The sequence below is a fragment of the Dipodomys ordii genome, unplaced genomic scaffold, assembly GCF_000151885.1.
Source record: "Dipodomys ordii isolate 6190 unplaced genomic scaffold, Dord_2.0 Scaffold117, whole genome shotgun sequence".
Lineage (NCBI taxonomy): Eukaryota > Metazoa > Chordata > Mammalia > Rodentia > Heteromyidae > Dipodomys > Dipodomys ordii.
In genome coordinates, this window is record NW_012267333.1 from 2876981 (window position 1) to 2949069 (window position 72089).

The following is a 72089-nucleotide window of genomic DNA, read 5'->3' on the forward strand; positions in this document are numbered from 1 at the left end:
GATTTAACAAATGTATTCATTAGTGCTTTTCTCAATTGACACCCCCCCTCCCTGATATTTGAGCTGTGGAGAGGAAATGTCAATGCAGTCAACTGCTGACTGATTCTGAATGACCATCTCTTCCAATAATGATCTTTGGAAATACACATGCATGGAAAACTCAGGACCATCACACTCATGGTGCTGAAATAAATGGGGAACATAGTAAATAAGTAAATATTTTAAGAAACACATGGTGTGTAGAGAAAAATTATGCACTGTATCTTTTTAAATATAATATACAATAATATACATGGTATATATAATATAATTCTATGTTGTATATTTAATACAATATAATATATAGAATATTATATATTTAAGATAATCTAAATGGAGGAAAAAGGACAATTTGTATGTTACCAATTTTTATTCTTATGGTAATAAGGCAAGAGAAATGAATAAAAGTAATACATATAGGAAGATGTCAAGCTATCTGTGTTAGTATCACTAGCATAAGGTATGATCCTCTGCTTTAAAGCCCCTTCAGAACCCAGAAGGGGTACATACCTGTCATCTCATGTACTAAGAAGACACAGTCAATAGGGTCACAAGCTGAGGATGTATCCAGGCAGAAGTATGATATCTTATATGAAAACTAAACTAAAGCAAAAAGTGTTTGGAGCTTGACCCAGGTAGTAGAGAAATTGGTTAGAAATTGGAGGCCCTGGGTTGAAAGTCTAGTACCACCAAAAGGAAAGATCCTAAAGCCTTGCCAAGAAAAGTCTTGATTCTGGTAAACACTTTTATCAAAGTATCTACACACAAGATCAACATATTAAAAAATATCAGTATCTTTTCTATATGATATTGCTGAACATGCTGATGAAGACATTAAGAAAACAATACCAACCACGTTTGCCTTCGGGGAAAAAATATCTGGGAATAAACCTCATCAAGGAAGTGTGAACCTTTATAATGCAGTCTGAACTACACAGAAAAGATACATCGAAGATGGAAAGGTCTCCCATGTTCCTAGATCTGCAAAATGAGTACTGTGAAAATGACTGATTTCTGAAAACAATCTTCAGATTCACTGTAATGGCCATGAGGAGTAATAAAATTTTTTGGCTAAATGGAAAAAAATTTAAATCTTAAATTTAATATAGAAGCACAAAATACTGAGCGTAAAGAACAACTCTGGCGGTATCACAATAGTTAATTTCAAATTGTGCTCTAGAGCCCCACTAGAAAGGAAATGGGAACTGGCACAAAGAAACAGAGTGCAGGTATAGTCATCTTGATTTTTGATAAAGATGCCAAAAACAGGTTAGAGGAAAGACAGCCCCTTTGCTAAGTGGCACTAACACTGGATGTTAGCACTGATAAGACTGGAAGTTGCTTAGTTTATTGATTTGGTTATTTGGGCGCTAATGCTTTCGTAGGCATTTTAGGGCTCCTTTATTTTGTTTCTGTGAATAATGCCAATGAAACTGTAGATCATCTTCAGTAGTGTCCACATGTGCCAGTGGAATTCGTATACTAATGTCATTGAATCATAATAAGTATCGGAATGCAAGTATTTCTATATAGTAAGTTGATTGTGATGCTTTGGGGGTATCAACCCTATATAACTCTATCATATGTGGTTCTATTTTTAGTATTTTGAGAAATCTCCATATTAATGTCCATAAGGGAGACACTGATTTACATTCCCACCAACAGTTGATAAAGGTTTCTGTATAATCATGGATACATTTTTTGGAGAACAATAGCAAACACATTAAAGAAAGACAGCATGAAAACTAAAAACGTTTGAATGGAATAAAATTTAATCTAAAGCATATACACAAAGCAATAACTCCAAAGGTAAATACATTACTTTTCTTCTTCAAACAACCGAGCTAGGTCTCTGGGGAAGGTTCATTTACCATTTATCTAATAATCACTTTTGCTTCTACCTCTTTGCCTCCAGAGAACTTTAGTCTTTGTGACTGGAAAATGAACTTTACAACTTTGGTGCAGGGGTGGGGGGGTGAGGAGGGAGGTAGGATGGGAAGAGATGGGAAGGGGAAACAAAGGAGGAGGCTACAATGCTTGATAAGAAATGTACTCACTATCTTGCCCATGTAATTGTAATCCCTCTGTACAGTATTTTCACAATAAAAAAAGAAATAATTTGTTTAACAGAAGCTTTGTCAGCCTTCTTTGGGTGGGACTTGCAACTGGAAAAACCCCAAGCGAAGTTGTGTTATCTTCCTGAAGTGCACAATAAGTTCCTAGCTTATTTCTTTCTTTGATCTGTTTAGGCTGTGCCAATTCAAGAAGTTCTATGTAAAGGGTAATGGCAATTATTTATGCAGTATACAGCAGTATACAGAGTTTAGTGCTCCAAATTTTAATATTGTTATGAGTTTGTGACATTTATTTATGGAGCAAATTCCAGGAACAAAGAATATGGTGATTCATTCAAATGATGAAAGAATAGGATTATTCTCATTCATTAAAAGCCTTGTGTTTCGGATAGTGCTTCCAATAGTTGAAGTAAACATTTGTTGAGACACAGGGAAAACAAAAATGAATAACTGAATAGATGAAGAATATCAGTGAATGGACAATGTCTGGTTTCTTCAGCGCATCCTGAAATATGCAGTCCTGTGTTTCTGAAGCCAATTCCGGTGCACACTATTCCCTAGTACTTAGAACGTCTTGATCAACTATTTAGATTACTTTCAATAAGGAGTCCATAGGAATAAATATGATTTATATTGTGATCCTGTAGGTATGTGTGGACATGCCCGCACACACACTTATAGAAAAAGTTAAACCTTCTCATCTCACTTTAAAATTCACCTCTATCTGTTCTCTTCCATCCTAATTGAGCTAATATATACAAAGGCATAGAAGAACAGTTCAAAAGTAGACTGCTTTATGTTAGAATTTATTATTATAATAGGAGTTAAATTGAATTTTAAGTAAAATGCTTGTTTTGACTTGCTCTTTGGTTTCATATTTCATGAATGCGTAGTTATCTGTCATTTTTAAAATGTGTTGTTGGAACAATCTGTGGTGAATTAATTCTGGAAGATTCACTGAAAAAATCATGGATGGTTTGTTTTCTGCAGACCTGGTGAATATAATCAGTATATGTATAATAATAAACATACCCTATGTATATTTATAAAGCCGTTCCATGGAATAGTTTTCTTGTTTCAAGACATATTTATCTATATATCTATATCTGTATCTATATTTGCTTCTTTGATTTCAATGATTTTGTTCAGAGAGTTTCTTCTTAGGAAAAACCTACTGTTTGGAACATAATGTGTAACAGAAAATTATATTAAAGAATACACATATGAAAATATCAATGGAATGTTTTTGAATTTCATTCTCTTTTGATTCTTCATTTAGAGTCTCAGAGAAGTTGTCATTGAAGACAGTTTAATTTCTCAGTGCAAATTACTCTCTAAAGAGCTGCTTTTGCAGAACAGTAACAATTTCTTCTCTAATTCATCTAACCAAACAAAATTAATGACTAATTTTATATGTTCTAGACACCATAGTAGACACATAAACCCAGAAAAAATAAATTCAGGGTACTTCAAGTTTTGATTTTGTAGGCAAATATACTTTGCTATTCAGATAGCAAAGTATAGTAGGGTTTCCAAATAATTATGAAGTAGTTAATATAGATAACCTTCAGAGAATTTAAAAATTGTAAATATTTAGAAAATAATTAGGAGAGAAACCTAAATTACAAACCGGGCCTGGCTTCAAACAGTAATCTTCAGGTCTCAGACTCCTGAGTAGCTAGGATTACAGGTGTGAGCCATTGGTGCTGTGGCTTGAATAAATATTTCTAATTGTAAGTATGAAAGTTACATGAGCCAGGCACCAATGGCTCACTCCTTCTTAGGAAAAACCTACTGACATTAACTGTTTGAAACATAATGTATAATATTGAAAATTATATTATCTCTGAAATTATGTTGATGTCATTATTTATTTCTATTTCTTCTGAATTATATAATATACCATAGATGAATGGGACTCTAAGTTAATTAGAATATTTTAGTGTACTTGAAAGTTGAAGATTATATAACTTTCTGATTATTGGGTACAAGTGTGAGAAAATAGTGACTTACTTGGTGTAAGTAACCAGAAAAATAAATCATCATTATATGAGATATGGTGAATTAGAGCAGTAGAAGGTTCATAGTGGAAGGTATCCTGGGGTTTCATTCCAATACATGTAGTATCTTTTTTTTTTCAATGAAAAGATGCTGTATTATTCTTTTTTTTAATTTTAATTTTAATTTTTTTGTGAACATACTGTACAGAGGGGTTACAATTACATGGGCAAGATAATGAGTACATTTCTTATCAAGCATTGCAGCCTCCTCCTTTGTTTACCCTTCACATCCCTTCCCAGCCTCCCCCCGCCATGTGGTGTCTTTTGATTACCACATACAAGTTTAGCATTAAAATGAAAGAAATATATTTGGGAAATAATAGCATTAGGTGGCATTTAATACCATGAGAGTGGTTGATATCTATAAGGAAAATACAAACATGGAGATGGGGAATTTGTTGCAAGGCTGAGGTCTGGAGATCTTTATTTATAAGAGGGCAGGCAGATTGGTTGCCAGTAAAGGTGAGCAATGTCCTGAAAACCAAGCAGCCGGTGTTTTTTCAGGGAGGATTGCAAATACCAAAGTTGCCTGTAGATCACACAATGTCAAGGCTAACATTTAACTTCAAGTTAGATGTATATGAAGTTGATTTCTTTTTATTTTATTTTTTATTATTATCTTTATGTAAGTGTACAAAGGAGTTGCCATTTAAGAGAAAAGTTTAAGAATGCAATATATCTTAATCAGTGTTACCCCTTTCAATCTTCTCTCTCATCCTTCCCCTCCCTACCCTTTCTCTCACTCTTCTTCATTTTGTAGGCTATATATTGGATTCTTGACTGCATTCTACCTCTCTTCTCCTCTTCATTCGTCTGTCTACCCCTTTTTCCTCAACCCCACTCCATCCCTTTTGAGTACTGTTTCCTGGTATTTTATTTTGCTGAACTTGAAAAATAATTAACAGTAAAAATATAACAAATGATGTCTATGTAAACAAATAAGTGAATCTCATATATGTATTCTGATAGGTGACGTAAGGCAGGTTCATGAGGCTAGTTTTGTGCTATCATTCCATTTACATCGATCTCTCTCTATATATGCAAAATGTAACTCATAAAGACAAAAATCAATTTATACTATGAAGTAGTAAGGCAGAAATTTTGAATACCACCCAATATGATAATATTTTAGATAGATGAGATTCTTTATTGTTTACATGAGCACATATATTTATTCAGACTCAAAAATGTATCCTAAAATGATTGAACTTTACTGTACATGACTTAACAACCTCAACTAAACTAGTAAATGACAAAACAATATGGATACAGCAGTGTATCCACTCAACAAATGAAGTTAGTTCCTTAAAGCAGTTTAATTGCTTTTTTTAAGGCAACTGGAACAGGAGCCTGGGGGTCCCTCCACAGGGAGCTCACTCCCTTGAGACTATTGTGTCTCTGAAGTTTTCTTTTGGATCCAGGTTATTACCTCTAAATCCCAGCATGATTTTTGTGTCTGACGTCAGTTTATCAGAGACAGACTGTGCTCATGGACCCTTTGCTAACATGCTTAGCCTTCTGAAATAGAATAGTTGTTGGTTCAATATGGCCTTCTCCAAATGGAAGAACGTCTCAATCTGAAACTATCAACAGGAAAAAGGTAAAGGTTATATGTATATGCATATATAATATTGAATATTTAAAATTATAATGCAATTATAATTCATGACTGAGGTGATTAACAGACTTCGTTTTATACAGACATAGTTCTGTAAATGACACAGACATGCTTGTGATATGAATAGAGAAACTGAGGTTGGAATAAGGGAAGTGATAATTATAAAAACATTTTTTGATCAATTCCTAAAAAGGAAAGCATCTCCAAAGGAATTTATACATTCTTCCCTGGCAGGATTTCAGATAACTGAAAAGTTAGGATTTCCATCATGTTTTTTCCCCAGGAGTGAGGTAAACTTTTATATACTTACTTTTAAATGAGAACTATAATATATGTGAGTATAATAGGTAGGCTAATACTATTAAATAGATGAGCTCATGAGCCTTTTGCTTGGAAATAGAATGGACTCTCACTAGCAAAAACTCTATGAGTAGTAAGTAAAGTGATATTTAAGAAACACTTGGCTACAGTTTAAATGTAGACAGGGAAGGTCAGGTGATGCCTTGATTTAGTAAATAGTAAACTCATCTCCTAACAATTTGAATCTATGTCCTGAGACTTAAGAAGGGTCCTCATGTAATTATTTGCTGCCATCTTAATTTCAATTTTCTTATTGCACAATTGCATCATTTTATTACACTTATATAAAAGCTATAGAGCAGTAGTTCAGAGCACATATTGCAAAATCATTCTTCCTTTATGGAAATAGTGGGATTACTTCATATTCAACAGATAATTTGGGGAAATAATCTAACATTAATTTTTAATCTACAAATTATGATAACATGACTCATTTTATGTTAAGGAAGAGGTATATATTCATATCGATAATTTAAAAATTATTTTTATGGAACATAGCACACTCTATGTTGTTTTCAGTTGCATCATCGTGTATGTTAGAAGGGTGTAAACACAAATGCAAATGCTTACAGAGATATAATGCAATACAAATCTGTAAAATGGCCAAAAGGAGGATTGGAGAGGAAATAGGTATCAGAGAATAGTTTCTTAAGTTCCAACTTAAAAAATATAAACATAGAAACCTCACTGCTGTGAATTTTCAACCTTCAACTCTATGAGTCAACAAATGAAATGAAAATTATGTAAGAATGACTTAAGGTTTGTAGATTATTTTGTGCCTCAACTGCAAGTTATTTAATCAAAAGATAGACTAAATAATCCTGAATTCTCACGCAAGTGGCTGGTGTGGAGTAAGATGTGCTGGAAGCCTAGGAGCGCTCAGTATACTGGCTGATCAGGAGAAGCAGTTACAGAGGGCTGCCTACCAGAGTCCACACTCAACCGCCTGTGGCAGCCCTGCAAGCCACCCCTTGGGCTTTCCAAGCTGAGGTGGAAACCATCATCACACCTTGTGCTCACTTCTTAGAAGTCACTCACTAAGTTTGTGATAAGCTCCTTAGCTTTGCTGTCTTTTTAATCTTCTTTAACTATTACAATAGTCTGCTTTGAGATGTCCTGTTACTGTCTTTATTTCACAAATAAAGAAAATGAACTCAGGACCCATCTCTCCTAGGCAGTAATGGATGAGGCTACTAGTTGATTGATCTTTCACCTCTTTCTAGAGTCTAAACACTGACATTGAATGCCAAATCTTCTCTTCAGCACTGTTCTAATAACGATGACATTAGAGCACTTCATTTACATTACATCTGTCTCTCATTTATTCTCCTAGGCATGCAAAGCATTGATTTTTTAATCACAGATCCCATCAATAAATATGAACTAATTTAAATTAAATTCTATTAAACCTCTTAAGGGCATAGGTACTGGGGCACTGTTCTTTGTGAGATGAAACCCAGATCATTTCCATGTACTTAAACTTCTGTAGGTTTCTTAAAGAAGACAACACATGAATATCTTAAGTCCATATTGATAAAAATCATTATGTAATTGTCAGCTCGCAACAGTGTCAGATGATGTGATTTGGGAAGTATTTATTACCCATATGGGACCAAAGACAAATACAACAATGTTTTCTCAGTTTCTTTATTCATACAATAGTGCATTTGGTTATTGATCTCTAAGGACTTTTGTAATTTTAACCATCTGAATCTATCTAGGTGACTTTTTTCCTTTACTGTTTTGACCAAATTTTTGCCTTAGATCTTAGGAATAATAATGTAATAATACAGTAATATAATATACATGTATGTAATATACATGCATAATATATACACATAATATGTGTGTATGTATGTATGTAATATACAATAATACATCCTTCAGTTAAAATTCTTTTTTCATGCTCCAAATACTCCTTTCTTATTACTGCAGGGAGTCTATACTTCCTAGGATGAACCACACAGAAGTGGGGAATTTCCTCCTGGAGGGTGTTAACCAAAGCCCAGAACTTCAGATTCCACTTTTCATCGTGTTCACCATCATTTACTTCACTACTGCTTTGGGAAACCTGGGCATGGTCTTGCTGATTGTCTTGGATTCCCATCTCCACACTCCTATGTACTTTTTCCTCAGTAACCTCTCTATGGTGGACTTTGGGTACTCTTCAACGACCACACCCAAAGTGATAGCTGGGTTCCTTATAAAAGAAAACGTAATATCCTACAATGCATGTGCTTCTCAAATGTTCTTTTTTCTAGCCTTTGCTTCCATGGAGAATATTATTTTAGCCTTAATGGCTTATGATCGCTATGCCGCAGTCTGCAAGCCTTTACATTATACCACCACCATGACAACAAGTGTGTGTGTGTATCTGGTCCTAGGCTCCTACATCTATGCTTTTGTGAATTCCTCTGTCCTCATTGTGAACACATTCACCCTGTCCTTCTGTGAGTCCAATGTGGTCCATCACTTTTTCTGTGATATCCCAGCCGTCATGATTCTCTCTTGTTCTGACAAACACGTGAATGAGATGGTTCTGGTTTTCATTTCCAGTTTCAATGTCTTTTGTGCTCTTCTTGTGGTATTGATTTCTTACCTGTTCATATTTATTACCATCTTCAAAATGCAGTCATCTAAGGGCTATCAAAAGGCTTTGTCCACCTGTACTTCTCACCTTACTGCAGTTTCCATATTTTATGGGACTGTCATCTTCATGTACCTCCAACCTAGCTCCAGTCACTCCATGGATACAGACAAAATTGCATCTGTTTTCTATGCAATGATCATCCCCATGCTGAACCCTATGGTCTATAGCCTGAGGAACAAAGAGGTCAAGAGTGCCTTCAGAAAGGTAATTGACAAAGTCAAATCATCGCGGGGTTTTAATGTGTTTGGATGCACAATAAACTAATTTTCGGGTTCATTCTTCTAAACTGGCATTTTAAAATGCAATAGCCATATTAACTTCTGAAATTATATCCTGTCCCTTGCAAAATCTAGAGTTCAGTAGAAAACACACTTATCTAGAAATGCAATACCACAATGAGAATTATTCTGAAGAATAGACTATGATTTCTTAATCTCTGTGGAAAATGTGTTTACCTTTTAAAGTCTAGTGCATTTATTTTTCATTTTGAAATTGCCATACAGTTGTAATATGGATATTGTGATACTTCCATAAAGCACATAGAGTACTTTGAAAAAATCTACTCCCTCCTTCAGATGACCATTCCTCGACTTCATCTCCATATTCTTTCTCAAGTATCATCCATTGAGTTGGTTTATACTGCATTTATATATGTATTTAGAAGTAAATTCTAATATACTACAGTTATCAATGCCTTTGTGAAGGAAGCCAAACGCATACACTGGAGAAAATGGCAGACTCTTCAACAATAATACCATTAGTGAGACTAAAATATTAATTTTTAACTAATATGTGTTGATGCATGTATTAGTAGAATTGTGGCTGATACTAATACTTGTTCCTAATACTTAGTTGTGGGTGATACTAATTATGAGTCATCTTAATAAATATATTCAGACCTTGATTAAAACTAGACTTTCTTTTTTATTGTGAAAATACTGTACAGAGGGGTTACAATTACATGGGCAAGATAATGAGTTCATTTCTTATCAAGCATTGTAGCCTCCTCCTTTGTTTCCCTTTCCCATGCCTTCCCATCATCACCTTGCTTCCCACCAAATCCTCCTCCCCCCCACCAAAGTTGTAAAGTTCGTTTTTCCACATAAGGACTTACATCTCATTGTTGCAATGGATTTTTTAAATCTACTCCATCTTTTTCCAAATATGAAATAATCACTATTTTACTTTCGGGACAACTTTTCTTTCAACATCTACACATGAGAGGTAGAATGTCAGATATGTCATGCTGTGTCTTATTTAACTTGAGATTAGGTGCAATTGATAAATGAGGTTGGGAGAATTTGGAGAACAGTGCTGCTTAGGAAGTAATGCTGTCAGTGCAGACCTGTTCCCAGAGCCTAATATCTCTATGGCGGAACTAACTCCTTCTGATGGCTGTGCATGTTCCTTCTGCTCCTGTTTCCTAAGCCATCTACTGTGCATCTGTCTCTGTCTCTCAGTTACTTCACTTGAAACCAAAGCACTGAGTTTACCTAGCCCTATGGTGACAGTGACCTATTGTAATTAATTTACTGTCTACGCCAAGTGGTTGGTAGTAGAGTGTGAATAGTCCATAATGGAGGACAAAAAGGAAATACTCATAGCAGAGTGGTGCTAAAATAAAGACATAAATGGAGTGAAAAATGTTCTTCACAGGGAAAGAAAATTTAAAAAAACTCATCATAAAAGCATGGTTGATGTTCAGAAGAGACAAAGAAAGCAATAAGGAAAACATAGGGTAAAAGACAATGAAAACAACATAAAAATATAAAATAACTAAAGCAAAACTGAGTGTCCAGCATCCTCAATTTCAAAGGATTTGGTGACGGGAAAGGGATACATTATTGACTTCTCAGTTTAGTTTTGAAATGGTCTGAAACTTTGGGGGTAAACTGAAAATTGCTTCTAGTCTCCTTCATTTTATTATAATCTGATTATTTTACCCATTGAAAATTACAGTGACTGGGAAACAAGAAGGGAAAGAATGATATCTTCCAAAAAAGAAAAGTACTCTTTACCTGATTTCACCTGTAACTGTAACCCTTCTGTACCCAACCTTTTATTATAAATAATAATAATAACTTAAAAAAGAGACAATCACAGTGAGAACAAGTGGGTTGTATAAAACAAGTCTTCTCTTTGTTTCTTTTGGTTAGTTTACTTAAAGGTTTGCTAATCTTGTTTAGCTATTTAGAGAACTTACTGTTTCAATGGCTGTTCATTTATTTTTAGCTTATTATTATTATTTGTGAGCTTATTCTCTTATCTTTATTATTTCTTTCTGCCTACACATTTTTTGCATTTGACTTGCTTTTTGTGTAACAATTTGATGTGCATCATTATTTAATTGAACCTGTTCTGATGTTTTATTGTAGAAACTTGTAGTTATAAGCTTTCTTCTCAGAACTACTTTGCCATGGTGTGATTTCATTTACCTTTGGTTCTAGATTTTTATTGCACCTACTTATTTTTCTACAATGCATTGGTCAGTCACCACATGTCTGGATATTTTACATAGTTCCTTTCGTTGTTGATTTCCACTTGCTCCACTGGGATCTGATAACCTGCAGATTATTTCAATCTTCTTATATTGATTGAAATTTGCTATGTGTCTTTTTATTGTTATTGTAAAGGTGATGTGCAGAGGGGTTACAGTTACATAAGTCAGGTAATGAGTACATTTCATTTTAGACAGTGTCCCCTGCTATATGTCTTTATATATGCTATGTCCTTAATTTTTTGGGATCAGCTTGGTAGGAAGCAGCCAGTTGGTGAAATATTCCATTTCCGTCAGTTATGCCCATTTGACCTGAGCTGTTATTTCTTTACTTTATTTTAAAATTAGTTTATTGTTATTATAAAGAAGATGTACAAAGAGATTACAATTGCATGAGTCAGATGAGTACATTTCTTTCTGTAAATGTCTTCTGTTCCCTCACTCTCTCCCAGTCCTTCCTTCCCATCTCCATCCACAAGTTGTGTAGTTTACTGTGATGTAATTTAACTCTAAGATGTTTTTCATGGTGATGTATTTATTGGTGAGAATGGGGAATCTTCTTCCGTGCTCATGATTTATATGTTTAGACTTTGAATGGCATTGCAGAAACCTTGCCTGTTCCATGAACACCTTTTCATTATTTTTTATCTTCTTCTCAGTGTTCTAATTGTTTGTCTATGAGCCATGATACTTAGGCTTCATTTCTGCCCCTCTATAATAGAGGATTTAAGTTGTGTTTTTTGTGTGAGTTAATAAGTTTTCATTTTCTCAATTTTTTGGTAGTTTTGCACCATTTCAACATTTTTAATTCCACATTCATATCCTGCATTATCCTTGTTGCATTTCTATTTCTCTTCTTTGAATTTACTCAACTATTTCCTTATTATCTCTATAAATTCATTTATTTTTCAATTGCTCTTTAATCTTGTTGATTATTCTTTTCATTATCCTTTGAGATTTCATTTGCTTAATTATCATTCCCTTTATTTGAGAATTATTGACTTTTATATGAGTCCTATTGCCTTGCATTTTCATAGTTTCTGTGCTGTTGCACTGCGATTTGTATGTCTAAGGTCAAATATAAATTATCATGGAGAAAGTGGTGATATATCTTGGAATGACAACAGATAAAATAATAACAAAAGAGCATTCAATTAATGAATAGAACCAATCCAAATAAATAATAAAAACATGTCAGTGTTCCTTCTTTATTGAGGAGGTGAGTACATTCCATTGCACGCTATAATGCAATATGCTTTTTCCTCTAATATCTTGTCCCCCATATTCTGTTGTTTTCCTGTTTTCATGCAGCCGTTGAAGGCATGTATGGTAGCAGCTTTTGGCCAGTGAGGTGGGCTCTGGGCATAAGTTGTTGGTTAGAATGGGCTCTACTAGATATACTCTAGTGCCCAGTACCTGGCCCAACACAGGGTATCCAGTGGCAACTTCCAGCTCATCTACAGCTCAGTTTACCATTTCATATATAGCCTCTTGATTTATATTTTATTTTCATAGTGAAAAGTGGTTACTGTTTCCTACCAGCAGAATCTGAGGTGATTATGATTCTTGTTGGCAGTTTATTTTTCTTGCTACTCTCTCCTGGCCTATACAATTTCAATTGAAATAAGCACAAGTGTTATTTGGGTTTGTTTGGAACATTTTTATTATGTTTAAGTAGTTGTATAAAGGAGTTGCCATTGAACAAAGCACTTTATCATGATAATGTGGTTTGTATACTAAGTGGAAGAATGATATTGTACCGTTCATAAAGAAATGGAAAATCTTGGAAAATTTTGTATTAAATCAAGTAAGGCAGACCCAGAGAAACAAAGGCTTCAAAGCTTCTCTCATTTGTGGTAGCTAGAATGTGCCTATAAATCTACACATAAATACACTGAGTGTGTGTGTAGGGGTATACAAATGAATGAACTGAAATGTAATAGACTCTATGGACAGCTCAAATAGTATAATTCCTTAGAAAGACCTAGTCAAAGCCCAACAAAATAAGTACCAGGAAAAGGGTACTTGTAAGAGGGGGGTGGGGCCAAGGGGAAAAGGGTAGACAAATTAAGGGAGGAAGGGGGCAGAATGTAGTCATTCATTCATTGCATATAACACAAAATTAAGAAAAATAAGGGAAGGGTTAGGTGAAAGGGAAAAGTGAAAATGTTGAAGGAACCACACAGATTAAAATGCATTGTATGCATAACATAACAAGTCAATCCATATCCTAAAAACTTAAGAAAAGGGAGGGAAGAGGTAGATGGGGGGGTGAGAATGTTGAAAAGGTTGAGTTGATCAAGACCCACTGCATGGGCTGGGAAGGTGGCTCAGTGGTAGAGTGCTCGCCTTGTATGCATGAGGCCCTGGGTTTGATTCCTCAGCACCACATAAGCAAAAAGAAAAAAAGCCGGAAGTGGCGCTGTGGCTCAAGTGGTAGAGCACTAGCCTTGAGCTGAAGAGCTGAGGGACAGCGCCCAGGCCCAGAGTTCAGGCCCCATGACTGGACACTCCCCTCCCCCCAAAAAGACCCACTGCATTCATTAACTCCTTTGTGGAAATGTTCTCAATGTTGAGACTTCAGACATTCTTCAGGTGCTAAGTGTTTCTTCACTTATTGCTTAGAAACCTTTTTTTTTTTTTTTTTGGTATTTTACTTTTGAGTTTGGCTATTTGAGATGCACTGGGAGGCATGCAAACTAATTGAGTGAAACATGACTGAAGCATTTGACATTTGTGTATCTGGATATTTTTGTCCTTTTCTAAGATAAGGTCACTTACCATTTTATTTCTTTGAATAAGCTCTCCATTCCTTACATATTCTCAAGACTTTCTTAAGTCCTGTAATCTGAACATTTGGTCATTTAATATTGTCTCAAGGTTTCCATATCTTTCCTCTTACATATTGCTTTATTTTGTCACTTCCTCCATTTTATGTATATATATATATATATACATATACATATATAGATAGATAGATAGATAGATATAGATGTGTGTGTGTGTAGTTTTTATTTTTTATTTTATTTATTTATTTGTGTGTGTGTGTGGGGGGGCTGAACTCTGGGCCTGGGAGCTGTCCCTCAGCTGTTCAGCTCAAGGCTAGTGACCTACCACTTGAGCCACAGCACCACTTCTGGCTTTTTTCTGCTTATGTGGTGCTGAGGAATTGAACCCAGGGCCTCATGCGTGCGAGGCAAGCACTCTACCACTGAGACAACTTCCCAGCCCCCTTTTTTATATTTTAAAATACACCCATGCTTAAGCTCACCAAAGCTTTCTTTTACTAACTTTTCTTGCTTTGATGCTTTCTATTATGTTTTTAATTCCACAGGCACTTTTTTTTTTTTTACAAAGTTTTCTGTTTGACTTGGTAGGTTGCTATTTTTCCTCTCAAGTTTCATTTTTAGCTCATTACATCATTGATCTATTTTTCTACTTCACTGAGGTTTTTTATTTTATTTTATTTTTTTGGTCGTGGGGCTTGAACTCTGGGCATGGACACTGTCTCTGTGCTCTTCAGCTCAAGGCGAGTGCTCTATCACTTGAGCCACAGCGCCACTTCTGGCTTTCTAGTGGTTTATTGGAGATAAGAGTCTCATGGACTTTCCTGCCTGGGCTGGCTTTGAACCGTGATCCTCAGATCTCAGCTGCCTGAGTACCTAGGATTATAGGCGTGAGCCATTGGGGTCTGGCATTATTACTTCACTGAGTTTTACTTGAGTGATTGTTTTAAACTAACTCTGATCTTACACCCATACTCTTACTACATCTTCAGTTACGGAAAGTTTATTTCAGCTTTTTATCTGAGTCCATGGCTTCCTTAAAACTCTTGACATTTCTGGCATGCAGAGTTTTGTGTGCACTGGTAGAATAGTTATTTATCTAACGATATCCAATCAGACTTCATTTGTGCCCCTCATCTCTGTAATTTTATACAGACTGCTTATTTTCTCTAGCCAAGAGCTACCTCTGCTATTTTAGTGCTGGATGACACCCAGGCTCTGCTCTGCCAGGATCTTTTGGTCTGCTGTTACTATTTCAGCAATACTTGGCAATTTTACCCCAAATTTACCCGAGCCCACAGTTGGTGGGTTGCTCAGTATGATCAAAAAGAATGCTGAGAAAGTATAATCCATCCCCACAAACTCTTCCCTGAAGAAAAAACAAATACAAAGATCACAGAATTGCAAAGCAACTATTAAGAAGGTAGAAAGGGAAAGAAGGGCAAAGGAAGCAAGGGGATCCAAAGATTAACCACAGAGAGGCCAGACGCTGGTGGCTCAGACCTATAACCTAACTACTTATGAGGTAGAGACTGGAAGGATCATGGGTCCAGGCCATGAAACGCATGGCTGAGAGCAGTGGTGCATGCCTGTCATTCTAAGCTGTGTGGGAAGTGGAAATTTGGAGGATCATGGTTCCAGGAAAACCCAGCACTAAAGTCAGCAAGACTCCACACCCACTGCAAGCAGTTCCACACAGCTATATTTTCAACAAATACATGAAGGTTCATGTATTCTGATATGGCTCAGGGGCACATACCCAAGTGGGAAGTAAGACCCTATTCTAGAAGAATCCAGTGAAAATGAGAATGAGATTCATAGATCTGTGATAAAGTGACAGTCTAGCCAGTTTGAGGTCCTGAGATCAAACGCCACTCCTACCATAAAACAAAAGGGAGAAGAAACGGGAGCAACAGGTATGGTAAAAGTATCAAAGTAAAATTCTAAACACGTTGGAAGTGTTATAATGAAATATTTGACTGTGTGCATTATATGTGGAATAATGAAAAAGTGACTTATTAAAAGCATTGAATTTGACATATAATTTTATAAGAATGTATAATTGTCAAAACATATTGTACATCTATGTGGAATAGAAGAAATATTTGGTTAGAAGGTACAAGTTTTGTTTTTCTACAACGAAGTATGTTACTATTGTTACCATAAACTATTACACAGTTTTTGAAACCTGAAAGATAAGACACAAAGGTTAGAGATGTAAGGAGCAATAAAGAAAGGAGAATACTATTTACCTCTATTTGATCAGGATATGCTTTACTCAAGTGTTGAAATACACACCCAAACTCATCAATAGATCTCATTCATACACATTAATCAAATCAGTTAATTAACTTAAAATAATATAACGATTAAACTAGATATATTTGAAAGTGTTTAAAACTTTATAATTATATAGTGTTTTAATGACTTTATGTAGAAATTTCATAAAAACAAGTCAAATTATTCTTTTTACTAAGAATGTGTTCTCTGACACCAGCTTATTTGCTTTATTTTGTATTCTAAATATGAAACCTACTCTGAGCGTCTTGAACAAATATTTCTTTTTCTTTTTCTGTCCTGTTGTGGGGCCTGAACTCAGGGCCTGGGTCATGTCCTCGAGCTTTTTCACTCAAGGCTAGTGCTCTACCACTTTGTGTCACAGCTCCACCTTAGGTTGTCTGGTAGTTAATTGGAAATAAGAGTCTCACAGAATTTCCTGCGCAAGCTGGCTTTGAACCACAATCCTCAGATCTCAGCCTCTTGAGTAGCTAAGATAAGGGACATGAAAACTCAGCTCTCTGGCTTGAATAAATATTTCTAATTGTCATTATAAAATTACATGAGCTGGCACCAGTGGCTCACACCTGTAATCCAGGCCAACCAGGAGGCTAAAAATACGAGGCTCACAGTTCAAAGCTAGGCCCGGCAGCAAAAAGTCCATGAGACTCATTTCCAATTAATCACCAGAAAACCTAAAGTGGAGCTGTGGCTCAAAGTGGTAGAGTGCTAGCCTTGAGTGAAAAAGCTCAGGGATAACACATAGGCCCTGGGTTCAGGCTTCACCACAGACAAAAAAAAAGTTACATGAGATTTTCATTTTCATATTCAGTAAGTTTGTGGATGGTGTTCATATGTACATATGATTGTATATACACATATTTGAGTTTGGATGAGCATGCCATTACAAAGGGATTTTTTTCTTCTATTTTTTTGTAAAAATACTGTACAGAGGGGTTACAGTTACATGAGTAAGGTAATGAGTATATTTCCTACCTAGCATTGTTACCTCCTCCTTTGTTTTTCCCCTACCATCCCTTCCCTCCCACCTCCCAACCACTCCAACTCCCTCCCCTGGCCAAGTTTTAAAGTTTGTTTTCAACATAGTGTTTTGTAGATCTCATTGTTACAATGTAATTGTTACCATGGAATCCTATGCCTCCATCAGAAGGAATGACATCACCCCATTTGTTAGGAAATGGAAAGACTTGGAAAAAATTATATTAAGTGAAGTAAGCCAGGCACAAAAAGAGTTTTAAAAATCATTATTCTATATTTTTGAAAAATTCTAGATTATTATTTCTAGTTTGCTCATCTTTTACTTTCTAGACTTAAATTAACTGGGAAAACTATTGCAATACATAAATAAAAGCAGGTGGGTGGGGTAGGGAAATGACGTCAAGATGTACATAGGTGAGGTGAGTGAAACCCCCTTATAGGTTCTTTTGAACTAAAATGTGATTGATATAGAAGATTTTGCTTTCCCCACAGCCTTGGTAAACGCATTCTTAACCTCTTTGTTCCTCAGGCTGTAGACCAGTGGATTCAACATGGGGATCACCATCGTGTAGAACACAGATGCCACTTTGTCCGTGCCCATGGCGTGACTGGAGCTGGGCTGTAAGTACATGAAGATAACGGAGCCATAGAAGATGGAGACTGCGGTGAGGTGGGAGGCACAGGTGGAGAAGGCCTTCTGGCGTCCTTCAGCTGAGCGCATCCTTAGGATAGTGATGAATATAAACAGGTAGGAGACCAAGATGATGAGGATCGAAAAGAGAGCATTAAAACCCACTACAAAAAAAATAACCATCTCACTAATGGAAGTGTCTGAGCATGAGAGGGCTAAGAGGGGAGGGGCATCACAGAAAAAGTGATCCACCACGTTATCCTTGCAGAAGGAGAGCCTGAAAATGTTTCCAGTATGGATGGAGGCATTCAGGAAGCCACAGACATAGGAGCCTGTGGTCAGACAGACACACTTATTTGTGGTCATGGTGGTAGTGTAATGCAGAGGCTTACACACGGCTGCATAGCGATCAAAAGCCATGGAGGCCAAGAGAAAACTCTCTGTCGTGATGAAACCGACAAAGAAGAAGAACTGGGCAGCACAGGAATTGTAGGACATGATTTTCTCTCTCATGAGGAGTCCTGACATCACCTTGGGAGTGACAGCTGATGAATATGCGAAGTCCACCAGGGATAAGTTACTGAGGAAAAAGTACATGGGTGTGTGGAGACGAGAGTCCAGAAGGATCAATCCCATCATCCCCAGGTTCCCAATCAGCGTGCTAAGGAAGATGAGAAGGAAGATGATGAAGAAGGGGATTTGGAGTTCTGGATTATTTGTTAGTCCCACAAGAATGAACTGGGTCACTTCTGTGCTGTTCTCCATTGGAAATTATATGGCTAGCCTGTAGTGATGAGAATGGAGAGTCAGAATGATGAATGGAAGGAACACTTCTGAGCTCAAGTAGCTACACCTCTCTATGCCAGTTTCAGAATTGCAAAAACTTGTTTCCATGACTCCTGTTCTAAAGCATGGAATGATAACAAAATGAATCTTAGTTACACAGTGTATCAGAGAAATTTTTTTTTTGGAGATGGTGCATCTTATTCCTCTAACAAGGCCAATGACCACACCAAGGTTCAAAAAGAGACACGTAGAAGCCCAGAATAATTACTAGAAAACATCTGGAAATGATAAAAATTCATACTCTGACTTTTTAAACATAATTAAAAAAATATCAAACTAATCTATTGCCTTAGTCCATTTATGGTGCTCTAACACAAATACAGTGCATTAGATTACTCCTGTATGCCTTTAGCTTTTATTTTGTTTTAGTTTTTGTTTTTGAGGTACTAATGGTGATCAATCTCATAGCATAGAATATAATCCAAAAGTAATATAGAACTATGCCTTATCTTGAGCCCTATAAGTGCCTCCTAAATAAGAGACATTTATTTATTTCCTCTCAGGGCTGAGATGTATAAGATCAATATTCCAGCAGATACTTTGCCTGAAGGTTCCCCACTTCCTGGTTCATAATGGCACATTTACATTATCTCTTCATAAAGTAAAAAGGTCTAACTAGCTCTCTGACTTCTCTTATAAATTTATAAGAACACTACTCCTAATAGTCCTTCTTTTCTTAACCTTAGAGGTTAGGATCTCAGGATATAAATTTTGGTAGGACACAACATTGATTCCATGGCAATCAGTAAAATTGAGGTGAAATTAAATTAGTTTTACTTTGAAAGGTTTTGTCTTTTATATTGCATCACTGTTTTTTTATCATAATGAATGATAGTTAAGTGCAACATCTTTGACTTCCCTTTGTCTGTAAGCTATATTAGCCACCTTTGTGATCAATACATGTCACACCACTAAATTCATCTTAGTGTCCAAAAAGTCACATCTTTCTGGTTAGCATTACGTCTTTTCAGTTTCAAATATTTGTAGATCATAGTAGAGTAAAAATTTTGATGATGATACAACCCAATCCCTTAAGTATACAGATGATTGAACTGAGGTCTAGGAAAAGCTTAGGTTATGATTAAAGTACAGCTATTACACAGGATGTATCATTTACTAGGATGAGAGAACAGTGAAAACCAAGATAGTCTGAATAATGATATGTATAACATGATAGTTTTTTATTTTATTACTTTGGCAAGTTGTTAACTTACAGATTCAATGTCCTTGGTGCCAGATATTTAGTATAACATTTCAAAAGTTTATTTGACTGAATTTTCTGCTTTATTAAGGGCATGAGGGAGAAAGAATCAATAATAATTGCATGCTTTTGATTTTTGTATAATGCCATAGAAGGGGAAATCTGAGAATAAGATCTTTTCACTCGCATTCTTTCTGATGGAAGCATAGAATGCCATTGTGTATATATATCATATATATCACGTTTTCTTGATCCATTCATCTACTGAGGGGCAACTGGGCAGATTCCATATCTTAGTTATGGTAAATAATACTGCAATGAACATGGTTGTGCTGGTAGCTTTGGTGGAGCCTTGTTTGTTGTCATTTGGGTAAATACCTAGGAGTGAGATTGCTGATTCATAGGGAGGCTCTATGTTCAGTCTTTTGAGGAACCTCCACATTGCTCCCAATGTGGTTGAACAAGTTTACTCCCACCAACAGAAAAATTATATTAAGTGAAATAAGCCAAACCCAAAGAAACATAGGCTGCATGTTTTCCCTCATTTGTAATAACTACAATATGTCTAGGATATTCTTAGCAGAGGATGACAATGGCTCAATAGTGATATGGATATGGCCATATAAAACGATGCTTATCAAAATGAACTCCAAGAAATGGAAGGAGTTTTTTAATTATACTATTTGCATTTATTTCTTGTTTCTTTCTTTCTCTTTTTCCCCTTAGTTTGTTCCCTGTTGTCACTGTTTTTGATTTCTTTTTTAAATATGTATTTTTTAGTGTAAAGATACTGTACAAAGGGATTACAGTTACATGAGTAAGGTAACAAGTACGTTTCCTATCACACATTGTTACCCCCTCCTTTGTTTCTCCCCTACCATCCCTTCCCTCCCCACCTCTCCAACTTCTCCCTCCTACTACTTTGCCCCCCTCCCGAAGCTATAAAGTTCATTTTCAACATAGTGTCTTGTACATCTCATTGTTACAGTAGGTCAACCTGTTTTTGATATCTGTACCCTTTGTTTTATATATGTTTAACTGATTTGGGGAAGGAAAGGGAAATCACAAGTGGTGGAAAAAAGGGTGAACCAGTTCAACAGTGATACTCATTAGACACTATATTGGAAATGAACTTTATAACTTGAGGGAGAAGAGAGTAGTGTCGGGTGGGGGGTAGAATTGAGAGAAAACAAGGGAGGGGATAATACTGTTCAAAGAGAAATGTACTCATTACCTTACTTATGTAACTGTAACCCCTCTATACACCTTTACAATAAAATTTTTTAAAAAACCAAGCCACATTTGAAACTAAAAAAAAAAGATCATTTCACTGAATTTGAACATTTTTAGCCATTCATGAACATAAACATTTGGATGTACAAGTTACCAGTACCAGGGAGAGGGCTCAACATACTTAGGTAAATTTGAACTCTGCAACATCATCAAGCTTATATATCTATAATGCATATATAATATACATATATGCACACATTTCTTACATATGTCAAATCAACTTCACAAGATTAAATAAGATTGATAAAGGAAAGATTGTGCACTAACAAAAATGGAAGCTTCTATGTTGTGGATTAAAGTAACAGGGGTGAAATATGAAAATATTAAGTTGAACCAAATGCTTAGCTCTATATCATGATGAAATATTAACTTTAAACCTATTTTCACTCTAAACTTGGCACTTAGTAATTCATTTAATTGATTGATATTCAGTGATAACTCATTGAGTGAATTCATCTACCATAATGGTTAATTTGAAAATCATCAACTTGGTAATAAAATATAGGAACTTATTTATGTAACTTTGTATTAATAACATGTCTTTCTGGATCTATGTTGAATAAAAAGACCCCAAATCTTTACAATACCATCACTACTCACGCAAAAAATCTTTTAATGGTTAAAATGGGAAATTTCATTTGTAACACCAATAAAGCCACATAAAGTGTTGGATGTTGGCCACTCCTTCCTTTTCTCCATAAAAACAAGGTCTCTATGGTGTACAGGAGATTTGCTAGTATCTTGATCTTCAATAATGCATAGGACACAGTTCTTAACCTTGTGATGCTTTACAGAATGAAATAAACATTCAAATCAGTAAATATTACCTCTGTTCTTAATCTCCTCATGGAAAAAATGTCTTTTCTATTTGTTTATAACTTGCAGATTGGTGGCTAAAATATTTGCAACTGTTGAACAACAGATAATTCCTGCAGTGGTTACTAAACTGATTTTAAAAACAAAGTCTTCAGTGGCAGAATTAGGAAATACAATGCATCCTCTTATTGTCATTAATTTTGTCTTGTGTAATTTTATACCTCACCATGTCAGTGCATTTGTGAATGTCTATAAGCTTGATTTATTCCTTCTTCTTAATATACATTCATTTAAAATATATTAGTATTATCTTTCACATTATAATATTACTTTACATTGATGAGCTGTTTGATTCTTTCAGCAAGATTGGAATTATTATCATTATTATTTATTGTGAGAATACCATACAGAGGAGTTATAATTACATGGACAAGATAATGAGTACATTTCTTATCAAGCATTGTTGCCTCCTCTGTTTCCCCTTCCCATCCCTTCCCATACTCTGCCCACCTGCCCCCACACGATCCTCCCCCACAAAAGTTGTGAAGTTCGTTTTTCGACATAACGGCTTGTAGATCTCATTGTTGCAATGGGTCCACCTGTATCCCTAGTTAAACGATTTGTTTTTGCCCTTTCCCTCCACAAATTATACCAACATCAATACAGGGAAAGCAGGGGTTATACCGTGGGGGAGGGATATACAAAACAACATAGAAATCATCTTATAAATATGTTAGAAACAATTGCATGAAAGAAAAAAACACACTTGAATACTTATCTTGGGGTTCATTCCCCTAACATCAACTTACCTGACCTTTTCTGCTTGACTCAGACATATACTAGTTATTGTAAATAAGGGAAACCATGGGACCTATGTTTCTTTGGGCCTGGCTTACTTCACTTAATATAATTTTTTTTCCAAGTCTTTCCATTTCTTAACAAATGGGGCAATGTCATTCTTTCTGATGGAGGCATAGAATTCCATTCCCACGGATTGGGAGAAGATCTTCACTAGCCATATAACGGACAAGGGTCTCATATCTAAAATATACTTGGAACTCAAAAAATTAAATCCTCCAAAAACAAATCTTCAAAGAAACAACTGCCCAATAAATAAGTGGGCTAAAGACTTAAAGAGAAACTTCTCTGAAGAGGAAAGAAGGATGGCCAATAGACACATCAAGAAATGTTCAACATCCCTAGCCATAAAAGAAATGCAAATCAAAACAACATTGAGATACCACCTCACCCCAGTTAGAATGGCTATAATCAAGAACTCTAATAACAACAGATGCTGGAGGGGATGTGGACAGAAGGGAACCTTACTACATTGTTGGTGGGAGTGTAAACTTGTTCAACCAGTTTGGAAAGTAGTATGGAGGTTCCTCAAAAGACTCCACATAGAGCTCCCCTATTACCCAGCAATCCTACTTTTGGTCATTTACCCAAATGTTCACAAACAAGACCATACAAAAGCTACCAGAACAACTGTGTTTATTGCAGCATTATTTACCATAGCTAAGAAGTGGAACCAACCCAGATGCCACTCAGTAGATGAACGGATCAAGAAAATGTGGTATAAGATTGGAATTATTAAGGTAATTAATTTTTATCTCTTTCTTTGGAAAATAAGATTGGTATTGCAATGGTTCAAAAACATGAAGTGATTTTAAAAACATACACGTTTGTGTTTATCAAAGGAGGATTCATAATCCTATTATACTTTCTTTATTCATGTCACATGATCTCTATCTCTATCTATATATGGGTTTATATCTATTTCACAGGACTTCCTTGGTGTTCAAATGTACAGCCTCTGATTTTATTGCATAAAATATGGAAAGTTGTGAAACATTCAAGTCTAAGCTCTCAATAAAATACAAACTTACCCTCCTCCCTGTGTTACAATATTGAAGTCCATCACTTTCGTACACAATCAGGTCTCAGGTCAGAAATTCAATTCTTGAAAGAAGGAAATTATCTTTATTTGGGGACTCTTCTTTGGTGTTCCGCAAGAAAGTTTAGAAATCTCTAGAAGCAGAGAAAATGCTAATGGCCTTGCAATCAGGTTATACATATTCTCGTTCTTGATCTGTTCTTTGTTCTTAGGCAAGTTATTTAATTCCTTCTAACTTAGTTTTCTTCTAAAGTTTCTGTGTTGCATTAAGAATTGCCAAGTATTTAATCTACTTCAAGTATGGAAGTCAATCTATCTGAGGATCTTGCTTAGCACAAACAATAATTTAGAGTAGTGTTTCAGTTGCCTTGAGGTTAAAGATAAGTAAACATTGTGTAGAAACAAATATCAAAACAAAAGGTAAATTTCTCATCCAGACTGATCTTGAATCTCATTTACAAAAAGAAGTACGAGACAGTCTCACCTGTATCTTCTCTGAGGATGATGTTACTGTGATAAGAAAGTAAATCTCTGTAAACCCCATTATTAATTCACCCGCTAATGGTCACATCCTTAGAAATGTGGTATCTGGGGAAGAAGTTATTTGTGAGTACTAAACAACTATTACCGAGCAGATCAATAATGAAGGGTGGAAGAGGAACTTGTTCTGGGGGGTGGTAGTCCCTTTGATATAAGGCCAAATGGAGTCACGTGGGGATTTAAAATGTCAAGAGTTACACAATCCTGGAGTTGTCATGGGACAGTGTCTCATGAGAGAATTGTGAGTGTTTACCTCACACACTTAAGGTACAGATGAGTAAAAGTTGTATGGGGATCCAGTTGTGCTTGTTGGGGGAAATCATGAATTTTTTAAAAATTATTTTACACAATTCTCTGGTAGTGCACAAATCAAGCCATGTTATGACCTCTAGTATTGCAGTTTGACTTCAACACTGGGAGATTCAGATTCTGTTATTAAAAAACTGCCCCCCATAAATGTTATATTGAAAATAGAATAAATTCTAATGTATTGATCTCCAGTGGATTTTTAGCTACAGTGAGAAGTCCTGGAACACACACATACACAGACACACACACACACACACACACACACAGGCACAAACACACAGACACATAAAAAATAAGCATTGTTCTCATAGTTATGGTGTTTAAATCTAATCCAGGAAGCAAGTAAACATGCTAAGTAGCACACAATTTTACACAGAGTAAACACTTGCATTATGAAATAATTGCATAAAAAAGAAATAATTGCATATAATTATTAAATAAGTAAAATTCACATGTAGATAAATAAAGGGGAAAAGAAATATTTTGTCACATAGTGGTTGATCACAGTGTTTCTGTTTCTCTTTTTCTTTTTTTGTTCAAAGGATCTTATCTTGACCTGTCCATAAATTCATACAAAGTAACTTAATCAGACTCCACCTCTACTTCCCCTCCCCCATCAACCCCTTCCTCCTCTCACAAAACCAATCTTAACAGGTTTTTGTGGTTCCATTTTTACACATGTACATAAAGTATTTCAATATTCACTCTCTTATGACTCCATGTCTCATACATTCTTCTAGAGGATGGAGAATGTTTTCCATTCTGTCATCTTAAAAGTATGTGCTATTTTTTTCAAAGAGATTTTACCTTGTTATTTCACACACACACACACACACACACACACACACACACACTGTACTTTAAACTGATTAACTTTCAATGAATTTTATTATGCTTCCTTCACACACAGGTGTGATCATATTTTTGTATTGCTCACCTCTTTCAAACATTCTCCTTTTCTTTCCTCCTCCAATTCTTGTAAATGTTCCCTAAAGTGCACATGTGCATACACACACACTGTTCATATACATATAGATAAATAGATATTCATATATAGATAATTACTATCATATATCTGTCTATATATGTGTGTGTACATAAAGGCTATAAAGATTATAAAAGACAGATCATTTATATGGGGACACTTAGCAGAATAACTGTAGACTTCTCAACAGAAACCGTAAAACTCAAGGAAGGCTTGGAACCACATATTTAAAGCACCAACAGTAAATATCTGCCAATGTGAACTCTACCCAGTGAAGTTTTCATTCATGAGTGATTGTGACTGCAGCTTCTGTCATGGCTGAAGCTTTTCATTTTATGAGATGATTGAGATGTCAATTTACTCGACTATAGTAAGTATTTCAGCATGTAAGTCTATTCAAAACATCCCTTGCAAAACAAAACATCTTAAAAATACAATAAAATACATGAAAATGTCAAGAATGCAATGTTTCTGTCTTTAAAAGCTTTGAAATATTTAATGGTGCTCATATTCTCTAGCTTTTAAGTTGTTTTGTCTCCCGTCTCTACCAAACTAGATCCATTTATCCTGATTGAATATTACTATACATAAGGACGCTTCCACTATTGATGAAAGGCAATAATATGAATGGATCTCAAGCAAGCAAGACTCAGAGACTATATAAGCTAGGTTTCTTTCAAAGATTAATTCAAAAAAATGGGTTGAGTCATTTTTATGGGGAATGGATAGAAGAAAGGGTTGACTACAAAAAAGTGTGGTACTTTGTTTAAGTAAAGTGAGCCCTTCTACAATATCTTGTTTTGGAGATTGGAGACATGGCTCATGTGGTAGAGCACCAGGCACACAAGCTTGACACTCTTAGTTCAGACCTCATCATTGCCAGAAACAAAACAAATAAAAAACAATCTTGCCAGTGGTAGTGATAATGTCACATACATTTTAAACAGATTCTTAGAAAGGCACACACTAAAAACATGGATCATACTCTTTACAAACTATGCATCAGTAAGGAAACACCAAAAACCACACACAATTTCGAATGCATACTCATACTCTGGGTATACCACCAACTCCCCATCCCCAGTGTACTTGTTTCTTTCACGAAAGCATACGATGCGTTGCTGAGTATACCCTTGTGTGTGTGGTTCTCTGGAGAGTTTCACTTCCTATAATTCCCTCTTGGTTGTTTTGCATTAGTCCCTGAAATCTTAACAAAATGCTATATAACATCATTTTAAAGAAGAATACTGTATCTGGGTCACACTATATCTTCATCTGATTGTGGATCTATGTCAGTATCTGCAGGCTTTCTCCAGACCTAGGGATTTCCACTATAACTGCAACCATGGCCTCAAGATAAAAAATATATATATTGAATGAGTGTTAATGACTCGTTAGTAAGTCTTTTTATGGATTTAATCCCATGGATTAGGTAACAAGGAATTTTATTACGATTATTTTTTTCTGGCATAAATTTTTTTACTTATTTTAGAATCAGAACTTTTTTTAAAATTTTATTTTATTTGTGAACATACTGTACAGAGGGGTTACAATTACATGGGCAAGATAATGCATACATTTCTTACCAAGCATTGCAGCCTCCTCCTTTGTTTACCCTTCACCTCCCTTCCCAGCCTCCCCCCTCCCCCCACCCAATCTTTCCCTCCCTCCCCCCCCACCGACATTGTAAAACTCATTTTTGACATGACAATTTGTACTTCTCATTGTTGCAACAGGTCCACTTGAATCCTTAAACGACTTGTTTTTCCCCATCTCCACAAGTTATACTGACATCAAATATATTGAAAGCGGGGGTTATACTGTGGGGGAGGGACATACAAAACAACAAAGAAATAGTCTTATAAATGCATTAGAAATACATGCATGAAAGAAAAAAAATTTAAAATACCTATCTAAGGATTCATTTTCCTAACATCACATTATCTGACTTTTTCCGCTTGACTCATACATAGATATTGCAAATAAGGGAAATCATGGGACCTGTGTTTCTTTGTGTCTGGCTTACTTCACTTAATATAATTTTTTCCAAGTTTTTCCATTTCCTAACTAATGGGGCAATGTCATTCTTTCTGATGGAGGCATAGAATTCCATTGTGTATATATACCACATTTTCTTGATCCATTCATCTACTGAAGGGCATCTGGGTTGGTTCCATATCTTAGCTATGGTAAATAAGGCTGCAATAAACATAGTTATGCTGGTAGCTTTAGTGTGGTCTTGTTTGTAAACATTTGGGTAAATGCCCAAAAGTGGGATTGCTGGGTCATAGGGGAGCTCTATGTGAAGTCTTTTGAGGATCCTCCATACTTCTTTCCAAAGTGGTTGAACAAGTTTACATTCCCACCAACAATGAAGTAAGGTTCCCTTCTGTCCACATCCCCTCCAGCATCTGTTGTTGTTAGAGTTCTTGATTTTTGCCATTCTAACTGGAGTGAGGTGGTATCTCAATGTTGCTTTGATTTGCATTTCTTTTATGGCTAGGGAGGTTGAGCATTTCTTCATGTGTCTATTGGCCATCCTTCTTTCTTCTTCAGAGAAGTTTCTCTTTAAGTCTTTTTCTTTGAGGATTTGTTGTTGGGGGATTTAATTTTTTGAGTTCCAGGTATATTTTAGATATGAGACCCTTGTCCGTTGTATGGCTAGTAAAGAATCAGAATTTTTATTTCATTTTATTTTGTTGTTATTGTAGAGTTGCTATACAGAAGGGTTACAGTTACACGAATCAGGTAATGAGTAATGAGTACAATTGTTTGAACCATGTCTCCCCCTTCGGTCACTCTCTTCCGTTTTTCCCTCCCATCCCCACCCTCAATATACACAGTTCATTTTCCACATAGTATCTAGTGAGTAGTACTGCTGTATTTGATGACTATTTTTTCGCAAGTAAGGAGAAGGTAATTGACTTGTCTGAAGGCATAGAAGACGAAATGGTGGATTCAAGACTTGCTCTCAGGACTTATCCTTGTTCGTGGTTACCCCTCTTTTATTTCTTGTCATAGAGCACTTGGAACAGCAACGAGGGAAATTTCTAACACCATTCATTCATTATTCCACAGATGAATTTCTTATTTCTGGCTCTACTCAGGATTAATAATCCCTTCTTTTCCAGCAGAAAGATAAGCTGTCCATATTTCATAAACTTTTTAAATGAAAACTTTTTTGTTTTTCTAAATTATTGTCTTTAAGCACTTGTACAAAAGAGTCGCCATTTAATAAAGCAGTTTATGAATATAATGCATCCTGATCAACACCACCCCTTTAATGAAAATTTTTCTAGAAAAGAGAACAAAAATTCCTTTTTTGTTGTTTAGATTGCCATATAGGCAGCTGTTTTTACTTGATAGAGAAATTTTAATTGTATATGCAAGCAGAAGCGCAGATGTACCTAATTTATTTAGGCACAGAAGTATCTGCTTTGAATATAATTTCTAAGGCTGGGATCTCAATGTTAAAACTTTAATTTGTAGGGAGGTTAAAGTTGTGAAATATCCTGCTGCTTATAAGAAGACAAGCAAAAGTAAATCATGTTCTGATTCAAGTTTTAATTGTATCTTGTTCACCATCAGTTATACTTCCACTGGAGATGAGACAGAAAAATAATAGAAGTATAAACCAACAGTTATTTAAAGTTCAAAAGGAAATATAATGATTTAGTGAAACTTGAATTTTAACCTTTCCCCCACAGTAGCAAACTGAAGCAGGATGATATCAAATCGGAAAATATAGATTTTTTTTTTACAAAGTTGAAACTGAGTTTCCATTTTGAGACATGAAAGGTTTTCACAGTAATGTGTAATTGGAGAATATCATACAATCCTTTTTAAGTTACATTTTAATTATCTTTAAGTAGTAAAAAGGGTTATCATTCAACATGCCAGTGTATACGTACAATGCACTGTGATGGATATCACCTCTTGTGTCATTCTCCCCCATCCTTTCAACTTAACCCCTCCCTTCAAGTTCCCCATTTTCATAGGACATGCATTGATTACATAACTACACCCCCCTTTCTCTCTTCATTCATCTGCTCTCCTGTCATACAGGAGAGTTACATTTTTTTCAAATCTCTAATTCCCACAATTAATAATAATACCAGACACACGCACATATTTCTGTGAAAAGCTCTTAACATGAGTTGCAGAATATAGTATATTTCAAAGGTATTAGGCATTTTAGGGTTGACAAATACAAATTATTCATGGGCTTAGCTTCTCAACTCCATGGCAGAAAGAGAGCGGAGAATAGTTAACAAAAGAAAGATAAGTTTTCTATTTCTACCAATGAATTGATTGAAATAACTTTACAAATAGCGTGTGTGTGTGTGTGTGTGTGTGTGACTAAAATTTTTATTTTTTGATTACTCTATTTTTGTTGTATTCATTGGTACATCGTGATATTTCAACATGGTAATACTGATCAACTAAGGGCAGTAAGTATTTCCATCTTCTTATCATTTAACTTTGAAGCTCTCAATCTCCTCTCAGGATTTTATGAAATTAATTAATACAGTTAAATGCTAACCCAATATCCAGCTGCTCTTCCTTGCTTCTTTCCTTTCCCTTCCCAGACTCTGGTAAATACTACCCATATATCCCAGATTGACTGTTTAAGCTTCTACATATGAGTTACAATTGGTAGTGTTTCTCTTTCTGTATAGCTTATTTGTCTAGCTTATTTCATTTATTATAATGCCCTACAGCTATCTATTTTGCTTCAGATGACAGGATTTTCTGGTTTTGTGGCTGTATGATATTCTTTGTGTGTATATATCATTATATACACATTCATATACACAGTATACACAATCTCATATCTCCTCTCTGATGATGAGCTCCTATGTTAATTTGATACCTTAGTTATACAGCTGTATCTGCTGGACTGACTTTATTTCCTTTGAATATCCACACAGAAGTGAGGTTTCTGGGTCACATGGAAGACTGCATTTGCTTTTTGTTACTGTGAACATACTGTACAGAGGGGTTACAATTACATGGGCAAGATAATGAATACATTTCTTATCAAGCATTGTAGCCTCCTCTTTTGTTTTCCCTTCCCATCCCTTTCCATCCTCCCCTCCCCGCCCCCCACCTAATCTTCCTCCCTCCCCCAAAGTTGTAAAGTTCCTTTTCAACATAAAGACTTGTACATCTCATTGTTGCAATGGCTCCACCTGTATCCCTAGTTAAACGATTTGTTTTTTTCCCTTCCCCTCCACAAATTATACCAACATCAAATACAGTGAAAGCAGGGGTTATACCGTGGGGGAGGGACATACAAAGCAACAAAGAAATCGCATGAAAGGAAAAAGCATTTGAATACATATCTTAGGGTTTATTTCCCTAACATCAACTTATCTGACCTTTTCTGCTTGACTCAGACATATACTAGTTATTGCAAATAAGGGAAACAATGGGACCTATGTTTCTTTGGGCCTGGCTTACTTCACTTAATATAATTTTTTCCAAGTCTTTCCATTTCCTAACAAATGGGGCAATTCTTTCTGATGGAGGCATAGAATTCTATTGTGTATATATACCACATTTTCTTGATCCGTTCATCTACTGAGGGGCATCTGGTTTGGTTCCATATCTTAGCTATGATAAATAATGCTGCAATGAACATAGTTGTGCTGGTAGCTTTAGTGTGGTCTTGTTTGTGAACATTTGGGTGAATGCCCAAAAGTGGGATTGCTGGATCATAGGAGAGCTCTATGTGGTGTCTTTTGAAGAACCTTCATACTGCTTTCCAAAGTGGTTGAACAAGTTTACCTTCCCACTAACAATGGAGTAAGGTTCCCTTCTGTCCACATCCCCTCCAGCATCTGTTGTTATTAGAGTTCTTGATTATAGCCATTCTAACTGGAGTGAGGTGGTATCTCAATGTTGTTTTGATTTACATTTCTTTTATGGCTAGGGAGGTTGAACATTTCTTGATGTGTCTATTGGCCATCCTTCTTTCCTCTTCAGAGAAGTTTCTCTTTAAGTCTTTAGCCCACTTATTTATTGAGCAGTTGTTTCTTTGAAGATTTGTTTTTGGGGGATTTAATTTTTTGAGTTCCCGGTATAGTTTAGATATGAGACCTTTGTCCATTGTATGGCTAGGTAAGATCTTCTCCCAATCCTTGGGTTTTCTATTGATCTTGATAGCTATGTCCTTTGCCATGCAGAAGCTCTGCAGCTTCAAGCAATCCCATTTGTCCAACCTTTCTTTGATTTGTGGTGTTTCTGGGTCTCTATTAAGAAAATTTCAGCCTGTGCCATGCATTTGTTTTTTTAAAGTAAGCTCCCTACCATTCTCTACGAATTTATATTTCTACCATGGTATGAGTTACATATTTTTTTCGTATTTCCACATTTGTAATATTTTCATAATAGCCTTTCTAACTAGAATAACATAATATCTCATTGTGGTTTTGATCTGAAATGGAATCTCATTTTTCTTTATCACTCTATTGATTCATTTCTCATTGCTCTGGAACATCTGATACCTAGATAACGGATAGAGAACAGTACGGAAGTTACACAATTCATCTTCCTAGGATTAACCCCTGACCCGGAACTGCAAGTTCCCTTCTTCATCGTGTTCACTCTCATTTATCTCATCAGTGTGGTTGGGAACCTGGGGATGATCGTGTTGATTCTCTTGAACCCTCGTCTCCACACCCCCATGTACTTTTTCCTGGGAAACTTGTCTTGTGGGCTTTGGATATCCCTCAGCTGTCACTCCCACGGTCATGACTGAGTTCCTTACAGAATATAAGATCATGTCCTACAGTGCTTGTGCTGCTCAGATGTTCTTTTTTGTAGCCTTTGCTACTTTGGAAAATTACCTCTAGGCCTGCATGGCCTATGATCACTGTGCAGCAGTAAGCCGCTACATTACACCACCACCATGACGACTAGTGTGTGTGTTGATCTGAACATAGGGTGCTATGTCTGTGGTTTCTTGAAGTCCATGTTTCATGTGGCAGACATATTTAGTATCTCTTGTCCACCACTTCTGCGATGTTCCAGCCATCATGGCTCTTTCTTGTTCTGGCACGCACGTTAGCGAAGTGTTTCTGGTTTTTATGTCAAGCTTTAATGTCTTTTTGCTCTTCTGGTTATCTCATCTCTTATCTGTCCATATTTGTCACCATCTTGAAGATGCATTTGTCTCAGGGACACCAAAGGCTTGTCTACTTGTGCATCTCACCTGATTGGAGTCTCCCTATTTTATGGGACGGTCATCTTTATGTACTTATGGCCCAGCTCCAGTCACTCCATGGCACAGATAAAATGGCATCTGTGTTGTATACAATGGTTATCCCCCACTCTGAATCCTGTGGTCTACTGCCTGAAGAACAAGAAGGTCAGCAGTGTGTTTAAGAAGACGTTTCAGGCTGGGATTTTAACATTGGAATGTAAAGTGCAATTAGAGCTATTGCTCTCAGACTTCATACATTGTGGTAGACTTAGCGTTCAAAGTACATAAAAATTCATGAGCTAATGCCTATCTCTTCAAAGATCTGTTGTCTCATTAAAAAAATCCTATATTCTGAAATGTTATGCCTGAATAAGAAAACCTAGGGATAATTGTTAGAAGTTTGGGGTTTATCAAACCTTATTAATGGCATTTAACTTAGTCACTCATTATACATATATTTCTCCTTACCCAGTACAAGCATACATGTTAAACAGAGGAACAAATGTACATCTATGTGTTTGCTTGTGGTTACATGTGCATTGAAATGGAAAAGTTTTCAGAAGTAAATAGAATATGGGTTCTTCTAATAAAATTATTGTAACAATCAATTTTAATTTATAATACAAAGGTATTTTATTTCATAAATAAAAGATATTTTTAGACCAGGTTTAGGTTCTTCTGAGAAGGTACAAATATTTCATATACACTTTCTTCTCTAACATTTATATGACCTTATCAATAGAGGTTATTAATAAGCCATTCAAGAATGATAAATTTATTACAATTGATGAGACATATACTCCACGATAGCAATTTACATTCTCATTCACAATGGAAAATGTATATTCTTTTTGTTTTTTTGGAAAATGTGTATTCTCTTAGGTTTAGACAGGTGTGTAATGACAGATATTCATCAATATAAAATCATTCAATATAATTTGATTGCTCGAAAATTCTAGCTATTCTTCTGTTATTTCAATTTCAAGTCTAGTTCAGCCTTTGCCAGAATTTAATATAGTTGGAACTATACAACAGTAGTCTTTTCAATTTATAATATTCAACTTTCACAGTGTGCTTTTCTGTGATTCTCTAATTCATGCATTTTAAAAACTGAACAATAGTGCATTGTCTGGATGTACTTCATGTTATTTACTATTGAAAGATATTTGAACTCATCCAAAGACTGGCAATTATGAATACAGTTTCCATAAACATCTATGCATACCCCCTTTTTCTTAATTTCAACTTCACTAGATAGTCTGCCAGTTTTTCCTCATTGTTTGGCATCCTATATTTGAATCTGTGATGTTCTCCCATGTTCAGTCCATTCACATTTTATGGAACTTTTCATTGACTTTCCAAAGGTAAAACACATGAATCTCAATTCTTGGTGCTCTTCTCCGAATCCACATTCTGATTACACTTGGTGGGTACCAAAATTCTGTACTCAGAGTAAATCCCTTAGGTGTAGCCTCCAAGGACTTTACGATCTCTCTGTTGCTTGGCTCATTACTTTGTACAGCTTAATGACAGCAGGCTTTGTTGAGTTCTTGAATACAGGAAATAACATTCACAGTGAAAGAAGCTGCCCACTTGAGCTTCTTTATCTCTCATGTTCTTCCTTTGTCTCACTTTATGGCATGCTTACTAAATCCATTTTTACTACTAATCTAAAAATTCTACTCTTATATCTGTTATTCTCCATGTCAGCATCGGGTGTGTCTGTTTTCTTTTTACTGTGGCAAGAATGCGTATTATGACATCAACTTTATAAAATTTTTGATTAAAAATGTGATTGTAGACATTATTCATTACAGCCATTTAGTTGTAGGTAAATCTTTTTTAAAATTTATTTTATTGTAAAGATGCTGTACAGAGGGGTTACAGTTACATGAGTAAGGCAATCTTTAAAATTTATTTCTTCTTGAATATTCTTCTTACATATACTCAAATACAGGAGCATCAGATCTTATGTATTTTTAACTCTGTGTGTGTGTGTGTGTGTGTGTGTGTGTATGTGTGTGTGTGTGTATGTGCTTGCGGGCACGTGTGCACATGTATGCACACCAGGCCTGATGCTTTAACTCAGGTCACGAGTGCTGTCCTTGAGCTTCAGTAGTTAATTAAACGTTCTTGTCCAGACTGGCTTAGAACCACAATTCTCAGGTCTTACCCAACTGAGTAGTTAAGATTACAGGTGTGAGTCATCACTGCCTGACTATCTTTAAGTTTTTGAGGACTTAGCTTGCCATGTTCTAGTGGTGATAACATCTCCAAAAACAATGCACAAGGTTCCAATTTCTTCCCATTTTTTGTTTTCTTAAAAATAGGCATCTTAATAATTAGTTTGAAGTGATATCTATTTGTGGATAAGTTTACATTTCCCTGATGGTAACTAAATGCTGAATATCTTTCTCTAAACATATTGCCCATTTGTCAGTCTTTGGAGATACATTCTTTCAAGTTCTTTGCCTATTTTTAGGGTCATTTGCTGTTCATTCCTTATATATTTTCAGTTATTGTTTTGTTGTGAATATTCAATGTGGCATCAAGTCTCATGTGTTCAAGGTTTAGCCCTCAGCTGCCGGCCCTGTTGAGAGTGAAACTTTTTTAGAGGCATGTACTAGTGAGAGGAAGTTAGGTTATTGGATGTGAACTCTTGAAAGAGATGGTGGAATTCACCTCTCCTTACTTCTTGCCCAGATAGATAGGCCTCAACACATTATCCTCCCAGTCTTCACCTTGTAAACTGCTGAGATTACAGATGTATGCAGAGTCCCTAATTATTATTTTAAATCGTTACTTATTTTTTTTTTAGAATTGCTTTGAATTTATGGAAATATTTCAGAAGGTAGCACAGATTTCCAGGTCAAAAAGGGCCTATGGAAACATCCACATGCTAAGTTCTAAAATCTTTTGACTTTCTTCTACATGGTTAAAAAGAAAACCTATACACTTGTGATTATAGATTTAAAAAAAATTGAAGAATAAGTTGTCAAGGTTATCCAGTGGATAATCCTATTTTTAAACTTACAGGGTGGCCTATTTATTACTATAGTGTTAGGAAGATGAAACCATGGACCAAAGGGGAGTCAGCAGCCTAGCTGCCAAACAGGGAATGATGGGACCACAGCACCTACTAGTGGAGAAGAGATGTAAGGAATGGGGTGGTGTTCATGGGAGCCTGGGAAGAATCCAGGCCTCTCATAACTCTGTATTTTGACCTAGTGGACCTTTTGGGAATTAATAACTTTTATCCTGTGAAAGAATAAAAATACTTTAAGCCTTCACATTTGCAACAATTTGATAGGATTTTCCTAAGAAACAGAGAAAAGCCTTTCATGTTTTTTTTTTCAATGTATTACTACTGCATGTGAGTTTGGGAGAATTCACCAATGAAATGGCCCGTTCCTGGACTTTTCATTTTGAGGAAGGTCTTTGTTATTGATTCAATGTCTGTACTGTATAGGAAATATCAATTTCTTTCTCTCTCTGTAGTCAGTTTTGTTAGTGTAGATATTTCCATGTTACCCAATATGGTAGTATGCATGAATTCATAGTAGTCTCTTACAATCATCATTATAAGGCTATTCTAACAAAAGAAAAATGATTTGCTGCTAAGGGAAGAGTTTTAGAGAAGTTATTGAAGACAAACTCAGGTGAACTAGGTTTGGGTGTTGTGGTAGTATTTACATGACCATACTGGAGGCAGAATTCTTTAAATCATCTGCCCCAAAGCAAAGGCATTAGTGTATGGAAATTATGCATTAATTATAAAATAAGGAAGGAAATAAAAGTAGTATAAAAGCTTTTTTTCCAACATAAAAATAGCCTTCTTGATCCCCATAGACAGTTTAAGTGCTTCTTCTTCAAACAATTAAACAATGTGTAGGTCAGGATGGGTGGATACTCCCAAAGGAAAAGTCTGCAGAGGTCTAGATGTCTTTGTAATTCTCTAAAGATTTCCATGTGTTAGCTTCTCTAGTCCCAATATTACTTAAAATAATGCCATTTTAGAAGAAGTACAATACGTGTCATGCTCCATTGGTTCTTAGTTTTTGGTCCAAGTGATAATCATTTTGGCTACTACAGTTCTTCTGACATGAAGATTTCTATGAGACTTCTTTTATGACCAAGAAAACTAAAACCATACATTGATTAACTTCAAAATGACCACCTCTTCATAAGATGGTTTGCAAACCTCCACTATTTGTTAGCTTACACACATGATTTTATTATGTGAGAAATATAATTTCATAACGTTAATGTGCAAATGAAAAGCAAGCAAATGATTCTTCCAAGAAAACAGACAGAAGGAATTGCAGACTAAGAATCTGAGCCATGTTAATATTTTTCCCTCTATTACAAAACTTGGGTCTTTTGGACCAGTACATGATCAGGAGCACAGATAATTAATAATGATAATAATGTTAGCAGTGCTTATGTAACACTCCATGGCTGATTCTGTGATTTTGGATTTCTTGTTCCACACATTTCTTTTTCTTTCAGGAAACTGGTAAGCTTTCTATATTTCATGAGTCTTTTAGTGAGAAGTGTCATCCTGCAAAAGCAGTGTGGTACTTATAGTTATTAAGCTAATTTTGACATCTAAAGCATTCTAAAAATCTGAGGTGAATGTGAAATATAAATGTGAAAACTCTCATCAGAAGGTATTTAGAGTCTCATAAAACATCATGCTTATTTCTCTAAAATGTGAACACAAAATAAGATATATGATGTTGCTGTTGATTTGGTGATAATTTTATCTGATTAACAATGTATTTGCTTCTCATTGGTAAATAAGCAAACATAACTAATAGAAAATCCAAAGGGTAAAAGTGATTCTTCTTAAAGTGGTAAGTCCTTATATGTATTAAAAACCACTGAAATGCAGTTTAACTTTTTAAAAATAACTTTTAAAATAATAATGCTTATTATCACTACCACATCTATACATGTTGGCAGTTAGACATCTGATTAGGTTAAAGGTGGCTTTAACTTTTGGATCTTGAGTTTCTCTTCTACAAGCTAAATGGTTTTGTAATATAAATAACTTTTCAAATCCTCATCTTTTTTTTTTGTCAGTCATGGGGCCTGAACTCTGGGCCAGAGCTCTGTCCCTCAGCTCTTCAGCTCAAGGCTAGTGCTCTATCTAGCACTTGAGCCACAGAACCACTTCTGGCTTTTTCTGCTTATGTGGTGCTGAGGAATCGAACCCAAGGGCCTCATGCATGCAAGGCAAGCACTCTATCACTGAGCCACCTTCCTAGCCCCTTACACACACACACACACACACACACACACACACACATTTTCTCTATAATGTCCTTATCACTGTTGTGGAACAGAGTAAATAGTGAAATTGTCATGCATTTCTTAGCTAGGCACTGGTGACTTAAGCCTAATCATAGCTATGCAGGAGGACAAGACCCAGAGGATCATGGTTCAAAGCCAGCCTAGGCAGACAAGTCCATGACACTCTGTCTTCAAAATAACCAGCAAAAGTCAGTCTGGGGCATGGTTTGTGCAGTAAAGCACCAGGGAGAGGGAATGAGCACAAGGCTGTGAGTTCAAACCATTTACCAAAAAACAGTCATCATTCATTTATTAAAATATGAAAAAAGTGCTCATTAGCAAGCTTTTAAAATGACAAAGGCTTAGTAGAAAAATGGTATGGAGTAGTCATTATTGTTAGGGAGATATTCAAGATATTCTTCCTCAATTCCAGTGAAGAAATTTAATATACTCTTACTAAGAACAGATTCAAACTATTCTTTAAGTCTTTAAGGAGATATGTGAGCTAAAGACAGCCCATTAAGGAGGGAATCTCAAGTCTAGCTCTCAGTAAATTTGATTGTAGCAGGAGGATAAATAAGATAAAGAAGTTGATAGTGATTTTTAAAATTAAAGTTCCAATATGGACTTCAAGGAAGAAAGTTACAAAGAAACAGCTCAGCTTGAGTACAATCTAGGAGCAGCAATCACTGCTGGGAGTGAGGAAAGATGAGGAGTCACTGGAAAGAACAAATAAACTCACTTGCCCTAGGGTGGAGCAGAGAGTTTGAGGGGAAACACTTTCAAGACTACATAAATGAAGCCCCGCATGGCAGAATCCACTTTAATCAAGTTAACATATATACTATTAAACTACTCCATCCTCAAAATACATATCAGTTGGTATGATGTTTAGTACCTAGGATTTTTAAGAATAAAGTATCCTATTTAATTTTCACAATGATACCTGAGTGTTGGCATCATTACCATCCTTACATTGTAGATAGAAATATGTTTAGGGAATGTAGGTTAGGATTAATGCTTCCTAAGTGGTAAGTGGTAGGTCTAACATGCACATCTTCCAGGAGTAGGAGTTCCTGTTTGCTATATCTCACAATGTGTTCTTTCAGAGTTGACTGCACACGTCTCCCTAGCCTGCTTACCCACCACAACTACTACACATAGACGTGCTATGATGACTCAAATGTCAAACTCACCATCAGCTGAATAGTGGGTGTGTCTAACCAGATCATTGGCAAAAGATGTCTTGTTAATTAGTATAAAACTGGGGAATGGAGGTAAAATACACCTCAATTTGTTAATTAGATGTGGACATTTTATACTTGAAAAAGGGTAATTTCATTCTCCTAGACTTATTTCTTCATTCTTGAACCTTTAATGAAAAGCAAATATATAGTGAAGGAGATAAAATTATTACCTGTACACTGATTTCATGATGAACCCCAAATGCTCAAATTGGTATAGATACTTATTAAAAGTAAATTGTCCGAGGTTCTATTTTACTTAAATTTAATTTGCCCTATTGGAATTAAGAACTACTTATCACAGAATAAAGGTTGGCATGGGTACAGAGTAGATATTGTGAAATCATATGTGTGTAACTATGATCAAATCAGTGAGCCTTTGTTTAATATTTTGTATAATTAGAACAAACGATCAAATTCATAAAATTGATTAAAACAGGCAGTGCATATGCATCCAAAGTTCTATAATAGCTCTTGGCAAGTGAGAAACATAGAAGCACTCACTTCACTGGCCACAGAAGTAATTTGACAGACACATACATAAAAACAAATAATTTCTATCAAGTCATTGAGTTGTTTACCTCAGCATACATATATACAATTTTTTTTAATTTAGGAAGATTAATTTTAATTCTTTAGATTCAATAAAACATTGATTAAGAAGGCCACTTTTTTCCTGGAAAATCTTAAACCAGAAGATGTTTTTAAGATAAAAGCAAACATATTGTCCTCATATTTTCCAATTTAGGGTCAGTAACTTTATCATTCTGCTCTATTTTAACTTATTGCTGCAGAGAGTGTAGAGTTTGTCAGATCACCATTGCCAAATGGAGAACAGGACAGAAGTGACTGAGTTCATCCTGTTGGGACTGACCAGTGACCCAGACCTGCAGGTCCCCCTCTTCATCACCTTCCTCATCATCTACATCATCACACTGGTTGGGAATCTGGGGATGGTCCTCCTGATCCTCTTGGACTCGCGTCTCCACACCCCCATGTACTTCTTCCTAGGTAACCTGTCTCTGGTGGATTTTTGTTACTCTTCAACTGTCACTCCTATGGTCATGGCTGGCCTCCTTCTAAGAGATGAAGTCATTTCCTACAATGTTTGCGCTGTTCAGATGTTCTTTGTGACAGGTTTTGCTACTGTGGAAAATTACCTGTTGGCCTCCATGTCTTATGATCGCTATGCAGCCGTGTGTAAGCCCCTGCATTATACCACCACCATGACAGCAAACGTGTGTGCATGCCTGCTCACAGGCTGCTACGTCTGTGGCTTCCTGAATGCCTCCATTTACACTGGGGACACATTCAGTCTGTTCTTCTGTAAGTCCAATGTGATCCACCACTTTTTCTGTGATATGCCAGCAGTCATGTTTTTATCTTGCTCTGATAGACAGGTGAATGAACTGATTCTTGTATGCGTAGCCAGCTTTAATATCTTTTTTGCTTTGCTGGTAATCTTAATATCCTACACATTAATTTTTATCACCATCCTAAAGATGCATTCAGGGGCAGGGCATCAGAAGGCGGTGTCTACTTGCGCCTCTCACCTCACCGCGGTCTCCATTTTCTATGGCACTCTTATGTACATGTACTTACAGCCCAGCTCCAGTCACTCTATGGACACTGACAAAATTTCATCCGTGTTTTATACTATGATCATCCCCATGCTCAACCCTGTGGTCTACAGCCTGAGGAACAAGGAGGTCAAGAATGCATTCACAAAAATTGTTTTCAGGACAAACTAATGTTTATGGTTTTAGTGGACTGTTTAGTTAGCTTCACGTGGACCTAGTGTTCATTTGTAATATAGGGAGGTGTTATTGTGGTTTTCTATACATGAGCACATTGCACTTTGAGTACATTCACTTCCTCCACCATGCATCCATTTTTACTTCCTTCCTCTACCCTTTTTCAAACAACAGTTGATGAATTTCATTATGATGGCAACACTATATCTATCTGTCCATCCACCCATCCACCCATCCATCATCATCTATTATATATCTATTGACTCAAGAAACTAAGCTTTGAATTCAGTTGCATAAGTAAAGAAATATTTTTATTTTTTTGGGTCTGGTCGTGGGCCTGAACTCTGGGCCTGGGCGCTGTCCCTCAGCTCTTCACCTCAAGGCTAGCATTCTACCACTTGAGCCACAGCGCCATTTCTGGCTTTTTTTTTCTGCTTATGTGGTGCTGAGGAATTGAACCCAGGGCCTCATGCATGCGAGGCAAGCGCTCTACCACTGAGCCACCTTCCCAGCCTGTAAAGAAATCTTTGAAACATTAGTGATGGTCTTGCGTGAGATACACATGAATTCTAGAGAGAAATACACATGAGAAGTTATTTTATTTTCTCTATCTACACGTTTTCCCTTTATACATGTTCAGTTTTTTTTTGTCCACTTTGTTTTCATTTGGTGCCAGTCCTAGGGCTTGAACTCAGGGCTGGGTGCTGTTCCTGGACATTTTACCTTAGGCTTTTTGCTCAAGGCTATCACTGTACCACTTTGAGCCATAGCTCCACTTCCAGTTTCTTTGGTGGCTAGTTGTAGGTAAGAGTCTCATGGTCTGTTCAGGGTGGCTTCGTATTACAATCCTTATATCTCAGGCTCCTGAGTAGCTGGGATTATAAATGTGAGTCACCTGTACCCAGGTCAGGAATAGGATCTGAAGCATGAGTTTTCTGGATTGGTTCAAAAGTTTCTGCATTTACAAAATTTTAAATAGATTTCAAAGCACTACTAACTTCATTTCAAATAATAAAGACAGCATTGTATTCACAATATTATTTGTTCATACAGACCCAGAAATACTATTATTGTATACAACAAATGATATACTTTTAATTAAAGAATCTGAGTGGTTGTAAGTGAAGCTTCACGTATGTTTGTTAAACAATTCAAGTGAAATTTGATTACATTAAGAAATAGAGCTACTAGAAGGTGATTAGGTATCAGGTAGAATGTTAGTGAGTTTTGTGCCTTCAATCATGGTCAGGGAAAGTATCTGGAGAGAAGATGATATTTAATGACATTTAAACAATGAACTCCTCATGAGGCTTGTTGTAGTTGGCATTTCCAGATACCATCAGCAATGTGGATTGTGTGAGAGAATACTCTCTCTGTGTTTCTTTCTTATTCATAAAAAGGTAAGTCATTCTTATAAGGGCAGAAGGAAACCATGGTAGGTTCAGAACCATGGTCCACGTTGATGTCTTCCCCAGCTTTGGAGATGGTGGGATCTTTTGACCATAGTATGAGAGAATGCTCCTCTAATAGAAATTATGAAGTATGCCATTGCTAATTTCAGATTGATTGTTCTGAATGATTGCATGATTTTTCTCATACAAAAATGATAAGACTCTGAATTTCAAAAGTAATACCTTATTAAGTATCAATCATGACAGAGAAAAGGACTATAATTTTTTTTAAATAGATTAAAAATTCTGTAGTAAGTCTGTATTATAAATGAAAAAAGTCTATCAGAGTGGCTTTAGAGATTCACATGATAAATCATATTCTTTTCCCCCAAATACAAATGAAAGTAGGGTAGATTGTGTTTGTTTGATTAGTGACTTTTATCTTGTTTACTTTGTTTTGATTCAGTTGGATTTTTTTTTTTTGTCGGTCGTGGGGCTTGAACTCTGGGCCTGGGCACTGTCCCTCAGCTCTTCAGCTCAAGGCGAGCGCTCTGCCACTTGAGCTACAGCGCCACTTCCGGTTTTCTGGTGGTTTATTGGAGATAGGAGTCTCACCGTCTCTCCTGCCCGGGCTGGCTTTGAACCGCGATCCTCAGATCTCAGCCTCCTGAGTAGCTAGGATTACAGGCGTGAGCCACCAGCGCCCGGCCTCAGTTGGATTTTTAAAAAATGTTCCAAATCACAAAATTTCAAATAGTGAAATGATCCTTCTTCACTCTGAAAAACTTTGCAAGAGGAAGGGGGGAATGTTCTTCAAATTGAATTTCAACATTTTTGCCTTGCTTATTCTTGGATGGTAGCTTTCTGATACTACCTGTGTAAATTTAGAGGTTTGCATACCTTCGCTGATCCTCAGTGTGCTTACTGGTAAAGCAATAATAATACTATACAGCACACACACACTCCACTCCATAACCTCTCATTGGTTGCAGAATACAATGCATGTTGACAGTGATCATGCAACTTAATATTCATTCCTTCTGAGAGTCAGTGTGTGTGTCACGGACTTTCAGGTTGATGTAGCATTGCAAAATTTCCATGTGCAGTGATTTCCTGAGCATGCTGGAGAGTGCTGGGAAAGCTAGTGCTGCCCTCTGCTTTTATGCCTGTCCATCCAGGAATAGAGCGGCCATTATAGTTCTGCTCTTCCTCTAAATCTCCCTCCTTGGAGAGAGAGTAGACACATTACTCTCTCTATGGGCTGAGGAGAGCCCTTCCTCCTCTCACCCCTGAATCTTGCCTTGTGATATTCTTTCCTCTAATTTTCTCCTAGACCAGGGGAAGCTAAGCATGTATATATGAATCTGAGTAGGCAGGTACAGGTGAGGACATATATGTCTCGACTTGAGTATCTGAAGTTGCATCTGTGTAAGTCCCTTGCCAATGCCCTAGGCTCCAGGTGGTCCAGTCTACATGTATTGTGGCTCATCAGAGATGGTGGCCTGACTGGCTGACAAGGCAATTCACAAGACAAACATATGTCTTAAAGAGAAGGCTCATCAATTGAAATGACCAAGAATGTAGGAAAATAGGGATAGGGAAAACTTGTTAGATGAGAGAATATTATTCTAAATGTTTCAAGTCAAAGAGGAAATGATAAGTATTGTGATTACACAAGAAGATTCAAACAAAATATTTTATCATCTGAACTTGTGGTCTTAAAAACACACAGAAAGCTCATAAACTGGCAACTTTGGGTGACTCCTGGTATCTGTGATTTGGCTGTGTCATGAGATTCATGAAAGAAACATAAAATTTAAAAAAACCTTTATTCTATACTAAATGATGAATTTCAAGAAATACATTTATTTTTTGCTAAGAATGACCCACATGAAATTTGCAAAGCAGTGGTCATGATTGGGCAAAGAACAGATTGAGGAATACAGGAAAGGACAGACAACTTCAGTACTTCTAGTGCCGGAGAAAAAATTCACACAGAACCTTACCCAGAACTAAACCTCTCCACATCAGCATCTCGTCTGAATCAATAAATATCAAGGTTATCTTGTCCTAATTATAACATGGATGTGTGACACTGATCAGGGTTCTGTATCTTTCTTTTTGCTTGTATTTTCTTGTTTATTTCTCACAGAGACTCAAAGTTGGCCTTATTACTTGAATATTACACTTTGGAGTGTAATATTGAAGCACAGAATGTTAGTGCCAGTGTTAGGTGATAAATGGAAATGTTGATATGCATCTTTTCAGGAACTTATATTTTATGTCTGACATATCTGATGGTGTTCCAGTAATCTGATTTTTCTCTGCAGGTTGAATATACTTGAAAGTATATTTTATGTCTGACATATCTGATGGTGTTCCAGTAATCCGATTTTTCTCTGCAGGTTGAATACTTACCTATTACCTGACAACATACATAGAGAAGAGTTGTGCTGTCTGATTCAATGGGCAAATCCTTTACCTTCATTAAAATTTTAGTAGTTTAGTCATGTCATTGTCAACATGGAGAGATATGCTGGTATTGAAAACATAAGATTTTTTGTACAGCTACTTAAAGATAACTTTATAAAGGTATACAAGTGTGAGGGCAAAAGTTCAAATGTAATTTAGAGTTGGATATTTCATTTAGTATTCCTTCATTATTGGTGGAGGGATCAATTCCTGCTTAGGGGTTTTATTTGCTTGATCGTATTTAACCTCTAACCAGAGGAAAATATATGATGAATGAAATTAAATTGCTACCTTAGCCTATGATGATATTCCCAAAGATTGAGATTGAACTAAAAATGAGAATTCTGATAGAGAGTGCAATTCAATGAAATTTAAGTTGGTTTAAATTCATTTGGATCATCACATACATTTGATGTGGGACCCACTCAACGTATGCTGAGTGTTAAAATATGTCCATGACAGAAGTGGCATCTCATTTCTGTAAATATGACTTTAATCTACCTCGAATGTTCTATATTTTGTATTAATCAAAAATCAAGTCAAATTCTTAACACTGTTCAGCAGGAACAATGAAAACATTCCAAAAATTCTACCACCTGTGTTGTCTAAATTGGCAGATGGCTTGAGCCACACGAGTCTTGTTCACAATGTTTCTAAGCACTGTATCTCGCTTCAATGAAGAAACATTTATAATATTTGCATGATTCATTGAAATCTCTCAAGCTCCACAGTCCATAACTGCATACCATGGATGCACTCAGTCTGATTCTGAAGCCAATGCTTATTCTATAGAACCTACATCATGTGTTTTCTAATTTCAATCCCAGTGTGTCATCACTATGTTCTTTTTCTAGAGTTTCTCAGGTAGCACTGATGGAGAACGGGACAGAAGGGACACAGCAGTTCATCCTGGTTGGACTGACCAATGACCCACACCTGCAGGTCCCTCTCTTTATAACCTTCTTCTTCATCTACCTTATCACTGTGGTTGGGAGCCTGGGGATGATCCTACTGATTCTTACAGACTCTCGTCTCCACACCCCCATGTACTTTTTCCTTGGTAACCTCCCTCTAGTGGATTTTTGTTACTCTACTACTGTTACTCCCAAGGTCATGTCTGGGCTCCTTATGGGAGACAAGGTCATTTCCCACAATGCTTGTGCCACCCAGTTGTTCTTTTTTACAACCTGTGCAACTGCAGAGAATTATCTGTTGGCCTCCATGGCCTATGGTCGCTATGCAGCAGTGTGTAGGCCCCTCCATTATACCACCACCATGACAACAAATGTGTGCGCATGTCTGATCATAGGATGCTATGGCTGTGCCTTACTGAATGCCTGCATCTACACTGGTAATGCATTCAGTCTCTCTTTCTGTAAGACCAATGTGGTTCATCATTTTTTCTGTGATATTCCAGCTGTCACATTTATATCTTGCTCAGATAGTCATGTTCACGAACTGCTTGTTATTTATTTGGCTGGCTTCAACATCTTTTTTTGCTCTCCTTGTAATCTGGGTATCCTACATGACCATTTTTATCACCATCCTGAAGTTGGGCTCAGCTTCCGGACTCGGGAAGGCTGTGTCCACCTGTTCCTCCCACTTCACTGCGGTCTTCATATTCTATGGCACTGTTATGTTCATGTACTTACAGCCCAGTTCCAGTCACTCCATGGACACTGACCAAATTTCATCTGTGTTTTATACTATGGTTATCTCCATGCTCAACCCTGTGGTCTACAGCCTGAGGAACAAAGAGGTCAAGAACACTTTCACAAAGATAGTTTTCAAAGGAATATGATTTTGATTGTTTTTTTAATTTCTTAAAAGACAAAATACCTGTATTAATTTCTCTCTGCTCTTCACTGTAATGAGTCATAGTTTAACAACTGTACTAAATTAATTCAGGGTTCTGAAGTGCTGTTTATTTCTGCAATTGCTTGTTGTTTGCATGAAACTTAACATTATGTTTAGGTATATTCAATGACTGCCTAATAGCTTTGTTTCTGCAAATCCTTACTGACTATATTGATGTCTTAAATAATTTCTTCTTTCGTGTCAATGACAATTTGCATAAGCAAATACATAAAGAAGCCTCCGAATAGAAGAACTGCACATAAGGGCCATAAGAGCATAAATGGATGTGAATATTTGCCAGAAAGTAATGTGCCTGTTCATGGTGGCTACATGAATGGGGTAATTTGACTGAGAGCCAGGCCAGGTCCTGGTGGCTCGCTCTATAAACCTAGCTACTCTAGAGGCTAAGATCTGAGAATCTTGTGGTTTGAGGCCAGCCTGGGGAAGGAAAGTCTGTGAGATTCTTATCTCCAGCTAAACACTGGGAAACCAGAAGTGGAGCTATGGTTCGAAGTAATAAGATGTTAGCTAGCCTTGAGCAGAAAAGCTCAGCGACAGCACCCAGGCCTTGAGTGCAATTCCCACAACTAACAAAAATAAGTTACCCAGATCAGCAGTAAACTATTTTTACATGTGTCACTGTGTGAATGGCTCTAAAAGGAACTTTCTGAATAAGACCTTTTAGTAATGCAAGTGGCTGTTCTGTAACCACATGGAGAACTCACCTAATGTAAAATAAAGTCTGGAAAGGGTGAAACATGCCTTTTCAATCTCTCAAAAGTCAAAACTGCTGACTTTCAAGTTCCTGCTTCCCAAGATGGACTTGGGTCCCATCTCACTGCCTCGATGCTCAGGTCTTTGATTTCAAAATGAATCACACCAGTTGCCTTCCTGATAGCACAGGACAAGGCTTCATGACTTTGACCATCACCTGAGCCCACGCTCATAATAAATCCAACTCTATGTGTCTATGCACATTCTATTTGACTTTTATTTGTTGTTGTTGGTTGTGGGGCCTGAACTCTGGGCCTGGGCGCTGTCCCTCAGCTCTTTAGCTCAAGGCTAGCACTCTACCACTTGAGCCACAGCACCATTCAGGCTTTTTCTGCTTATGTGGTGCTGAGGAATCGAACTCAGGGCCTTATGCAGGCAAGGCAAGCACTCTACCACTGAGCCACCTTCCCAGCCCCCTTATTAAATATTAAAAATATTAAAATATTAAAAATATTATTAAAATATTATTATGATTATTATTAAAATATTAAAAATATTAAAGAAATATTTTTATTTCCAAATTGTTATACAAGAGGGTTACAGTATACCATGTCCATTTATGATTATAATGCAGCTTGATTAAGGTGCCCTCTTCTATTCCTCCTGCCTCCCCCACCTGTCCACTCTCCCTCAAGTCATATCAAGTTTCCCACTTTTTTCTACATAAGTGAGATGAAGTTTATGACCATATCATCCATTGTTTATTCCATTTGCTATTCATCTTCACCCTCTCACTGACTACCTCCCACCCATTCAAAACATACTTCAGTTTCTTTAACATAATGATAAAAATGATCATGTAAGGAAGCAACCCAGATGCCTCTCAGTAGATGAATGCATTAAGAATATATGGTGTATAAATATATATGTATATGTATATATATACACACACATACATAATGGAGTTCTATGCTTCCATTAGAAAGAACAACATTGCCCCATTCGTAAGTACATGGAAAGACCTGGAAAAATCATATTAAGTGAAGTAAGCCAGGCCCAAAGAAAAGTAAGGTTCATGGTTTCCCTCATTTGTAATAATGAGAATATGTCCAGGATGTTCTTAAAAGGGGATCTCAATAGCCCAATTACTAAGTGCATAGGACCATATGTAGAAGTCTATCAACATGAACCTCAAGAATTGGAAACAAGAGGTTCTTATTTTGTTCAGTTATTTCTTTTTTTCTCTCTTGTTCTAGTTTTCTGTACCCTTTGTCATGTATATAAATCCATTCCATTTTTGGAATGGAAAGGGAATCACAGAAACAGTAGGACAAAGGATGAACTAATGCAACAATGACACTCACCAGTCACTATGTTGGAAATGAACTATACAATTTCTGGGGGAGGGCAGCAGGGAAGGGAAAGTGGAAGTAAATGAGGGAGAGGGTAACAGTGTTTAAAAGGAAAAGTACATATTGTCTTACTTATGTCACTGTAACCCCCTGCTCATCAACTTGACAATAAAGATATTTAAAAAAATGAACATGTAGGATATTAAGATTACTGTGAGGGCAATAAAAGTATTGAAGCTGACTAAATGAGTAAGAAATAGATCATTAATATGTCTAACAGAGAAAGAAAGAATCATGAGTCCTGGAAGATCACAGAAAAACAGATGAATCAGATTAGACTTACAGAAGGACAGACTGAATGTGCTCCCAATAAAAGCAGAAGCATTCAAGAAACCACAGACATAGGAACCTACCACAGACACAAACACACATTAGTTGTCATGATGGTGGTAATGGAGGAGTTTATATATTGCTGCGTAGTGATCATAAGGCCAGTGAGACCAAAAGCTAATTTTCTGAAGCAGCAAAGGCTAAAAACAAAATGTTTCAACAGCAGCAGCATTGTATTTTATGACTCTGTCTCCCATAATGGGTCCAGCCAAGACCTTTGAAGTGAGAGCTGAAGAGTAACCAAAAAGATCCATGAAAGACAAGCTACCAAGGGCAAAAATACATAAGAGTGTGGAGCCCAGAATCCAAGACAGTTAATAGAATCATTCCCACCTTTTGAACCAGAGTAACAACATAGATAAAGAAGAAGTTTATTAGGAGGGGAGCCCACAGGCTGGGTCACTGGTTAGTTCTAGCTGAATAAACTGTGCCCCTTTGCTCTTGTTCTCCATTGATTGCATCTGGCGATCAGTAAAGATTCTGTGGCATGACAAGAAGAGAACCGATGAAGAACAGTTCAAATTAATAAGCACAATCAATCACTCTATGAATCATGGCATTGAAGAAACAATTTGTACCAAGATGCAGAGGAATAAATCTGTGATAATAGAAGGTTACCTGACATGAATTTGAGAAATTTCAATGGATGATCTGTGCAATTCTAAACTTTATGTATTTATTTACATGTTTACTTTTTGTTTGTTTGTTTTTGGTCGGTTGTGGGACTTGAACTCTGGGCCTGGGTGTTGTCCCTCAGCTCTTCAGCTCAAGGCTAGCGCCCTACCACTTGAGCCACAGCACCACTTCCGGTGAACCCAGGGCCTCATGCATGCAAGGCAACCACTCTACCACTGAACCACCTTCCCAGCCCCTTACATGTTTATTTTTAAGAAATGTAATAATACAATAATAATAATAATAATAATAGAACATAAAGAAATTTAATAACATTGGCTTGTTTGGGGGAAATCTACTTTTCTATTCACTCTTCAGAGCTCTGCAGAAGCTGAACTTTCTAAGTTGTTTACCTCACAAGAATTACTTTAGCACAGTAGTAGGCATGCATTCTCTGTTTGCTCTCATAGTATGAGTTGAAGGTAAAGGTTAAAATGCATTTCAAGAATGTTAATTTGCACTAAGCAAAAGGAAAGAAATCTACATAGTACCCGATGTGGAAGAAATAGTTGTATTGTCAAAGCTCATAGAATTCACAAACATTATGGACCATGATAATAGCAATTTGCCTTGTGAAGGTTCAAATGTGTTTGTGACTTCAAATAAATATCACTATCCCACAATACTGTGAAATTTGTAAAATTTATGAAATCACTTAATGTCATAAAAAGTTATTTAAAATTATAAAAATAATGATTATTTAGGACCAAAACTGTGTCTTTTGATTTACTTTGATGGATAGTTTGATCTGATGTCTCCCACTTAGGCAAATACATAGTAAAAAGAACAATAACAGTAGTTAGAATGTTATTTTTCTGAACTTTTATTTATACTTTGCAGAAACTGTCATGTTGTCTACTGACAACTGCTAACTCTCTGTAATGGGAGCATGGGCATTTATTTCACAATTTGTTAAGTTTTTAAGAAAATTCACGAATGTATCATTCATTGTTAAGAAACTTACAGTATGTATAGCTGTTTTGTATGAGTTACACTTCATACATGGAACACAGAAGCTTACCAGTTTGTTGGAAGAGAAAAAATTAATCACTCCTGGAGAGTCAGTCTGAAATCTTAAAATCAGCTTTAGAATCTCATTTTAAATACGCTCGCATTCTCCATCAGGTAGGATTAAGCTATTCTAAGTTTTCCAAAGCTTACCTTAAATTATTTCTGCTTCATCCTAGCTACTTGGAAGGCAAGAATAAGGAGGATCACAGTCCAAGGTCAGTTCAGGCAAAAAAATTAGTATGATTCCTTCTCAACCAATAAGTCAGTTGTAGTCTAACTTCATGGAAGAATGACTGGGAGAATTGCAGTCTAAAGTTAGACCTGGCAAAATAATATGAAACTCTTTCAAAAAGCCACTGAAACAATAAAGTGTTATGGCTCAAGTGGTAGAGAGCCAGTGTAGATAATGTGAGGCCCTGAGTTCAAACACCAGGTCTACTAAAAATGATTTCTATTTCATGAAGGAAATGGAAACCGTAGTAAATAACTTCCCAATAAGAAGAAATCTGGGACCTGATAGTTCTATGAAGCCTTGATGAAGACCTAACAGCAGTACTCTCCAAACTTTTCCATTAAATAGAAAAGAGAGAAACAATGACAAATCCATTCTATTGATTCCGTTTTGGTGGAGAAACCAGAATAACAGACTTATGTTTATTTGGGTAATGAAATATATATTTATATGTGATGTATTTTCATTCTTTTCTTACTATTCTAAGAGTCTTAATTTGAATGAAAATATGATATATATGTATATATATACATATATATATATACATATATATGTATATATATACATATATATATGTATATATATACATATATATATATATGAGGACATATGTGCTTCTTTTTTAACAAGAGATACCTAACTCTGGTACCTTATATAAATTAATATTTCTATCTTCCTGGAACATTTAAACAGGTGGCATGTTCATATTTTAATTTTCAAACAGATAAAATGGCTAAGTTATCATATGTGGAAGATGAGTATGTTATATGTACTGTAAATATCATACCATAAATTGAAGAAGGAAAGCATGATTACCACATTTATATATCACTATCCTCTGGCAGATTAAATAGTAGAGAAACTACTGCTGCTGTAAATTTTAATTCAATACTTTGATTGTGAACATTAACTTTTCTATGTTTACTTTACTGCATTTACACTCTGTTGGCACTTCCACAATCTTTTTCTTCTATTCTCAAACTTTACTGATGCTCTCATAACTCTATGCTTATATCTCAGGGTTTTTGTACTTTCTGCTCCCTATGAGGAATGATCTCATTCTATTCATATGTCTAATGAAGTGTAATCCTGTCTTGGATTCCTTCCCTAATCGCCTTTATACATTTTCCATTTTCCACTCACCATGAAAACTCTTCCTTCATTTTATGTCATTTGTTCTTCATAGACTGTATGAATCCTTATCTAATGTATATTTGCTTACTTGTTTCTTGTTTATCTTTCCAATGAAGAATGTGAATCCTTGAAAGCTATGTCTAGATATCTTTTTATTGCTCTAATGGGATATGATGAAGGAAATCTAATTTGATTCTGATTTATATACACATTCATAACAAAGTAACTATGTACTCTTTATAATTGTCTTACTCCATGTATTTAACTTGTCATGTCATTTCAAATGGTATTCATATCTACTGACTGCCACTGTTAGTATATTTCACTATTTGCCTTCAGTAAACATCTCAGTTTGTTATAGTGTTTTCCTGATAGATTATTTAAATCTTCTTTCCTGAAGGCTCTTAATGCTAATAGTCCTGCTTGAAACAAGATGCAATTTTTCAATCAACTGAATCAGCAAGCAAGTTCTGTAACATCTTCTCTATTCCCAAAGAACATTTCTATATCTGCACTATGATTTTATACTTTAATTTCTTCTCGGTAGTAAGGTCAAATACTGTTTAGACAAGATGAACAAAAGAGGACAGAGAGCAATCTAACTAGTAATTCAATAGATTTGTTGCTATAATTCCTGGTAGAGACAGTCCAGCCTTAGTTAAAAATATTAGAATAGCTGCTGATTTGTGCTAGTTAAGTTCAATCAACATAAGGTAATCAGTGTAAGTTCTGAAATATTATCAATGGGAGGATGGAATTCAATAGCTCAGAACTATATTCCTGCTTATGTCTGGGAAAATGACCTTTTTGCTATGGTAGGATAGTTAACATCTATTGCTAGCTTTTCTTATTAAAAATTGAAGTTGCACAGCTTTATTAATAAGGATAACTGCTTTGTTGTGGTTGTTGTTACTTTGTTTTGAACTCAGGGTCTCCTGATTGCCTGGCTGGCATTCTGGAGTCATACTTTTAGCTTGTCTTTTGGCTGCTTTTATGGCGGGTGAGAAAGGGAGATGGAGTTACAGACTTTTATTCACCAGACTGACTTCAAGCCAAGATCTATGGATCTCAGATTCTTGAACAGCTGGGTTTAAAGGTATGAGCAACTGGTGCTGGGCTAAGATAAAGTTTTGATAGATCAAAAGAACTGTGCCTTAAATAACAGGGGATGTGTAAATTGTTCACTAAAACCACACTTAGAGTATTAGCTACAATTCAAATCAGTATTCAATTTAGTTTAACCAATTCACTGTGTGTGTGTGTGTGTGTGTGTGTGTGTGTGTGTGTCCCAACAATAGGGCTTACACTCAGAGCCTTTAGCTCTTGCTCAGCTTTTTTTTTTTCTCACAGATGGTGCTATACCATGGAGCCATGCCTCCTGTCTAGCATTTTTCTGTTTAATAAGAAGCAAAGTCTTATACACTTTTCTGCCTGGGATGCTTTGAACCTGTACCTTCCAGATCTCTGTCTCTTGAGAACTAGCATTTTGAACATGAGCCCCTGGCATCCAGCTCAAGTCTTTTTTTTTTTAAAGTTATTTTATTGTAAAGATGCTGTACAAAGCAGGCTACAGTTATATGAGTAAAGTAATGAGTACATTTCTTATTAGACATTGTTACCCACTCCTTTGCTGCTCTCCCACTATCCCTTCCCTCCCCCATTCTTCCCCACACCTCCCAAAGTTATAAAGTTCATCTCTGACATAATGTCTTGTGAGTATCATTGTTGCAATGGGTCATCCTTTGTCCTTGTTTGTTATTTACCTTCCCTTTCCCAGATCAGATAAATGTATATATAAGACTCAGGGTACCAGAATCAAAGACAGTGATTGCCAGGGATAAACCAAGAAAAAAAGAAAATTAAAATAAAATAAGAAATAACTAGATATGGAATGTTGGTGACAAAAAGGTCAACAACCAAAAAAAAAAAAAAGACCTGTTGCTTCCATGTCTTGGAGTTCATTTCAATTAGCATCATTTTGTATGGTCATATGAACAAGCTATTGAGCTATTATGATTCTCTGCCAGGACTATCCTAGGCATATACTAGTTGTGACAAATGAGGGAAACTATAGAGCCTATGTTTTGGGGGTCTGGCTTACTTCAGTTAATATAATTTTTTCCAAGTTTTTCCATTTCCTAACAAATGGGGCAATGTCATTCTTTCTGATGGAAGCACAGAATTCCATTGTGTATATATACCACATTTTCTTGATCCATTCATCTACTGAGGGGCATCTGGGTTGATTCCATATCTTAGCTGTGGTAAATAATGCTGCAATGAACATCACTTTTATTCTATAAAACTCATGTGTTTTCTAAATAGGGTAAATAGGTAAACTAATGGCTGTGTAGAGGAACTCACAATCCACCCATCTAATATACCTCTTATGCCTTCAATTCCTCAAGGAAAACTTTGGAAAGTGTACAAATACCTACAAATTAACCTACATTAGGACAAACAACACACTAAAATAAACCAGTAAGTTAAAAATGTGTTCAATGAAATGGAATTACTATTCATACACAAGGAAAACTTTGGAAAGTGTACAAATACCTATAAATTAAACTAAATTATGACAAAAACACAAAAACAAATCAATAAGTTAAAAATGTGTTCAATTAAATGGAATTACTATTCATACACAATGTATGAGAACTTGCGGAGTACAGAAAAAGCAATACTAATAGGAAAGTTTATCGCAGTTAATTCATCCATAAAAAAGGCAGAAAAGTCTCACATATAAATGTCAAGAAATAAGTAAATAAGAACAAAAAGATTTAGAAGGCAAGAAATAAAGTCAAGTAAGCAATGAAGTAGATAAGTGAAAATGCAAAAGATCAGCTAAAAGTTGATTTTTCAATCTGGTAAACAACATAGATGAGTCATTACTACAGTACCACGGAAAAATAGAGATGATTCAAAGAAAGAAACCAGAATGAAGAAAATGGCATTACAAATGATACTTTAAAACCCACAAATATATTAGTCATTATCATGTTAATTTATGATAAGCCAGCAGGGAGCATTATTCTGATTGAAGAAGATCTGAAACATTCAGATCTCTAATGTTTGGAGCAAGATGAGGATTTCCAGCATCGCCAAATTTAGTGTTAAGAGAATTATAGATACCATAATTATAGAAAATACCAAGGAACGCATTTTCTCCACATGGAGAGACATCAATGTTGAAAAATCATAAGACATTGATTACATTATTGAAAAGAAACACAAGAATAGATTCCATGACTCAGTTAAAATACTCGAGTACAGTCAAATGTGTAACAAACTCCTGTGACCACAGTTTTCTAGCCTAGGTCTTATTTCTCAAACAAGATGCACACCAGAAAAAAGAACCAGGCTATTCTCAAGTGTTTGAATGCTTGTCTAGAATGGTCCATGCACTAGGTTCAATACCACCTCCTCCCCCTCCCCTGATAAAATGTTGATGCTACCAAAAGTAATTCACTGTTACATTGTGAAGTCTAACAAATTTAAAAAGGATAACATATAGAACTTGGTAGGAGAATCCTACCTGTGTGTGTGGGAACAACAAAGAAACCCAAATAGCTAGTGTGTGGAAATATCAAAGCAAGAAGCCTTAGGAAACCTGAGTGGAAGTTATGTAAAGCATAAGTACAATAGTACATTATTTTCATAAATGTAGACACATTTTGGAGGGTAACAAAACAGCCTAAAAGTAAATCCACAGCCAATTTGTTTTTGACATAATTGTTTAGAATATGAATTGGAGACAAAAACTCTTTGCAATAAATACTATTAGAAAATGAAATATCTGCATCCTGTCACTACATCTCACTAGTTTCAAACATCAACCTCAAATTAAATAAAGACAAGCGTACAATTAAAAACTATGAAAATACTAGAAGAAAACAAACTACTTCAGGATATTGCAATAGTGTGTGTGTGTGTGTGTGTGTGTGTGTGTATAAGTATATGTGTGTATTTTATTTAAGAAGATTCCTCAAAGGCCAGTAAATAAACACAAAAGTTGAAACAGTGAATTGGACAACAAACAAGAAAAATTCTACATGGCAATCAATGTAGGAAATTAAACATCTGTCAAGCAAGAGGAAATACAGAAAAAAACATACCTCCAAAAAAGTGGATGATAATCCAAAACAGATAACTGCCTCTAAAACTAAGTTACAAAAATTGAACAAATTAAAAAAAATTGATATAGACCTAAGGAGACATAAAAAATGTACAGAAGGCAAAATAACATATGAGAAGGTATGCTGGGGGCTCATTCCTGTAATCCTAGCTACTCACGAGGCTGAGATCCGAGGTTCTTGGTTCAAAGCCATGCTGAGCAGAAAACTCTGTGAGACTTTTATCTACTATTACCTACCAAAAAAGCCAGAAGTGGAGTTATGGCTCAAGTGGAATAGCCCTGAGCAGAAAAGCTCAGGGTCAGTGCCCAAGCCTTGAGTTCAAGCCCCTGGACTAGCAAGTTTGTGTGTGTGTGTGTTGTGTGTGTGTGTGTGTGTGTGTGTGTGCATGCATGCACATGCATATGTGAGCATGCATATGTGCATAAATACACATAGTGTGCAATATCACAAATGATCAAGGAAATGCAAATCAAAACCACAATGAAGTACCACCTCATGTTAGAGCATAACTTTAAAATCAAAATGATAAGAGATAATGGATATATATATATATATCTATATATATCTATCTATATCTATATCTATATATATATATATACTAAAAAAGAGAAAGCACCATAGGCTGTTTGGGGGGAATTTAAACTAGTAGATAGTTCAGAAAAGATTTTTGAAAATTCTTATAATTTAAGTGCCAGTATTCTTAGTCCTACACACTGAAAATACAGGTCTCCCTAAATAGAAGTAAAGCATCGATTAGAATATTTTGAGAAAACAGAAATGTCACATAATAAAAAAATATGCCTGCACATTAAAATAATGAAATGGGTCCCCACAGGTGATTTAATTGCTCCTTTCCCACAAAGTTGTAAGTTACAGATGGTCTCATAGGAGAAATCTCCAGAGCTCTCCCCAAGTCTCTAAATTCTCTGCAGATCTTTATGTATTAGCCTCTGAAAACCTAGCTACAACTACACACCAGATCTTTTTAGGTAGCTACACCAATGGCCATCCTTCATCAGACTGTATTATTTTTCACTTGAATGATAATTGTGGTTAGTAAATCCAGGCCTTGTTCTGATCTGAGGACTTGCTTTGTTTGAGCCTGCAGCCAAGGTCAAGGGAAACAAGGAAAAAAAAAAACACCACTGTACCGACAGGCTTTTTAATGAGTAGTGTTTTCTCCAGATTCACACAGAAATCTCTTACCTGTTGTTTACAGATGCAATCTCAATGATGTGACAGATGTTGTCTTATTGTGTTTGCTTTGAAAGTAAGGGAGGGAAGGCAGGTAAGAGACTAATCCATGAAGCAGAAAGAATTTCATGATACGCTTAGAATCTAATCTATGATCATGAGTCTTCCTCCATTTTTTTCCTGCCTCAGAGAATTGTGGAACATTTTGACTAGTTGAAAAAGAGGGTACCTCAAATCATGCTTCTGTAGTATTCCATGACTGAGTTTTTACAATTTCAAACTGACTCCTCTGGACTGAAGGATTTTCCTCCTTTAATAAACTGGTAAGCTTCTGCATTTGATATCCATTGTTAGTTTCAAGCATAATTCATTCAAAGGCAAAGGAAAAGTGAATGTGGGTTAAGAAGTGGAAGAGATGGTCTCAATACTTTTCTCGAAACACATAGGTGTATGTTTAGAAAAAACGTAGACATTTCCATCATTAATAATCATGATTATTCCTGCAAAAATATGAATAAGAATTAAACTGTTGTGGAACATCTGTTCTTTTTTGTCACCTAGTTTTGCTGTATGTTTACTGTATGTTTACCTATCATAAGGGTTAGGAAACCAACAAAAGCAAAAAAAAAGGAAACTAAGTATGGAATATTAAAATGGTCCTTTCTAAACTATAAAGGTGTCCTAAATATTAACATGTTTGAATAAAATTTTAATCTATTCCCCAAACATTGCTTAGAGGATATAGTGACATCTATAACATCTACCTTTAGCCTTTTTGGCAGGTGAGCATCACTGAGAAGTCAGTTTTGCTGAGCTTAGGAGAATTGAATTGGAACAGATTCAACTATACATGACATTTTTTCCAGGCTATTAAATCATTCATCATTCAGTTAATTTACATATATATTCTTTAGCTGATGCATTAAAATTGTCCAGAAATATAATAATAATAAATAGGGAATAAGAAAAAATAATAATAATAAATAGATAACATTATACATGAAGAGTCCACAAAACTGGGTTTCATTTCCATGCTCTTCCTGCAAAGTCTTGAAGTACTAGTTGTTTCTACAATGAAGGAGGAAAGCACTGTACTGATAGTAACTTTCAGCTTCAATTCCATTTCTTTATAATATTGTCCCCATTATGTCATGGCTACAGAACATCTGGAGATTGTCAGGAAAATGCAATGGAGAACAGGACAGAAGTGACAGAGTTCATCCTACAGGGACTGACCAGTGACCCCAATCTTCAGGTCCCCCTCTTTGTCATCTTCCTACTCATCTACGTAGTCACGCTGGTTGGGAACCTGGGGATGGTCTTGCTGATTCTCCTGGACTCCCATCTCCACACCCCCATGTACTTCTTCCTTGGTAACCTGTCTCTAGTGGATTTTTGTTACTCTTCAGTCATCACTCCTAAAGTGATGGCTGGGCTCCTTATGGGAGACAAGGTCATGACCTACAATGCATGCGTTGCTCAGATGTTCTTCTTTGGAGCCTTTGCGAATGTGGAAAATTACCTCCTGGCTTCAATGTCCTACGACCGTTATGCAGCAGTGTGTAAGCCCCTCCATTATACCACCACCATGACGACTAAGGTGTGTGTGTGTCTGATCGTAGGCTGCTATGCTTGCGGTTTATTGAACGCCTCCATTCATATTACAAACACGTTCAGTCTCTCCTTCTGTGGGCCCAATGTGGTCCATCACTTTTTCTGTGATGTCCCGGCTGTCATGGTTCTCTCCTGTTCTGACAGGCACGTCAACGATCTGGTTCTTATTTATGTGGCCAGCTTCAACATATTTGTTGCTCTCATGGTCATCATCATCTCCTACCTGATTATTTTTATCACCATCCTGAAGATGCACTCTGGTGCAGGCTATAGAAAGGCTGTGTCCACTTGTGCCTCTCACTTCACTGCCGTCTCCATTTTCTATGGAACAATTATCTTCATGTACTTACAGCCCAGCTCCAGTCATTCCTTGGACACAGAAAAAATCATATCTGTGTTTTATACAATGGTCATCCCCATGCTGAACCCTCTGGTCTACAGCCTGAGGAACAAGGAGGTCAAGAATGCATTCACCAAGATTATCCTGGGGGCAAGATAATTCTTATGGTTTTAACTTCAACTTTCTCGTATATTCTTTACATAGACAGATGCATTCCTCTCAGATCTATGCACTGAGTTATTTTAAAAATCTGCACTAATTTAAGTGCTGCTATGAATGATCTCCTTACCTCTGCAGCAGTCCTTTCTTCTTGGGGAAAACAAAAATATTATATCCAGAAGCATAGAACCAGAATGATGTTTTATATTTTTGAGTCTATTGGTGAAAAACTTACAAGCGCTATTTCTATAGTTGATCATTTTTTTGTACAATTTTAAATGACATTTACAGACAAACACATGAAAATCAAATGTATAAAGGAGCCCACAAATAGGATTTCTAGCATGCACATGTCTATTGAGGGTATATGCAAATGTTTGTGGCAAATTTTCCTGAATGAAGTGTGATGTGGCTAATGGCTATGATAGTTTATGTGTGTCAACTAGATAAAGTGATATTTTGATAGCTAATAAGAATAGTTCCTATGTGTTTTTCTGTCAAAATAGTCCTAAAAGAAAACTTTTTGAGTCAGTAGAATTACAAAAGCAGATAATTAATTCCTCATCAGTGATGGAAGTCTTCAACCTGTTGATTGACGTGTGGTCGGTTGGAAAGAAAAGGTTGGGGTATCTATCTTTTTCTCTTGGAATCTGAGATGCTCTATCATTCATCTAGTATAAGTTACTAAAATTTACACTTGTGACACTTCACTACAACCCACTTCTCAGGTCTTTGAAATCAGATGAATTATAGTGTTTAGCTTTCCTTGTTCTACAGCTTGTCTGGAATACATCATGGCTCTTCTCAGATTTCAGAGTCATTTGAGATCCAACCCTTAACAAATCTCCTCTTATAAAGATATAATGATACATAGATTGATTTTTGTCCCCCTATGAAACAGCAATAGTCCAGTATTTTAAGAATCATTAATTTTTAATTGGATAAAACATTATCATGTTCACATTTTGTGCTACTTTTTTTGAGCTGCCTTGGGGCTTGAACCTGGTGTCTGGCACTATCCATGAGCTTTTTTGCACAAGGCTATCTCTCTACAACTTGAGCCACAATTCTACTTCTGGCTTTTTGGTGGTTAATTGTAGATGAGTCCCATGGACTTTCTTTTAAAATAAGGTTTTTTTATTGTGAAAATACTGTACAGTTACATGAGCAATTATGTGAGCAAGGTAATGAGTACACTTCTTATCAAGCATTGTTGCCTCCTCCTTTGATTTTCCCCTATGATCCCTTCCCTCCCATCTCCACAAATACACTCTCCCTCTCCCCCACCTAAATTGTAAAATTCCTTTTTTGACATAGCGTCTTGTACATCTCATTGTTGCCATGGGTCAACTTGTATCTCTATTTAAACAATTTTTTTTCTTCTCTTCCCCAAATTATACCAACATCAAATACAGTGAAAACAGGGGTTATACCATGGGGGAGGGACATACAAAGCAACAAAATATCACGTGGTACTTTATAAATTCATTAGAAACAATAACAAGAAAAAAAAACCACTTGTGTCCTTATCTTGGGGTTCATTTCACTTAACATCATCTTATCTGACCTTTTCTGCTTGTCTCAGACATATACTAGTTACTGCAAATAAGGGAAATCATAGGACCTATATTTCTTTGGGCCTGGCTTACTCGTCCTAGCTTTGAACCACTATTCTCAGATCTCAGCTTCCTGAGTAGATAGAACTATAGGCATGAGTCACCAGAGGCTGGCTTCTTCCATGGTATTTTGAGAGCCCAAATTTTGATTAGAAAAAACCAGGATGTACAAGTAAATAAAAGTATATATATGGCTTATTTGCACATATTAACAATGTCTATGTAAACCTGAAATTTAATCAAAATTAGTACTTCTATTTTATAATGACACAGAGTCATTTATGATTACTACTTTCATATTTGGGGGGATAAACTACAGAACCTAAAGATTTTACATATTTTCTTTCAGATAGAAATGTCAATATCATAATCTACTCCCATTATTCTTTTCATCTGTTTTACCTCTTGCTTTTCTCCTTCCATATCTCCAATTAATTTTTTATATTTTTGTGTGGAATTTTTTTGTGTACAATTTTTATGTTTGTAAGTTTGGACTTAAATTGCTTAATATAATTATCTCAATTCTATCCATTTTCCTACAAAGTCCATAATTTTTTCATTCTTTTTGTTAGAATAGAACTCTATTGTCAATGGACATTTGAACATCTCCATTCAAATGAACATGTTGAATTGAAACCCTTTAAACTACTTAAAGATAAAAATAAACAAATAAATAAAAATGTATATTGTTTGTTTATGTGTCTATATGGTGAACATACAAAAATAAATATGGATATAAAGGCATTTCTATGTAAACTGTGACTCTTATTTGTATATATCCAGACACAAAATATCTAGATAATGTATTCTATTTTTAATTTTCTAAAGAACCTCCATATTGATTACCATAGTTGCTAGATCAATTTACATTTCTGCTAATAATGTACAAGGTTCATTTCTATCTGCATGCTCAAAACATTTACGTTGTCTTGTTGACAGTTATTCTGTTGGTTATTAGGTGAGGGGGCGGGGAGGGGCGGATGGGAAAGGATGGGAAGGGGAAACAAAGGAGGAGGCTACAATGCTTGATAAGAAATGTACTCATTATCTTGCCCATGTAATTGTAACCCCCTCTGCACACTATTTTCACAATAAAAAAAGAATGTATCAAAATGAATTCCATTGAATGATTAATTGATGGTAATGAATATTTTGTTTTTTTTGGGGGGGGGGAGGTCCGGGCGTGGGGCCTGAACTCTGGGCCTGGGCGCTGTCCCTCAGCTCTTCAGCTCAAGGCTAGTGCTCTACCACTTGAGCCATGCGCCACTTCCAGCTTTTTTCTTTTTTCTTATGTGGTGCTGAGGAATCGAACCCAGGGCCTCAGGCAAGCGCTCTACCACTGAGCCACCTTCCCAGCCCCTGTAATGAAGTGTTTTTTAATGTACAGAAACATTCTTACCTGATTTGAATTTAAAAGACAATATCAGTTGAATAATACTTATGTAAATATGTTCCCTCAGTGTTTATTTACAAGAGTGAAATTTATAACTACAAAATATAGAAATACCTACTTTAAGAATAATGGAAGGGGTGAAACTGAGCATTATGCACTGTACTCATCAATTGACATATTAAATTGATACCTTTTTGTATAACTATTTAAAGATTAAAAACCTGCAAGAAAGAGGAAAGAGAGAGAATGGAAGAGTGAAAAAGGGTAATGGAGTGAACATGTTCAAAGGATATTATATACATGTATAGAAATAGTACATTAAAACCCTATCACTTAAAACTGAAAAAATGCCACTGATAGATACAGTAATATATGTGTATATTACTTATATAACTTATATTTATAAACTTTGATTACATTAAAAATAACAGGTTACTACAATTTTCCATAGCCAAGATAGGGAATCAGCCCAGATACCCCTCAATGGATGAATGGATCAAGAAAATGTGGTATATATACACAATGGAATTCTACTCATCCATCAGAAAGAATAACATTGAGCCATTCATAAGGAAGTAGAAAGACCTAGAGATGATTATGGTAAGTGAAGTAAGCCAGACCCAGAGTCTGGCTTTAAGTAAGTCTTTAAGTAAGAACACTGTGCCACCCCAGTGGTTATAAATTAATTAAATGAAGTGTAATCAACTATGAAGAACACAAACTGTATAATTCTTTAGAAAGCCCAACAAAATGAGTACTAAGAAATGTGTACCTGCCAGGGGGAAGGAGTAGAAGAATGAATGGAAAAAAATGAGTCGAATGCAGGCGAGAATGCATTGTTTATGCCACAGAACTGAGAAAAATAAGGGAAAGGGTAGGTGGAAAGGGGGGAGTGAAGCTGTGGAGTGGACAACACAGATCAAGGTGCATTGTATACGTAAATTGCTGTGCTAAATGGAAAACATTCAATACATAACCTAGAAATGAGGAAAACCGAGGGCAGGGGTGGGGTGGGAGGGTGGGTGAGAACATTAAGAAGAGTGACATGGATCGAGAGGCACTGGATTCATAACCTGCTCTGTTGAATGGCAACTCTTTTGTACACCTCCCTAAAGCAAATGAAATATATCTTTTTGTTGTTTGAAGCAATTTATTTATATATTTAATATATTTTTATTATAAAGATACTGTACAGAGGGGTTACAGTTATATGAGTAAGTCAAGTACATTTCCTATCGAGCATTATTACCCCTCCTTTGTTTTTCTCCTAAAAGAATCTATCTTAAAAACCCTTATGGTACACCTAATATGCACCAAACTTGAAAAAAAATGTGCCACTGGTAAATACAGTAATGTATTACACCCATATTTATAAAATTTGACTATATTAGAAATAACTGTTTATTACAATTTTTGACTTTCTTATATCTTCACAATCACAGGATTAGGTGTCAGTGGATGTTCCTACATTTGTGCTGAGAACATTCGAACAACCCATTTAGTCCATTTTCACCATGCTGTTTGCATATCTATAAACAATATATATGCAACCATATGTTTATATAAACACATATATGTTTATATGAACACATATGAACTAAACCCAGACCTGGTCTTTCTACTGTTAGCCTCTCATCACTCTTAGCAAGGTCATGTGATAGTGAGGCCTGTTCTCTTTCTATGTTTAGCATTATTACTCTTTGTTATGAGATTTTCTCATTAAAATAGGAAATGAAAGTGGCGCTGTGATTATTTACCATAGCTAAGATATGGAAGCAACCCAGATGCCTCTCAGTAGATGAATGAATCAAGAAAATATGGTATATAAACACAATGGAATTCTATGCCTCCATCAGAAAGAATGACATTACTCCATTTGTTAGGAAATGGAAAGACTTGGGAAAAATTATATTAAGTGAAGTAAGCCAAGCACAAAGAAACATAGGTCCCAATGGGTTCCCTTATTTGCAATAACTAGTATATGCCTGAGAGAAGCAGAAACGGTCAGATAAGCTGTTAGGCGAAAGAAGCCCAAGATAAGGACTCAAATGTTTTTTTCTTTCTTGTGATTGTTTCTAACATATTTATAAGATGATTTCTTTGTTGCTTTGTATGTCCCTCCTCCACAGTATAACCCCTGCTTTCACTGTATTTGATATTGGTATAATTTGTGGAGGGGAAAGGAAAAAACAAATTGTTTAAATAGGGATACAGGTGGACCCATTGCTTGCCCATGTAATTGTAACTCCTCTTTAACTCCTCTCACAATAATAAAAAAAGTTAACAACAACAACAGAAAGAAAGAAAGAAAGAAAGAAAGAAAGAAAGAAAGAAAGAAAGAAAGAAAGAAAGAAAGAAAGAAAGAAAGAAAAAACGCGGCACTGTGGCTCAAGTGGTAGAGTGTTAGCCTTGCACTGAAGAGCTCAGGGACAGTGCCCAGGTCCAAAGTTCAAGCCCCACCACAGACCAAAAAGAAAAAAGAAAAAAAATAGAGTCTAAAATATGAAGTGAAACTATTGAAGTCTTTCCTACATTGATTATATACATAGAGTTCTCTCCTATATGAGTTTTTTCATGTTGGTGTAAGGAACATAGATGACTGAATACTGTCATATGTTGTTTACATAGCAATATTTCTCTCCACTGTGAATTTTTATTACATATTTGAAAGGAACTGGAACATGTAAAGACTTTCCCACACTGCTTATACACAGACTTTCTGTCTACTGTGCATCTCTATATGTCTTTGAAAATCTTTGACCAAGAAGCAAGTACTTGAAGAAGCAAGTACAAGCAGTACTTGAAATTGGTGGGATGGTGTCAAGGGGAAAGGGATAGACAAATGAAAAGCAGAAGAGGGGAAGAACATAGCCAAGAATCCAATGTATATCCTACAAAGTAAAGTATAATGAGGGAAGGGGCGGGTAGGGGAGGGATGAGTGAGAATATGGAAAACGGTAGCACTGATCAAGATGCATTATATTCATAAACTGCTTTGTTAAATCACAACTCCTTTGTGCAGTTATTTAAGATGACAAAAACTAAAATATGAAGGGTAATCTTTGAAAGAATTGGAACATCTGAAGGCTTTCCCACATTGTATATATCTGTAATGTCCTCTCCACTTAATTATTTCATTTAATCAAATGTACCTGGAATATTCTCAGATGGTTTCACATAGGTTATGTAGGTAGGTTTTCTTTCTCTCCAGTGTGATTTTTCTAGATAATGGTGAGTCTGAAACATCATAGCAAGTAGTAGGTGGTGGGGAAAGCCACCTCACCCCATTGCAGACAAGATGTACATCAGGATATAAGAAGGAACCAGGGCAAGACCGAACCAATGGCAGGTATCAATGGCCTGTTTCCTCCAAGGAGGCCTCAGATCCTCAAGTTTTAAGTGCCTTTCAACAAAACACTGTATGGGCTGGGAAAGTGGCTCAGTGGTAGAGTGCTTGCCTTGCATGCTTGAGGCCCTGGGTTTGATTCCTCAGCACCACATAAGCAAAAAGAAAAAAGCTGGAAGTGGGCCTGTGGCTCAAGTGGTAGAGCGCTAGCCTTGAGCTGAAGAGCTGAGGGACAGCACCTAGGCCCAGAGTTCAGGCCCCATGACCGGACCCCCCCCCCGCCACAAAACACCATAGCTCACAATTGAGGCTTTTTGTTGATCAGTTTTTCCTTCCTCTGTTTTCCTTTGAGATCACCTGAAGTTTGATGAATATTTTTCTAAATAGTATACTCTGTCACTTTCTTCTATATTCATTAAGTTCTTCAGATCTTTGGTGAATTTTCCAGGAAACTAACAGGTTTGCTTCTGGAAGAAATTTTTTGTTTGTGTGTTTTGCATTTCTCCGCAGTAAAAATCTCTTTGAACATTTAACCCACAACCTCAAGGGTCTGTCCTATAAAGGATTGGTAGTTGTGTGTATAACTCTCGAAATTATGCAGATGAATCTCTCATTTTAGTATCGTGAACACCATCACCACGACATGCTATTGCTGTGCATGACACGTTGATTTGCTCTATTCAGAGCCCTATATCTGGGGCACATTCTTTAACATCCTACAGATGTGTTTTTCACGCTACAGCCAGCACATTACATTGTTTGCCTAGAAGAGTATAGCTCTCTGTGTGTGGTGTCTCTTAACTTTATTGGCTGCTGAAGGAATTACAATCTATACCAGCCCCTATCAGAAAACGGATCCCAGTGATTACCTTGGAAGGAACGAAGACAATTGTAGGGCCCTGTATGTTCTGCAAACAGTATATGAAGTCTTATAATAGTACTAATAATATTGATAATGATGATGATAATGATAATACATGTTTTCTCCACAGTCCATAATTTATATCTGTTACTCTCCTACTTGGTGAAATTGGGGCTGGAAGATTATTGGAGTGCGTATATTGTCACCCATGCTGCATCAAATGTTATAAATATATATTATAGGGCTGGGAAGGTGGCTCAGTGGTAGAGCGCTTGCCTTGCATGCATGAGGCCCTGGGTTCGATTTCTCAGCACCACATAAGCAAAAAGAAAAAAGCCAGAAGTGGTGCTGTGGCTCAAGTGGTAGAGCGTTAGCCTTGAGCTGAAGAGCTGAGGGACAGTGCCCAGGCCCAGAGTTCAGGCACCACGACTGGACCCAAAAAAAATAAAATAAAATAAAAAAATATATTATATAATGCATTGCACATGTATATTATATACATGATGCATATTTTCTGACATATACCATGTGATACATATTATATGATATATAAAATATATAATCATATGTATCATGTTACAATCCTTCCCAATGGCCTAGATAACAAGACAATATTTTCTCCTTTCAAGCAAAGTTAAATTTAGTGAAGTAAACTAGATGCACAGAACAAATGTTTAATCCCAATACTCTTGAACTGAGATGATGAGATAAGCCTGCTGAGCAGCGAGAACTGGCACACACTATGCAAATGAATGAATTAATCTGCAAGAAAAAAATCATTTCTACATTCAACTGGGATGATAACCTAGATACGTGATGAAGAATAGTTAGCAATCTTTTGCAAGTGGAAATGAAAGCAAAATTTAAAATAATAAAAAATGTTCAGTATGAAATATGGATAAAAATGTGCAAGTTTAAATTGATTTCTGGTGGAAGGTTAAACAGAAGCTACTTTCAGAAAGTAACCATTTGGTGATTTTCTGTTTGAATAAACAAAACCTACCATTTGAAAAATCAACCTGATACCTATACATCACACTTCAACTGTTGGAAAAGCAGAGCCCTGCACAAAACTCTTCAGCAAATATTTGAAGCACCCTTATTTACAAATAACACTCTTATCATGAGTACATACCTTTTTCCACTGTACAATCAAAATAATTTGTATTGTTCATGCAATGGCATCCTAATCTTTAGTCAATAAAAGCTTCCAACAATAAGGATGGATCTTAATTGCTAGGTAAGTATACTACAATCAAAGAACACATACTCCAGGATTTAGCACATTGTAAGAAAGTCACAACACTTGAATACAATTTTCTTTATTCTTAGGGCTGTAGGCTGAAGAAACAATGATGAACTAGTTTAGTTGAATCTTGCTGTGGTTTACCTGGCCATGAGTTTAATAATACTTTTAGAATTGCATACTAAAAAGTGTTTGTCTAACTGCATGGGCATTATGTATTAAATGGATTATTAAAAAATTAAGAGATAACAAGTAACACAAAAACCTGTGCCCATTACAATACCCACAATGATCCCCTCACGTGTTTTAATTGCTTCTTCCCCAGGAGGTAGTATTGGGAGGTGAAAATGGTCACAAGAGAAATCTCCAGAGTTCTCTAAGTTTGTCTAATTGTTTCCAGATTAGCCTGTGAAATCCTCACACAATTCCACGTCACATCATGTAAGAGGACGGGCAATAAAGCTATACTTCATGGGTCATTATTCTTTTTCTTTGAGTCAAAATCAGTTAGAACATAGTCCTTCCTCTGACCTGTGGAATTGCAGTGAGCCTCCACGGTGGTCAAAAAAAATGCACAATGATTCATAACTACACCACAAGACACCTATTTGGCAATCTATGTACAAGGTATTTATTTGGCCAGGTCCAGCGTTGGACACCAACCTTTCTATTTATTCCTCCTATGCGGCGGACCACCATGGCTGGCATCTTGGTTGAGACAGAGTCCCATTGAATTTGTGCCTGAACCGACTTGGCACTACAATCCTCCTGATTTCTAGCTCTCAAGTAGCTGTGATTACAGATGAAACAGAAATAACTTAAGGTAAGTTTAGAAACGGATTCATGTTTTCTTGAATGGTTGCTTTATTGTCAAGGTGATGTACGGAGGGGTTATATTTACACAAGTGCTATAATAAGTACATTTCTTGTCAAACTTGTTACCCCTTCCCTCATTTTTTTCTACTTTCTCTCCCCTAACCCCCTCTCAAGCTGTACAGATCATTTCCAACATATTGTTTTGTGTTTTTCACTCTTGCCTTTGATTCATGTTTCTTGCCCCTTTTTCTATTTATTCCTGCCTCAAAGAACTTGGAATATTTTAGCCACAACCTGATGGAGAATGCACCTCTAATCATACCTGGTATCAGATTCCATGACTGATTCTATGGTTTCTAATTGACTCTTCTCAATTGATTATATTTTTCTCTTCCAGCATACTGATCATCTTCTGTATACATATACATTACTAGTGTAAAGTGTAATTGATATGAAAGCAAGAATAGATGCTGTGGCTTACTTAAAAGATGAATGAATTATTCAGTGGTTTTTTGATACGTTGGTAGAGTCTGTGAAATAAATGTCCATGCTTCTGTCAAAGAATTTTGGTACGAAACACCATGACTACTTCTGCAAAGTAGGAATAAAAGTAAAACAAATAACACTCTAGTTACTCTTACTTTTTTCTTTTGCTATATATCTACCTATTATAGGAGGTTATGAAACAAAAAAGAGCTACTAAAATGAAAAAAATCTAGATATTGTTATAAATGAATTAACAAGCTTATAATGCACTTTAATCTTTTGTCCAAACTCATCCTATTACTGACATTACTGTTCATCTAGGGTGTGTAGAGCAGTTCTTTTTAATATACATACAGATGTGTGTTGTTATTGTAAAGATGGTGTACAGAGGGGTTACAGTTATATAAGTAAGATAAAGAGTGTATTTCTTTTTGGACATCATCCTTTCCTTCACTCTCTCTCAGTCTTTCCCTCCCATTCCCACCTATTAACTGTATAGTTATTTTACACATAGTGTCTTGTGAGTAGCACAGCTGCATTTGCTCACCCTTTGTCCCTCCATTTCTGGGCCTACCCCCTCCCCAACCCCTCAGCTCCTATTGATCTGTGAGAAGTGAAAGGGTGAATAGATTCATGGAAACAAGTCAGCATGTCAAAATAGTAAATTGCTTACCTCTCAGTCAACAGATTCATACATATTTAAATTACACCAACTATCTATTGAAATCTATCAAATTCAATGCCAGGCAGCTTTCTATTATCACATAGGTATTAGAGTCTTGGTGCAAATTGTTTCTTCCCTGGAGTGATTCATATTGTACTTCTTCATTTGAATTCTTCATTATCATATCTCTGACCCTCATGCTACAGAGTCTACTGATTGCCAGATGCAACTAATGGAGAACAAGAGCAGAGTGGCACAATTCATCCTGCTAGGACTAACCAGTGACCCAGCTCTGCGGACCCCCCTCATAGTAATCTTCCTCTTTGTCTATGTCATCACTGTGGTTGGGAATGTGGGAATGATTCTATTAATCCTCTTGGATTCTCGACTCCATACTCCCATGTATTTTTTCCTTGGTAACTTGTCTTTCGTGGATTTTTGTTATTCTTCAGCTGTCACTCCAAAGGTCTTGTCTGGACTCACTCTAGGAGACATGGCCATCACCTACAACGCTTGTGCTGCTCAGATGTTCTTCTTTTCAGCCTTTGCTACTACAGAAAATTATCTCTTGGCTTCGATGGCCTATGATCGCTATGCAGCAGTGTGTAAACCCCTCCATTATACCACCACCATGACGACTGGTGTGTGTATGTGTCTGATGATAGGTTCCTATGTCTGCGGTTTCTTGAATGCCTCCATCCACACTGCGAACACATTCAGCCTCTCCTTCTGTATGCCCAACGTGGTCCATGACTTTTTCTGTGATCTTCCAGCAGTCATGGTTCTTTCTTGCTCCGAGAGGCGTTTTAATGACCTTGTCCTTATTTGTGTAGGTAGCCTCAATATATTTGTTGCCTTTGTGGTTATCTGGATTTCCTACACGATCATTTTTATCTCCATTGTAAAGAGGCATTCAGCCTCAGGCTCCCACAAGGCTATGTCTACCTGCGCCTCACACTTCTCTGCAGTTTCCATTTTCTATGGGACAATCATCTTCATGTACTTACAGCCCAGCTCCAGTCACTCCATGGACACTGACAAGATCGCATCTGTGTTTTACACAATGATCATCCCCATGCTCAACCCTGTGGTCTACAGCCTGAGAAACAAGGAGGTCAAGAGTGCCTTCATGAAGATAATTTTCAAGGCAAAATAATCTTTATAGTTTTAGTATTTAGCATGCTCAAACCTAGATGAATTCGTCTTACATTCTCTCTCTGTTTCCTGTTTTAATACCCAAATCAGGCCCAAGGTCAAGAGGTGACATAATTACTGTCTGGAAGTGCTTAGAACATTGTATTCAGAAACATAACACTTGAGTGAGAATATGTATGATCTCTTTAGATTAGCTTTCTCCTAAATTTTATTAATGATAGTGGTATATTTGATCACTTCCATGCATTTTTCTACAGCAGGTCAATACAAATATGTGAGATCGGTACAGAAGGAGAGCTCAGAACGAGGTAGAAATTGGATGGATGTTGTCAAAATAGTTTGGCTACAGTAGAAAAACAGATCACTGAAACGTCTTGAATTATATTACAAAGGTGAGGTAAAGGGGGTCATGGAGGAGGGGATTGATTAGAATACACTGGATACAGACCTGTAAA

At 36.2% G+C, this 72089-nt stretch overlaps 5 protein-coding genes and 2 pseudogenes across 5 annotated transcripts; 6 read left to right on the plus strand and 1 right to left on the minus strand.

Annotated features, from left to right (window-relative positions):
- The first annotated feature begins 8106 nt into the window (after nucleotides 1–8106).
- Nucleotides 8107–15423, plus strand: LOC105995306 (olfactory receptor 5B2-like). The gene is made up of 3 exons (XM_013029014.1): nucleotides 8107–9029; nucleotides 12256–12361; nucleotides 15259–15423. The coding sequence occupies exons 1-3, from the start codon at nucleotides 8107–8109 to the stop codon at nucleotides 15421–15423; spliced, it is 1194 nt and encodes a 397-aa protein (XP_012884468.1).
- Nucleotides 15424–17812: 2389 nt separating this feature from the next.
- LOC105995381 (olfactory receptor 5B12-like) lies at nucleotides 17813–18757 on the minus strand. The gene has a single exon (XM_013029083.1). The coding sequence runs from the start codon at nucleotides 18755–18757 to the stop codon at nucleotides 17813–17815; it is 945 nt and encodes a 314-aa protein (XP_012884537.1).
- Nucleotides 18758–29670: 10913 nt separating this feature from the next.
- On the plus strand, nucleotides 29671–33374 carry LOC105995307 (annotated as a pseudogene).
- Nucleotides 33375–40452: 7078 nt separating this feature from the next.
- On the plus strand, nucleotides 40453–45115 carry LOC105995308 (olfactory receptor 5B2-like). The gene is made up of 3 exons (XM_013029015.1): nucleotides 40453–41345; nucleotides 42338–42404; nucleotides 45101–45115. Exons 1-3 carry the CDS (start codon nucleotides 40453–40455, stop codon nucleotides 45113–45115), a joined length of 975 nt encoding a protein of 324 aa, XP_012884469.1.
- A 997-nt stretch (nucleotides 45116–46112) lies between these two features.
- On the plus strand, nucleotides 46113–47043 carry LOC105995309 (annotated as a pseudogene).
- A 12083-nt stretch (nucleotides 47044–59126) lies between these two features.
- LOC105995403 (olfactory receptor 5B3-like) lies at nucleotides 59127–60050 on the plus strand. Its single transcript, XM_013029113.1, has one exon. It carries the CDS (start codon nucleotides 59127–59129, stop codon nucleotides 60048–60050), a length of 924 nt encoding a protein of 307 aa, XP_012884567.1.
- A 10652-nt stretch (nucleotides 60051–70702) lies between these two features.
- Nucleotides 70703–71635, plus strand: LOC105995404 (olfactory receptor 5B3-like). Its single transcript, XM_013029114.1, has one exon. It carries the CDS (start codon nucleotides 70703–70705, stop codon nucleotides 71633–71635), a length of 933 nt encoding a protein of 310 aa, XP_012884568.1.
- Nucleotides 71636–72089: the final 454 nt, after the last annotated feature.

Excerpts from the sequence above, each read along its gene's own strand:
- LOC105995404 (XM_013029114.1), top strand. The coding sequence starts at position 70,703 with ATGCAACTAATGGAGAACAAGAGCAGAGTGGCACAATTCATCCTGCTA.
- LOC105995306 (XM_013029014.1), top strand. The coding sequence starts at position 8,107 with ATGAACCACACAGAAGTGGGGAATTTCCTCCTGGAGGGTGTTAACCAA. Across the intron at positions 9,030-12,255 it reads ATTGACAAAGTCAAATCATC|ATTTCATTTGCTTAATTATC; the intron begins GCGGGGTTTTAA and ends TTATCCTTTGAG. Across the intron at positions 12,362-15,258 it reads GTGCTGTTGCACTGCGATTT|CCAAGAGCTACCTCTGCTAT; the intron begins GTATGTCTAAGG and ends TATTTTCTCTAG.
- LOC105995381 (XM_013029083.1), bottom strand. The coding sequence starts at position 18,757 with ATGGAGAACAGCACAGAAGTGACCCAGTTCATTCTTGTGGGACTAACA.
- LOC105995308 (XM_013029015.1), top strand. The coding sequence starts at position 40,453 with ATGGAGAACAGGACAGAAGTGACTGAGTTCATCCTGTTGGGACTGACC. Across the intron at positions 41,346-42,337 it reads AACAAGGAGGTCAAGAATGC|CATTTACAAAATTTTAAATA; the intron begins ATTCACAAAAAT and ends CAAAAGTTTCTG.
- LOC105995403 (XM_013029113.1), top strand. The coding sequence starts at position 59,127 with ATGGAGAACAGGACAGAAGTGACAGAGTTCATCCTACAGGGACTGACC.